Source organism: Melanotaenia boesemani, chromosome 14 (assembly GCF_017639745.1).
Source record: "Melanotaenia boesemani isolate fMelBoe1 chromosome 14, fMelBoe1.pri, whole genome shotgun sequence".
NCBI lineage: Eukaryota > Metazoa > Chordata > Actinopteri > Atheriniformes > Melanotaeniidae > Melanotaenia > Melanotaenia boesemani.
In genome coordinates, this window is record NC_055695.1 from 22152190 (window position 1) to 22211297 (window position 59108).

Genomic DNA, 59108 nt, shown 5'->3' on the forward strand with positions numbered 1-59108 from the left:
CTTCTATAAGAACAAACAAATCATTTTCTCTGTTTAACCAGGTTTCTGTTAAAAACAAGAAATTAAGTTTGTGCTTTGTAATAAAATTATTATTTTAAAATGTTTTTCTGACATTTAGTAAAGCTAGCTTCAGTGCACTAAAAACAGTATCTGTCCAGTTTTTGTTATGGGCAGGCTGAGGCTGATGAGGAATATAGAATGTATTGGGTGAATCTTGGTTCTCTAAACATTTATCAGTCTTTTCTGTTGCCTGTTAAAACAGGGATAAAAGAAACTACTTGAATTTTGGGATCCAACTTATCCTGGAGAGAGCCATGAGTACCCACATAGTTGCAGCCCGCACCCAGCACGTATCAATCGGATGCTATACTGTTATCAGGCTGTGGAGACAAATGAGGGGTTTGGCTCCATCATGGAGGGAGGGGAGGTGGGCACTGGGGCTGGGATGACTATGTCAGAGGGGTGGGAAGGTGACCTGGATGGAGTATGATGAGATGAAGGGGGTGGATCCTCGCTGGAAGCTCTTTCTTATCATGTTGTTTTGGTCTCTCTTGTCTGTTGCCCTTGTCTGAGGGAACAGTGTCTGTTCAGAAAATAAAACAGGTTGGAGGCAAACAGCCTCACTCCTGACCTGTTCAGGCAGAATCCATCTGTCTTTAAAAAGTGCCTGCAGTCCCAGAAGAAGGTGAAATTGTTTATGAAATGAACTGGATGTGTGCTACATGCAGCCGACAGCCATTCAGATTAAACAGCCTGCTGAATCTCTCCACTCCTCTGATCGGAGGGAGAGGGCCACTGGCACCCAGACAGGTGATTGTATCCAGCAGTTCAGTAAAGTCCCATTTCAGGACCTCAGATTGTTGTTTCACAACAATGTTCGACCCCACATGCAGTCTGATGTTTTCCACAGTTGGGTGTGAAGCCACAATTTGTGTAATTTTGTCTCTCATATCTGATACCATATCCTTGAGAAAGCACAGTACTTTTGTATGTTTTCCACACACATTTCTCAGGTCTTTCACACCAAAGTCACGAAAAATCAAAGTCTGAGGCCCAGCCATTTGCTTTTCTTGTTGCCTTTTACTTTCTGAGTCTTTGGTCTTACCACATGGTGTAAGGAGATTTCATCCTGACCATCAGATGTAGATCCAAAATCCTACAGCAGTGGAGCAAACCTGTTCTGTAGTTGCATGTCTGGTTGTTGTGAAGATTTGTTAGTTTTCCTTTTGACAACTGGCCACGACTGTGCCTATAGGGAGAGGGGTTGAGGATGTACTTGGTATGGGTGGCAGAGCAGGCCAGCCGGTCATGTTGCTAATCTAAGCAAACTGGGCTCTGTTTACTCATCCTCCCATTTCCCTGTGAGATGATTTACTCTTCGGCTTTGCACCAAGAGCATTCCAGGGAGGACTACCAGTGAAATAGTTATTACCTTGAACACTGTCCTGTTTCTTTCCAGCCATGTTTGTGCTCATGAGCTGTTGGTTAGCAAGATCTTGTCTGCTGTTTCATCAGTCAGCACAGCAAGTGAAAAAGGAAGGACAGGCTTCACGTTTCTTTGGAGATGTTAAAAAACGCTTTGATTGAATATCAGGCTGCTGTAAAAAAAATGCCAAGACCCAGTTTATCTCTAACTTGGTGTCTGAAAATTTTAGCAAGCCTTAAATTCTTTTTTAATTCTTTGAACTCTTTTTGAATCCTTATGATTAATCTCTTCTGACTCCTTCCATTTTACTGTGTGAAAGTTTTTTTTTTATTTTATTTTATTGTGAAAACAGAACATTTTGAACCTGTGACTATCTCTCAGATTTCTGAAATAGTTTAACATCTGAGGGGTTTATACTGTCCAGGTGGCACTATGCCTGCCAGACTCTTAAAGGATATATTTTGTGCTGTAGGTCCCTAGGTAGTCAGTTTTGTTAATGCTTCTCTCCTCCTGTGTTGTGTTCCAGCTGCTTTTATACATGGTGTTGTGCAACTTCTTCTTAAAAGCACTAACTTGGATCCTAACATTCTCTCAAACTTTAGGCCAACCTCTAAGCTGCCTTTTCTTTCTAAGATTTTAGAGACGGTGTTTATCTTCAGTTACAAGATCATCTAGAATTACATGACCTCTATGAGAAGTTTCATTCAGGTTTTAAATCATGCCACAGCACTGACACGACCCTTCTCAGGGTTTGCAATGATTTGCTTTTGGAGCCTCTGCTGTTTTAATTCTTCTTAATCTCACTGCTGCTTTCGATACAGTGGATCATGATGTTTTTATTATTGTGTTTGCAACAGTCTGTTGGTGTGAATGGTACAGTACTCAATTGATTTGAGTCCTATTTAAGAAATAGGAGTTTTTCTTTACATCTTGGGAGGTTGTCTTTCTCAGAGACCTAACTTAAAAATGGGGTACATCAAGGCTCCATCTTATACCCTGTTTTATTTTTGCTTTTTTACTTTCACTGGGCTCCATTTTTAAAAAAAATGTATAATGTGTCATTTCTTTGTTATGCAGTCAAAATCTAGTTGTTTTTTTTTTTTTGTTTGTTTTTTTGCCTTTAAAATTTGCTGTAGATCAATGTATAGGGGACCTACAGAAATGCTTGCAGGATGATAAAACATGGATGGAGATCAATTTCCTTTGTATAAATGAAAATAAAACAGAGGTCATTACTGTTGCAAACACTGACCTGCAGCAGTGCTGTTGGCTCTCTGAACTCATTTACCTGCCCTTTTATTAAAAATCTTGGGGTTGTGTTTGAGTTTAACCTCTAATTTGACAGGCAGGTCAGTGCAGTAATCCAGTTTAGTTTTTATCATCTAAGGCTTATTAGTAAAGTCAAGCCTTATCTTTCTCATGATGCCCTAGAAAGGTTCAGTCATGCTTTTATCTTTTCTAGACTAGATTATTGCAACTCCCTTTATTCTGAGATTGACCAGTCTCTCCTCTGCCATCTACAGCTGATCCAAAACTCAGCTAACCACCTATTAACGGGGACAAGACGGTGGGAACACATTATTCCAGTACCGTGCTCCCTTCACGGGCTGCCTGTCTCTTTTAGAATTTCTTTTAAAGTTTTACTTTTGATTTTTAAATATTTAAATAGTTTGACACCTCCCTATCTTTCTGAGCTTCTGCACAATCACAGTCCTTGTAGAGCTCTGAGATCTGAAGAACAAAGGCGGTTAGAAGTCCCCAAGACTTAACTCATGACTCGGGGAGACAGAGCTGTTTCCTCAGCAGCCCCTAAACTTTGGAATGGTCTCTCTCTTTCTGTGAGGTCTGCCAGAATCCTGAATGAATTTAAATCTCTTTTAAAAACTCATCTTTTTACATTGGCTTTTAACTCTTTTAAATATTTTTTCTTTTGTCTTTTATTGCTTATTCAGTTGTTGTTTGATGTGTTATTTTGTATTGTTATTTTACCTGTGCAGCACTTTGGGTACCTCTTGGTATGTGAAAGCGCTATATAAATAAAGACTGATTTGATTTTATTTGATTTGATATCAGTCATTAAATTACATGTGCAATTTTTATATTCAGTCTATAATTAGAAAAGGGATCATATTTGTCATTGTTATTGTTCAGTTAACATAAGGGTTGAAACCTTTTAGGTGCAGGTGTCATAGGTATAATGATTGTGATGCATGAGAATTGCACGAAGAAAATCCAATTTATTACACGTGATCTGTAGTCTTTGTTTTAAAGCCCTGCTCATTTTCAATGAAGAAGATTCACAGTCAGTGTATATGCCATCCATCCATCTTTTATACCCACTTAATCAGCTCTTTGTGGACCCTGCTAAAGTGATAAGTTGGTGTCTGCTCCAAGCATGCCTCATTTGGCTGATGGGGATGGCTGAGCCATAGAGCAACAGCATGTGACCAAACTGGTGACCAGGATGGAAGGATGTGCCAGGCCGTTGTGGCTAGGTATCATTCTTCCACCTGCTATAGGTCACTTTTTGTCAAATGAACAAAAAAGCAGGACATTTCTAAAATGTCCTGCTTCTTCAGAATTTACACATCCATTAAAGTAGGTTTCTAACTGCAGCCATTGTGGTTGGAAACATTTTCACCTCATATCTTGTCATATTTTGTTTAGTTTGGAATTCTCTAACTCTAAACCTTTATTCCATTTCAAGATAAAATACTCCCTCATACTCATTAATCAGCATTTTTTTTCTGTGTCTGCAAAATCTATACACATTATGACATGCGATTCTATTTACATCATGAAAGATGTAATTATAAGAGCCATAGTCACCAGGACAAAATCATGCCAGCAAAAAAATTGCTTGTGTTTATTTAATAAGCTTCCTTTTTTCCCCTCCCATCATCCTCCGATAATTCTTGCATCATAGCTACATTAACTTCAAAAGCATTAAAAGCAAGAAAAAGAATAAACATTTCTGTCAGTGCAAAACACTAACATGTGACAAAGTGTTTTTCCCACATACCTGTTTTTGAACTTAAGCCACACATTTGACTTCGAGTGCCAGACGGCTCATGTAAGAGGAGGTGACTCAATATAGAAGAAAGACTCATCACTAGGCAGCATATAAAGGGATAAAAGATCTTTTCATAGATATATATATTATATATTTGAGAGGGAGGCAAAGACAAAGAGACAAAGAGAGATCTGCAATATAACAGCAATCCAGCTGAGGTCAGTGTTTCTCCACATGACTCCTCAGTTTGGACAGAGTTGCCAGTGCCTTAAAATTAAGCTAATATGTTGGCAACATTATGGAGCACAAAATGAGCAAGTTGGGAAACGCAACTCTTTTTACAAACAGATACTATGAAACTCTTCTATTCTCCTCTGTCAGTGGTTTCATCAAGCTCTCGTAGACACCAGGACGTGTGTTAGTGCTTTAAATCTCATTCTGACAAAAGAATCGGGACATTCAGCGGCAGAAAAAAGCGGCCCCTTTAAGAACAGTTTTGGAATAATTAATGACGTCGCGCTGTAAACACGACTGACGCTCAGCTGCGTGGCTGAAGCATCTTCAGACCAAGAGCCCAAGACCTCTCCAGGTTGCTGTGTTTATTTCACGACGGGACTGCTGCGAGGCGTTAAAACAATAGAGGTTTACCTCGACTCTCATATGCGGTCTCCAAAACCAAGACAGCGGTGGTGCATTTGTTCTACTAAGTGCCATGGCTAGAATATCGGACATCCCCACATCTTACTATGGTGAGTCGGTTCGTCTTTGTTGTAAACGCAGAATATTGTGTACTGTGTAACACTGACAGCAGGATATAAAGGAATATTCATTAATCCGAATGATGTTTGTATCTTTGCTGTTGCTTGTATAACTAGCACTGTTAAGTGCTAACTGTTTGTGGGCTATTTAACGGTTGACGTCAAATAACGGCAGCGTAACGGTATAAACGTTTAAAACCTATAGGCTAGTTTCTTTTGAACAAAAGACGTGTTTTTCTTGAGTTTCTTTAAAAAAGCATAGACAATTACCTTTATTTTGTTGGCAGTTTCAGTTATATAACATTTAGTCTATTGTTATGATGTAAAGTAACAGTGTGCTGGTTACTGTCATTTCGTCTTTGTACACGCAGTTGAGCGATGCAGTTGATTGAGATCATAAGCCATAGGTAGATTGGTCGATTGATACATTTTTAGCTTACACAAGACAGAAAATAAATAAAGATTAGGCTACTGTTTTTCTAATATTGTACATAGTTCTATCACACTGCTTTGTTTTGTTCAACCGCCAAATAAGGGTGAAATATTAAGTTTGTTGTAATAAAAAGAAGAGCTAATTATAAATTTAACCTAAAATATTTGCAAATATTTGGAATATTTGACCTTTTTAATCTTGAAATCAAATTCTGTATTTATTAAGGTACAAGCTAAACAATAATTGTTGGACAATCCACTAATTGGTTAATCAATTAGACTAATTAGTTATTTATTTGTTAAACCTAAATGCTGTTCTATAAAGTAAATTACACTTCACAGCCTGTTTATCCTTTTAGTTTATATATTAAATTTAATTGAAATGTAATCTCTCTGTAACAGTTGTGATTATTGTTGTATATTTTTCTTTAAAGCTGTAAGTAGCTCAAGTTATCTTTCTGAGTATTTTCAATTTTTCCATACTGAAACTCATCATAAATTAATCAAATCTCTTAAATCATGGCCTTTTTTTGGCTTTGTTTCTGCACCTAGTGTACTTATGCATTATAGGATAACACTGAACATCTCCCAAAACTGAATAGTGAATGAAAAAAGTGTTCATGGACAATTCTCTGTGTGCTGAAAATTTTATTGCCTCAAAAATGACCATGCTGAACATAATTTTTATTTATTCCAAGATTGATTTCATGTTATTTTCCTTTTAAAGACAAATCCATAAAGGTGTATCATCATCATCAATTTATTTATAAAGCTTTTTAACACCAGCCACAGCTCAACAAAGTGCTGTCCATCTAAGAAAATAAAATAAAAGCATAAAAAACGTAAAAATAATGATATCAAACAATTAAAATTAATAAAACATAATAAAAGGAGTCAAATAGAAAAAAAAATCTAATCCAGACCATTAAAACTAGAATAAATAAATTAAATGCAAAATATGATCAGGTCTCATGTTGGGTTTAAGGCCAATGAGTGAAAGTGAGTTTTAAGGTGGATGAGGGAGCCTGGCGAATGGGCAAAGGTAGGTCATTCCATGATTTAGGTGCACTGATAGAGAATGCCCCGTCCCATCTGAGTTTCCGTTTAGAACTGAGGACGACCAGGAGCAGCTGATCAGCTAACATGAGGGACCAGAAAGTATAGCGGTGGGAAAGCTCAGATAAGGTGGAGCATGACCAGTTTAAACTTTAAAAGCAAACATAAGGATTTTAAAATAGACTCTAAATTGCACGGGCAGCCAGTATTGTGAAGCCAGAACAGGGGTTATGTGCTCTCTTTTTTGGGTTCCTGGTAAAAGTTGTGCAGCAGCGTTCTGAACTAGCTGCATCCTGAAAATCTGAATTTAACTGTGGAGTTAATTTGATTTTCCAGTTTAAAATCACTGTCCATCTTAAAACCAAGATTTACAGCTGTGGGTTTGACATACATGGCTCCCCCTCCAGCTCAGCAGGAGGGATCTGACACGATCCACTGTGTCCACACACCATTACCTCTGTCTTCTTTCCATTAAACCTAAAAAAAGTTTAAGGCTATCTATGCTTTAATATCCTCAGGGTAAGCTATAAGAGGTTTAACTGACCAGATTTATCTTTAAAATTTCAAGAAAAGCTATTGTACAGGATTTGAACAATAGAGAATCAGATTACAAACCATCAACTGCAGTTGTAAAACATAGTCCTGAACACTCAGTAAATGAACTTCAAAATTTCACATGGATAAGAAGTATTCCTAAACATAAACTATCCTGAAGAAAAAAAAAATAAGGAAAAATAATAACAACAATAAATCAACCTATCCATACTTATGTAGTGATTACACCAGAAACAATGACTGTAATAAGTGTCAGCACCATTTTTCATGTTAATTGTCATTCATGGTATTAGAGTTTGAAATGACGGTTAAAAGCAGCTTCCTCTGTTAAACGGATTTAAACACAAAGGATTTATTGTCTCCAAGTGGCAGTTTTTGCTGAATCAGGCATATAATGGATATATTTAGACTAAGTGGAGATTTTCTGTCCATTAGCCATGTTGTTTATCAAAGCAGTATAATCCATTATCAACACCAGATGCCACACAGACAGCAGTAGCTTTGTTCTAAAACAAAGCCTGACTTATATTGGTGCGTCTACCAGACTGGTGGTTTTATTAAATAGTATTTACATTTTTCATGCTATAATCTTCTGTTTAGTTGTAGAAATTATTACATTTAGGGCTTAATTTTATTTTATAGTTTTTCTTTATACCATGGATGTCCAAACTCGGTCCTCGAGGGCTGCTGTCCTGCAGGTATTCATTGTCTCCATGCTCAAACGCACTTGACTCATATTAAATGGCCTATGAAGCCTATGAAGTTTGGCACAAGGACTCATTAATTTGAGTCAAGTGTGTTGGAGCAGGGAAACATTGAAAACCTGCAGGATTGTGGCCCTTGAGGACCTGAGCTGGAGACCCCTCGTATATACTATTAAGAAAATCTCTAGTCCTATAGTATTAACTGTACATTGATGTCAGATCTGATTAGGTACCCCAAGAATATATACCAAATCATTAGTCCAAACCTAGCAATAATGCAGTGCATTTTAACTTGGTTATAATTAAAACCTCTTTCATGTCATGCTTATAATTGATAACCTCTAGAGTAATCCTTATCACAGTCTTCCACATCATAATTAGTTTAAATGAATGTAATATATCTCTGTTCAAAATGTATGTAGTAATAACATTTACAGTGGCTGTAATGAAGCCTTGAACCTCAGATACTGTAAAAGCTCTATTTTCTCACATCAACTTCAAACAATAAGTTACCCTTACTGGACAGGATGGGATGCAAAAAGTATGCTGTGGAAATTGAAGGGTCATGTTAAAGAATTGTAATAGTGATGGTTTTGTTTTGATATCAACATGATATGTATTTGAGAAATTCACATTATTGATACGAGTGGAAACCACTGTGCTGGCAGGAAAAAAAAAAAATTAGCAAAGCTGCAAGGGTCACCAGATGGCACTCTTAAATCCTGTATTCCTTACCTACTCCATGCACATATAGGCTCCATCGGACATTACCCGCACTTTGTAATGGAGGATCTTGAAGGGTATAGCCCGCACATTGTCTGACCTGACTGATACAGAAAATTGCTTCCTTACACTGAGCTTCTAAGTATATGGTCTTACGAAGTTCAGTGCCTCAATACAAAAACAGCTAATGTAACAGAAGCATTGTCAGGTCTGCTCCTGACAGCTCCTGATGTGTAAAACTACAGTGTCTTCCTGATTTCCCCACATCCTGACACAATTTGTCCTCAGACCTCATGACTCCAGCAATCTGCCAGTCAAGACTGCAACTTGTCAGCTGTAGCTGATCTTCTGTGCTCTCTGCAGACATGCAGCTCACCACAGGGAATGTCAAACTCTATCTCTCCCTGTTCACAAATTCAGGCGGGTACTTTTCATTCTGCCATAGACTTGACAGGAGAGATTGTGTAAAGTGTTTGAAGTAAAAAGCTCACTAACTTTTAAATTATATGCATTATTTAGTTACAGTATACATCAGATACAATATTTCAATTGTCCTCTGGAGCATTAGCTGAAGTGCTACTCTGTGGAAATTTTGAGAGAATTTACTAAGACAGTTTAATTAAGAAAAATAAATTTGCCCCAACAGCATGTAACAGCCAAACTAGTGGAGCATGGCATGGAATTATGGTGCTCCTCAGTGTTTACATCATCTGCTTTATTTTAACTCTCCATTTTTTTTTTTTTGCTCCATCAGCTAGCCTGTCAGTTTTGAGAGTTTTTGTTTGTTTCTCACTTGAAAAAAAACTAAACACTTTATAATGTTGTAATACTGGTTCCACTGATGTTAAAACATTGCTTTGATCATTTTTGTAAGAGGCAAAAATGTGAAAAACATCAGAAAAATGTGTTTGTAAAGTGGTCTTAAAAAAATGGCAGTCCTCCAAGCATCCTCCACTCAACATCCAGATTTTTATACTTATAAAGATCATGAAAATTCCAGTCAGAAAGTAGAAATGTAGCTCATAATCATGCAGTGAGAGGTTTATAAGTAACAATGTAGATATGAGTTCCATTCACTACAAAAGTGTAGTTGGGCACACTGCAAATTAACAAATTTCCTGCATGGGCACCTTCCCTAAACGCTGCATTTTTACACTGAGTCAGTGCAGAATCTTGACAGAAAGCTGAAAGCAAGGGTTTTGAATCAAAACACTGACAGCCTCTTGCTGTGAATTTCAGCTGGAGAAGGTTGTAGCTAAATGGATCTTTTGCAGCCAGGACTAAGTGCTATTATGGACTTTCTAAGTGTCACTGTCCTCTGCAAATACCTGTGTCAAATAAAGGCTGTTACTCACTCTGGAGAGCACTTAAACATTTATTCTCTTTTATGGCCTTTCTGCTCATTATTGTAGAAGATCGCATTCTGTACAAATAAATGTATATATTTTTCCCATCATGTCATTAACATTTAATGATGTGGGTGGGTTGGTAAATCATTTCAGTCTCACAGGACATGAATATTGTTAAGATTTGTGAAAATTTGCTGTCAAGCTGGAGAAAGCTTTATCAGTGCCAAGAAGATTTCAAAATTACAATTGGTAGTGTTAAAATAATCAGCAATTGCTCATGACTATGAAGTAAAGTGGCATTGACAGTGATTCACCATAGACAGCCTGAAGAGACTCTGGAAGGTAAGGAAAAGAAAAGGCAGCTGCATTTATGCCAGGCACGTACAATTTGATTCTCTCTGGTGCACAGTGAAACTTGACGTGACTTTTGATAAGTCTTACTCTATGTCCAAGCAATGTGGCTAACATTGTTCAAACAGATATGTCAGTATCCCAGAAACAAAACTAGAATGGTGTTTTGTTGTCAAGAAGGTCTTCAGCCTTGTTTAGATATATATCTTTTTTATGGTTTTAGTGGCTTTGTTACTGATCCCCATGTGCAGACTGCTGACAGGCAGATGTTAAGAGTCCTCCCTGCGGATGAAGACATGTTACATTAATGTTGATCAAATCAAGACATTGACCCTCCATTAGAGTGTAGAAACAAAACAAACAAATAATACTCTTATCTGTAAATTGTCTCTTTAAATAATTAGATTTTCTTAATTTGAAACACATTGTTAAATATGTCTTTTAGGGCAGGGTTAAAAATCAGTTAATCGATTTTAATCTATTCAAATTAAATTAATCCAATATTGATTTATTAAATTTGGAGACTGATTTTTTTAAATGTCCTTATTTCCAGTAACATGACCCTACTCTCGCGTGACTTACTGAGGCTCAGCAAGATCTTAACATATATATATATATATATATATATTTATATATATATATATATATATATATATATATATATATATATATAGTCTTACATTAGCAAATAACACTAAGACCGCGACACTCATATTAGCAGCTAATGCTAACAGGTACCATCACGTTCAACAGCAGGAAGTAATGACCCCACGCACGTAGCTTAAAATAAATCCGATATGGTCATGTAAAGTCAAATTTTCTCTAGAACAGGTTACACTTTGTTCTTTTATCAAAGAGCAAATAGTCTGATGCTATTTATCATATTTACATGACGGCATGTCATAGCTGCGCCTGCTTTCTGTATCCACAGCAGTGAGTACACACACAAGTTTCCGTTAGCTGAAAATCAGACAAAAATATGAGTTTTTTGTAAATTCTCTTAGCAGCTGAAGATGGAAGCGTATTGCTCGAGTAAGGAGCAGATGGAGTATTTCTCCTGCTCTGGTGTTATGCTGATAGCGTCATGGTTATCACAGCAGCGAGCACAGCTGAACAAGGTCAATCTACCTTCATTGAATGAATTTCTGAGTTGTATTACAGCTTTAAATGGATCCAGTGTTTGTATAGGTTTTATTAACATTAGCATGTTATCTGAAATCTGAACTTTAAGAATAAGAATGAAATGGTTTCATCAGAACATTTAAAAAGTTTAACTATTTTCTGTTCTGTGGGTTTTATTTATTTAGTTATGTCCATCACAGCATTTCTGCCTCAGAATCTGGGGAAACATTTTATTGTTATGGTACTTCAGAAATTAATGTGTCAGATCAGATTATTACAGTAATCTGATTACTCCCAGATAGCTGATTTTGATTGTCATGTAAATGCACTTAGTGTTTTATAAAAAAATAAATAAATAAAAGAAAAGAGTTATCCGAGAACGTCTTTAATATGAAAAAAATGGTGGTGTTACAAAAATATCTGTAAATGAAAAGATATCAAATCGAATTGGATTTAATAGAAATCAAATCAAAAAAGGCTGTTGTAAATTGAATCGAACAGATTCAGGAATTTAGTGACTATACCAGCCCTAATGTTTTTTATTCACATTTCCCCTTTTCCACTTTCTACTCAGCTGGGCATGTTAATGTTGCATGGAAGTAGTCAGTAGAGTTGTAATTAACAGCTGAGTTACTTTAAATATTACCTTACAAATTATTGTTTTGACTGAGGATTTGAGGATTAAAGAGTTGTAAAAGATACCCGTTAAAACTTCCTGCAGTATAAGGTGGCCAGTCAGTTTTTTTGATCATCAGTCTAAAACTTTATTAAACAAACAATCATATGATAAAAAAAATGTTTGAATCTTACATTTTCGGAACTAAGGACACCAGATGTTTTCCATTTTCCTTTAACCTACCAAGTTATGAATTAATTTTCCTTTTATTGACTAATTTTACAATCGACCATCCAATGCAAAGTGGTATCGCTAGTAAATTACTTAACTGATTTTAATAATATTTCTAGATTTTTCCCTTCATCTTGACTTTTATTTGTGTAAGTCTTTGGCAGATCAGAGTATAGTGCAGTTAAAAATATGCAGTAGACTTAAAAAAAGTGTTATAAAAAACACATGTTCATAGATAAAGTCTTTTGTCCTAATGTTATGTTCATCCTGCTGTGCTTTTATGAATCTGGGTCTCACATAAAAATAGTTGAAATTCAGTGTGTAAAGTGGGATTACGATTTGTGTGTGAATACTCAACCACTGACATAACTGAAAGCTTCCACTGAAGTAAGGCAAGTTTATTTGTATATCAAAATTCAACGACAGGGTAATTCAAAGTGCTTTACAGAAAATAAGAAGCATAATTTAACGTTAAAAACAAAAGAGAACGGAAAAAGTAAGAATACTGGAGAAAAAAGTATTAAAACATGATCAAGTTAAAAAAATTCAAGCTTAAAAGACACAGATGCAAAAGTAACCAAGGTCACCAAGTCCCAGCAACACTCTTCTACTTCTCTGCTTGACGCAGCAGGCCTTGCTGTCAGCATCTGACACACTGCAGCTGATTCCCCTCCAAGGGGCTGAATCCCAACCCCAATCTCACTTTCCTTGTTTTTTGAGGGAATGTCAGTCATCTTCCCAGTTTTTTGTCAGTTTGCTTCTCTCAGTAAATATCCCACTATAAATGCTGTTCATGCAGAAATGGGGGTTAACCCAGTGGGCTAATAAGTCAGATGCATGGTCATCCACCATCTGCTGATAGTTGAGACATTTCCAAAGGACTCTACTCAGTAAAGCTAAACCAGAGATCAAGATGTTATTGTCTTGTCTCAGTAAGGAGACAAGCACTTTAAAGGTTGTACTGTTCTCCGGAGAGGGAGAATACACGCAAGGCAAGAAAGATGCTTCTGTATAATAGAAGAAAGGCAGAGAAAACATGGTCATGATGCCGTATGGAGAGCATTTGTGTGTATTTTATCTCCCTTTTAATATTATGAACCTAGTAAGCCATCCAGAAGGTTGTTGCTGTGATGTCTTTCACAGATGGACGATTTGTGTAAGAATTTTATGACATACATGGATGGATGGATGGACGGACAGATGGATGGATCGATGAATGGATGGATGGATCGATCTAAAAGTCTTGCCAGAAAATATCTGTCCCCTATACAGCAGAAAAAACCTAAAAACTTATACTTTATCTGTATAGATTAAAGGAAAACACAAAGGCCCATAGCCATATTACTGATGTAACTTTCCTCTATGGATTGGCAGAAGCCAGTGCTTTAATCAAATATAAATGACTATACTGTACCCAGTATCCAGACTTACGAACTATGCCTACCCTGCTGACTGGTATCATTATTCTGATGTATTTTTAAGTTTCTTTTTTTCTCTTTAAACTAACACCTTTTTAAGCATAACTTTGTTAAGATTATTCCGACCCTTTCAGATTTTGCTACATAGAAAAAAAATCTGAAATAAGAAGTGTTTTATTGCCTTTCTTATGAGATGTTTAAGCTCTAGTTTACCTATTTTGGTGCTTCTTTAAAAAAAAGTGTGTGCTTTGCCTCACTAGAAATCTGTATGATAGTTGAATAAGAGACAAGGGAAGATAAAAAGGATAAGGACCATGGACACTCAATGTCATACATTTCTGATCAACTATCAATGCTTTGCAACAGAACAAAACTGATGCATGTAGACCTGAGTCAGCAACTCAAATGATGCATTTCGATGTTAGAGTACTAGACCATGACACACCTCCAGAGGTCTTGTGTGCACATCTTAAGTGCCCAATGTTGAGGCGACATGATAGATGGATGGGTAATATCACGCAGCTGGTTTTAATGTTGTTGTTTGCACACTGAAAGACCTCACAGTCAGTTGTGTGAGAGTGTATTATTTGACAAATGGAACAGAAACATAAGTCATGGAAAAACACAACATGTTTTTTTTTCTCATCATCTGTTTTTAAATGAATAACTGTTACACTTGGAATATGGATAAGTTTATCTATGTTTACTCACCATTAATCCATCACAAATTCTGTTAAGTATCCTGAGCAACCAATCATTTCTTCAATGTGTTCGCTGTCATGTTTGTTTTGTGTTTATTTTCCTTCACTGAATTTTTCCCCTGTTGGGTTACCTGACCCTGTCTTTGGCACTCTAATGTGCTCTTCACCGATGGCTCACATGTAACTTCTTCCTTCCGATTCATTGAAAATATCAAATATGAAGTCACAGACTGGGACATGTCTGCAAGCTTCTTAAATCACATCTTTGTAGCGTTCACGTATAACGGTTCGTAAACACCAATCAAACTATAACACTATAACTCAGTTTAGGGACATTATACCTCCAACTGTTATACCTATGTCGTTTTACCTTGAAACTGTTTAATTAACTTTCAACTATGTAACAGCCTTTTTTTGCTGACCGATGAGACAACCTTGCCGAAGCGCAACCATCACTAACTTTAACATTCTACTTTAATAAAAAAGTGGCCACACAGAAGCCAGTCCTCACGTAAAGTCATATTGAACAAACCTCTGGAAGTGTGCCAAATAACACAGAGTTAATAACTTTACTGTTGCAAAACCCAATTTTATGCTGGGATGTTTTCCTTTAATAGAATGAGAAGACAAGTCAAGATTAAAGAAAGATGGATGTGTAAAAACTTTATGAATCTAGTTTTGACAGAAGAGCAGTTTCACTGTATGTTGCTTTGCCCAGATCTCAGAAATACATATAAATGGAGTTAAAACAACAAAATAGTCCTTTCCAAATGGCCCCATTGACCCAGCCCATGTAGAGCACCTGCAGTGTTCTAGCTGTTTGCCTGACCACAGTATGAAAGAGGCCATTTGTTGGACAGTGGAGCCAGGGGACACTGGAGCCTGTGTTTGCCGGTGTTGTTGTGAATATGTACTGGATGTGTGTGTATGGAAAAGAGCTAAGAAACTCTGGAAAGAAAGTGAAGAATTTGAGATGTGGGGGGCATGATTTACTATCATCTTGTCTGTTAGAAATGTGGATTGTAAATCATTTCTGTCAATATGACTCTAAGTCTTGATGATAAGATTTTTAAATGGAAGTTTTTTTTTATTAATGTTTATGCATGTTACAGGTCTTTATGATGTTGTACCTTTATCTCAACAGATTTATCCATAGATTATGTTCCTTTCAAAGACTACATAGAAATGCAAATCAGGATGGGGTTGAAAATTCCTACCAAACAATTTGTCCAATCCTAATGAGCAAATTTTCCCCATCAAGCCTTATTACATTATCCCATTTCAGTACCACCATGCATTTTGTGTTATGCATAAATCTGTCAGTGCAGGTCACTGTGCCATAATCCAACACTATGTCAATAAAGGGGATTGGTAGTTAGTGGAGCTAAAAGTGACCCTTGCTGTCCCAGTGCTACATGCCTGCCAGGCTTTTTCCGAATGCCTTTGACTACAGACCCTCATTCAGCATGTCTACAGCCAGCAGCACACATCCAGTCCACCAGCCTCATCTCCTGCATGGGCAGACTGCAGTGCAGTGTAAACAGCCGTCATCTAATGCAGTGTGTGCTGGTGGCCCAGCATCACTGATGTTTTTATCGCTCTCTCTTCTCCCAACACTGAAATGTGTTTTGTGTTTGTGGGTCAGAGGAAGGTACAACAGCTTGGTACAAATATTTAGGCTCATGTAATGAACAAGAACAGCAGCTAAAGCTAAATTTAGCTTTCAGGTGAATAAGCACATGCTGTGTCACCTGGTTGTTACTGCATTAGAACAAGGAGGCATGAAGTCCCCAGAATACCTTTCAGCTTATTGTGGATTCAATGTTAAAACTTTCTATTGAAGAGTCTGCTTGCACAAACTCATATTGAGATTTGAGTTTATAATATCACATTAACAGTCCAGTTCATGACTGCCCTTTTTAGGGAGCCGACTGTCGTATCAGTTCTCCTAGTGGACCTTAAGTGTTGGCAGACTATACAACACAAAACAGTTGGGGAATCAAGACACCACTGACATGAACGTATCTCCTGACATTTACTGCATCACAATCTGTCCTCTAACCGCAGCCTCCCTTTGATCTCACTGTGATTCAGCTTCCACACACCATATGGACAACGTTTTTTTTTTTTTTTTTTTTACCGTAATAATTCCCATGCTGTGGAGATCGACATGGATAGTCACACAGCTGAGAAAGATCAATGAAGAAAATATTTAAAATATGTGTATCTTCAGCTTGCATCTTTGGTCTAGTCTAGTAGCTAACTACATATCCTGCTCACCCCACCAGTTATATTTCTAATTAGCTCTGTTAATGTGATACAGCCTGCTGGCCATGAAGCTGTAGCAACAACCACTGGGAAACAAGAGTTATTACACACGATAAGAGGCACAACATAGAGCATTCAGTACATCATGAACAGGTGCTGAATTTACAAGCCAGATCACAATTTGAATGGTAGAGTGAAATCTTTAGTTCTTATCTTAAAACAAAAATTATGTTTACCCTTTGTTCTCTGTGCTCTTTTTTCTTTCTTTTTTTTTTTTTTTTTGCTGTCAGCGGTATTGCTTCTTATTTCTGATATAGTTTTTTAGTTTTTTGAAGATAGTTGTATTATACCAAGTTCAATGTCATTGCTGTGTAAAAACTGCAGTGAGCACCTGGTCTTGTGACAAGTGTCCTTGAAGGAGAAATTCATGCTTTTAACTTAACCCAGAGTATTTCAAAGTTTTAGCACTAAAACATGGCTGAATTTTTCAGGATTTTCACTGAGAGCTAGATGGATGGCTGTGTGCTAAGAGTACTAACTGCAAGGACAAGTCAAACAGCTTATAAAGCTTTGGTCATGCTAAAGTATTAAGGATTATTATATCACCTACTCTGCCTCAAAGGAAACTTTCACAGTCCCACAATCATGAGACCAGCTTTGGATTTAAAGCTGACCCTTCACTTTTTGACTTTCTTCCTGGCTTTTATTTTAAGACTCTTTTTTGTCTCTATGTGACTACTTTTACTTTTTAAAGAAAAAATTTTTTAATGACCAATAATTAATTTGTTTAAATTAACTTTTATTGATAAAACACACATACACAGACATATATATATAGTTCATTGTGAAACTTATAGAATCTAATTCGACTCCCAACCTGTGATTCCACAATATTAAATCAGATGAGTAATTTTACTGCCATCACAGACTGGTTCATATTCAACATTTTTCAATGTTTTTTTTTTTTTTTTTAACTTTTTAAACTCGGGCACCGAAAGGGTTAATAGTTCTACTTTTGCAACCTTTGTTTCCTGTCCAGATGCTTCTTATGTTGTATTCTTTCAATACAACCTCACTGTCTCCACACAGACACACAGCTTTGTCCTCCACATCTGCAAACATATTCCCTGTTTTAAAAGCCCACTTTCCCTTTAGCCATTTTTGGGGGAGAGGGGTCATTGACAAATGTGAGCAGCTCAGTCAGGCTGCTAGAGAACAAGAGCTTGGGGGTGAGTGATTGATGTGCCAGTGTACTGGCAGTGCATTGTGGGACTTGTAGTATTATGGTGGCTTGTGCACTCTATCAGCGTGCCAGCTCTAATAGTGATTAGATAAGATCATGCGGGCCAAAGATAATTAATTCCCGGGCCAGATGTGGCCTCCGGGCCTTGAGTTTGACACATGTGATTTAGACAATCAATTTTTGACATTTGTTCTTTGATTCAGAATGCTAGATTTAATTTATTTCCCCACTCCTAATATTTGCATATGCATATTGCAGTGTAATTATTTCTCAGACATTTTGAATTCTTTCAACAGGATTGGTTTGGTAACTGGACAGATGGGACAGACCCACTCATGCTGCCCCTAAGACTGCCTCAGCTGCTCGGAAAAATTATGCTCCATGTGTGATGATTAATTGGTCCTTAGCAACATGTTATATTTACTTTCATCTGGGGTAGAGACCATTTGGGGACCAAAGAAGCCGGCTGGTAAAAATTCAAGTGCATTCGCCCTGTTATGTCTAAAAGTGAACACAGTCAAGAATTAGCCCTTTGGGAGACCAGTGGTGCTTGCAGACGTTCAGTATTTATTACTCTGCTGGATCAAATAGGGGAATCCTCTCCATGAACCAGATAAGCTATTATATTTTTAGGTATGTGACATTTTTCGAGCTTTTTGTCGCTTTGCTTTAGCATGGTCCTCATTTAGATTTGCAAGGAAAACAAAAGTACAGTATACGATGACCCAGTTAGTATGTGTTTGACTGAACAGCATCCTAAATTGATACTGTGTGTTGTAGTTATATAATAAACTATTTGGATGTTTTATTCAGTTTTTATATAAATTTCATTTTGTTTTAAATTATACCAAAGTTAGCCATCTTGTAAATGTCTCTAGGCAGTTCTTTTGGTTTAAAATGATCATGTCTAGAAAATCTGTGAAGGAAGAATTCTAACTTCAATTTTCAAGATTACTTGGCTTTTCTTCCTGAATTGTTATACTTTTAGTGCATTAAAGTTTTGTCAAAAACACATTATTTGAGATTCTATTCAGAAAGCTATATTGTGGCCAAAGTGAACATAAGCTGGTCATTACTAAATTCTCATGCTAGTCTAACTGTAAGTTTGCATAAATGCAACAAGATTGGTTTTTATATGTTTGTCACTTTGACAGACGATTGGCTTCTTGCAGAGGGCACATGAAGCATTATGTAATTCCTTCCTAAATTTTTTCATTCAAAATTCTTTAGTGACTTATTTTTTCCTCTTATTGACTTTATATTCTCCAAGACAATAGACTTACAAAACAGCCTTAAATTCTGTTAATTATAAGTTTCCACATGCAGTATGTCTATATTCTAGGTATGCACTTGTCGATGTATTTTGTAATTTCTTTAGAACTATGTCATGATTTTGTCAACTAATCTATCCAAACTGTGCTCATCTTACAGGTGAGCCACGCAGGTTTGACCCAAACTTCAGAGGGCCCGTTCAGAACAGGTACTCATCATCACTATCTTTGCATGTAAATTACATGCGATATGCCTTTTTTTATCACTCACTGAAGACCTCTTATCTGTATGACAAAAAACTGAAATCTAATTAACTTGCATGGTATTACAATCTAAGCAGAGATAACACAAGATTTTTTTAAGGAAATACTTTTTTGTCATTTGAACTATGTCAGTGTCAGCTTTATCTATATAGCACTTTTAAAAGCCCATTGCCAACCAAAGTGCTTTACAGTTATCAACAATAAGAAACAATTATAGCAAAACAGTAAAAAAAATAAAAGAAAAAAGAAGCAGTGAAATAAAAACAGATAAAAATCCAGAAGGGGTGACTCTGCTCAGCCAAAGGCCATGGTAAATAAGTGGGTCTTATAACGCGTTTTAAAAATGAAGAGGCCATTCGCAAACCACACAGGGAGGGGCAATGCGTTCCACAGTGTGGGAGCCACAATTACAAAGGCTCGATCTCCTCTGGTTTTCATGAGGAATCGAGGGACGTCCAGGCCCATCTGGTCAGCTGACCTAAGGGCTCTGGAGGGTTGATGCACCCTAACAAGGTCAGATAAATGTTCTGGGGCCAGTCGATTCAAAGACTTAAAAACAAATAAAAGAATCTTAAAATCAATCCTGTACCTAACTGGATGCCAGTGAATTGAAAGCACCGGCATTATGTGCTTGCTTTTCTTTGTCCCGGTTAGTAGACGAGCTGCTGCAGTCTGGACAAGCTGCAGACGGTTGAAATCTGAATGGCCAATGCCGACGTACAGGGAGTTACAGTAGTCCAAGCATGATGAAAAGAAAGCATGGATAAATTTTTCTAGATCAGCCCTTCTTAGATAGGAACAAACTGACCCTCCAATATTTGACCCTTACGTGTTTATTGATTTTGTCCATTGTGTAATCATTTTGGCACATACCCCTATCTGAGTGCAGAGAGATTGATTAATTGTCACGCTACGTTAATAAAGATTGAAGCTTGGGTGCTGGCAGCTCTCTCTACTTCACCACACAGATCAATGGTAATAAGTCGAGCTGGTGGCTGGAGTTAACCCAATGACACAAATTAGTAGGCAGTCAGATTTCCACAAAACAGATGTAGTTTATGCTAGGGATGTCATGAGAACTAATACCTCTGTACCAAGTTGGTGCCATAATTCTGATGAAATAATGATACTAATTTTCCTTTTTTATGGTATCAAAGCAGATGCTGCTGTTAGTTATATTTATAACATATAATCAAAGCATTCATATGATGAAGTGTTGCAGCAGTTGGCGCAACACTCCACACAACATACTCACTACTTAGAATTACCTTGTTCATGTTAACATTGGATTATATTCTTGAGCTTGGCTCCAGTTATCATTTTTGTCAACCATCGAAGTTTCTCAAATGAAGAAATCTATTTCTGTTGGCAATGGATACCAGATTTTGTACTACTTTGATACTACTGTGCACACTTCACTGGGCCTTCTGCAAGCAGATTGTGAAATGTGTTGTGTTTTTGGACAAGCTGCAAGCTGGCATCTCTCCCAATGAGCTGCTTTCTGCCTAATAAGGTGTATAATTTTGTACGTCAGAGCCTATGACTAAATCTTTTTTATATTTGACCTATGAAGTTAAAGCGCCTTTTCTTAGTTGTAGCTTAGCTAGTACATGAAAGTGGTTTAAATAAATAAACCATAGGAAAAGCAGATGTAGATCATACAGTGAAGAATGTAGAATTATAAACTTAGAAGGGCTTGCCTAAAATTAGTGGCATTAATTTAAATTTTTAACTTTGGCATTCATTTAAAATTAATTTTATATTTTAATATTGTATTTTCTTACGCACAAGAAATTAAGCAATAAAGAACTTTGTCAATAAACTACAAGGATAACCTAATAGGCTTTTCTTGATGTTTTACTCACTGTCTGAGGTTGTGTATGCTCTTATCTCTTTTATGTTCAATGCCAGTTTTGCAGGCTGCTGTGAATGCATGTTACAATCCTCTTGTGTCTGTATCCCACCTTCTTCCATCTGATTGGATAGAGCTGGATGAAGGCATTGAGAATACTTTGATGTTTCTTTGGCCCAGGGGCTTTTCTTAATGAGAACTGGGAGAGGACCAACTCTGTGGTTAACTTTTTTTCCATCCAAACTTCAGTGCTAAATGAAGTAACTTTATCTAGTTACTGAGTAGTCTTCTACAGGCCAGTTAGCTGTGAACATGTTGTTGTACCTGCCTGGCTGTGGTTGTAAATTGATGTATATCCAATCATTATAAATATAAACAACTTAATGACAGTAATGGTACGTAATCATTCCATTTTTAATATTCCATCAAAGTACTAAATGAGCACTTTAACTATGAATCCACTTCTGTTTCCGATCTCATTATCTGACAGTTTTGTCAGTGCCACTGCTCAGTTAAACATTTCTCCCTTGTGACTTTTGTGAGCATGGGATATATCCCTTTTTTGAGAAAATCTGGACATTTTTTTCTGCACGTGTTTATTACAAAGCTTGGACAGTTTGACAGATTCACACCACAATTGCACTCACACTATTCTGTAGCACTTCTGCCATCTTTGTCACCTTGGCCCCCACAGAATATCAGCCCCACAAATATAATACTGTTGCAAATGTCTCCCATTGCACTGACAAAGCTTCCAGTGCTGATTTTCCCTCTACTTTCAAAGTAGTATGCCTGCCAACTCAGTTACACAAGCAGGACACTCCATTTGTCCTCGTCTACGTATGTACAAGTGACATTTAAGGATATATGAAGTTTCAGGTCAGGTTGGAGTATAAAAAGATTTTAACTGTTTTCCTGAGATAAGAGAGTGAAGCCAAATTGTTTTAGCTTCCTTACTTTGTCAGCATCTCTGCAACACTAACCTTTGTTTGCTTCAAAGGTGACTTTGTTTTCACACTCTGGTGCTGTGCTTGCACTTTGTCTTAAAAAATGCAGCAGTTTCTGAATAAGGAGATGGAAAGCACAAGAGATCTACAGTAACACTCATATTAAAGTGCAGGAGAGGCAATTTCAGCTTGAGATGCCCAGCCCTCATATCTTTGCTTGTAATCACCTAAGATGTGTCTGAGTGATAGCTAACTTATTTACCAAATGAAGGATGGTGAGGGATTTAAAGGCGAGGAAAGCTATAATAACCATAGCAACCAGAATGCCTTTTTTGAATAAAATTAAATGATACTCCCTTGTCTGCCTTTGTTAATAATATCCACAATCTCCGCTATTGCTGAGATTATATTATTGCAGCAACAGTTTTGCTGGTAGTGTAGCAATTTGTCTTATGAACTGCCAGTTGCTGTCTTCACTAGGAAGAGTTGTGCATCTTTTATATATATATATATATATATATATATATATATATATAAAACTGTACTTCCAAAAAAGTGGCATTCACCTTTAAAAGTGTCACAATTCACTAAACCGTTCATAGATGTCTACATGCTCATCTTTTAGTAAGGGATAAAACTAAATGTTATTCAAACTATCAAGCTATCTTTAGATTGATGTCTATGTTTGGTGTAGAAAATACCAGCAACTTATTAATAATATATCCATTTAAATAAAAAAAGGTTTAAAAGTGATTGGTTTAATTTTACCAACACTCCAGTATTTGAGAGTATGTGCAAGAAAGTCACCAACTCTTTACAGTGAGAAGCAGAAACCTGCATAACTCTTCTAACCTTTTTTTTCTGTTGTATTATTAATTCAATCATTAGCTGATTATATATATTAGCTAATATCTATCTATCTGAATGAATGAATGAATGAATGAATGAATGAGTGAATGAATGAATGAATGAATTTATTGTCATTGCACAACAATTACATCAGCAATCATTGGCAGTGAAATTCTTAGATCCCAGGCTCTCCTAACAATGCTGAAAAGAATATAAACCACAAAAAGCAAGAATACTACAAATAAGTTATACAGTAAAATATATAATAAGCAATAAGAAGATGCTATTATTTAAAGGTGGCGTTTCTGCTGACAGCATTTAGAAGTCCTATGGCCTGCGGTATGAAGCTGTCCTGAGCCTGGTGGTACGGGCTTGAATGCTGCAACACGATTGTATGGACCACTGTTGAGTGGTCCATGTCACTGGTCCGTGACACTTCAATTTCTGTCTATAGGAAAGCAGCAGCAGAACTGAGGCGTGATCAGATTTCCCAAAAGGAGATCGAGGGAGGGCCTTATACATATTTGCGTAAGGGGTGTAAACATGATCGAGCGTGTTCTTGCCACGGGTAGAACAGCTGATGTGTTGGTGGTATCTCGGCAGGACTTTCCTCAGGTTGGTGCTGTTAAAATGCCCGGCTACAACAGACGCAGCCTTCGGCCATGAAGTCTCTGCCCTGTCAATAACTTCAAACAGTTCTTCCGTGGCCTTGTGGCTCCTATCTATCTATCTATCTGTCTATCTATCTGTCTGTCTGTCTGTCTGTCTGTCTGTCTGTCTCTCTCTCTCTCTCTCTCTCTCTCTCTGTATATATATGTATGTATATATACATATACATATACATATAAATGTGCTGCCCAGGCTGTGAGAATCAGTTAGCATGTGTCTGCTGTCTTAGCCTAAGTTAGATAATAGAAATGATAAGGAAGTCATTTTATCCTGAATGAAAACTGGAGAAAATTTGCACTCTACCAGGGACAAAATAATATTAGCAATCCTGAATATTTACAAGTTCAGTTGACCAATCTATCACAGGACCTTGCTAATATACTGTAAACTGCAATTTACACAAATGACCCTTAATACAGTGGACTAAACTATGTATAATATTGAAATAGCCTTTGTTTTAATATAAAGTGCATTTAATTAACTTGTTTTATTTTTACTATTACTGCCTTTGTGTCTGTTTTAGCTACCATTTATCTTTGTATGGGCTCCTCCACTGATGATTATTTGTGTACATCACCACTCTAATCTCAACTATCTGCTAGTTAATTTTGAATTGGTATTTAGAGAATGAAGAGCAGCAGTGTCTGTGTACAACCATGTAGCCATGCTGCATACCAAACAAGGACAATTCTTTGTTCAAAGAAGTACACAGAGGAAAGACTGTCACATCTCTAAGCTTGGGCCTCCCATTGACCTTGGCTTTGAATGCTGGGGAAGATTCTCAAGTCAATTTCACAAGCGTATGGCACCAGGGGAAGGCTGCACATTGTGTGTGTCCCCTGTATATTACAACTGGGCTCAGTGGGCTGAACTTGTCTTCATTTGTGGATGGGTGTAGTACTTCAAGTCTGAATGGTTTTGAAAAAGCACTTGACGGACAGCTTCTCTCAGGGCGGAAAGGAGGGCAAGACAGCTTGTTATGCAGGAGACATTGAAACAGTGCATAAAGACTCTGAGAGACTGACTCAGAGATGCTGTTTTAAATGAACAGACTAACATGGAGAGAGAGAATCTTCAAATAGCTGTCTCTTTGCCTGTGGGACTGTTAACCCTTGAGAAGCGGTTCAGGGTCTCATCAGGAAGTTGAAGCTCCACTGCAGTTTTTCTGAAAATACAGCAAGCAGATTACACTTTGTCATGCTTACAGGGAAGTGCAGTATCTAGGTACCGAGCTGTAACTTAGTTGCCATCCAGCAACTGTATCATAATTACCAGTTTTATCATGAAGTGATTAACAACCTACTCATATATTTCTCTTTTTTTTTCTTGCTTGATGTGAAGCAATTTCACAATTTCCCCTTTGGGATTTGGAAATTATCTTCTTATCTTGGACCTCCATGTCACTCATTCTTATGTATGTTTGTTTAAATATACAGGAGCTGCACTGATGTGGTTTGTTGTGTTATCTTCGTCATTGTCATCCTTGGCTACATCGTCCTGGGTACTGTGGGTAAGTTTGCATAATTGCTGGTGATTACATCACACAAAGTTTCATAATGACAAGGCTTACATACCTCACATAAAGCAGCATGCTCCTCTCACAGCATAAGCTGGCACTTAAAGAAAAAACAAGCTGTTCTTTGGTTCATATTTTTGTAGTTGGTTATTTAACTGAATGTCTGATTTTTTAAAGTGTGGGGGAGTTGAGAAACGCTCCCCTAAAGAATGGGTAATTATATATATATATATATATATATATATATATATACACTACCGTTCAAAAGTTTGGGGTCACTTCCCTATAGAATCCCATTACAAAGTGACCCCAAACTTTTGAACTGTAGTGTGTATATTGCTTCAACATTTAGTTTATAGGTTATTCATTCATTAATTTGTTCGTTTATTAGTTAGTTCATTTGTTTGTTCGTTCCTTCATTCTTTCTTTCTTTCTTTGGACCACAAGTGATATAGTTTGACTCTTATTTCAGTTAAATTTTGATGTTGCCACTCAGTTCATGCAACTGTGACAGAATACACTTGTCTGCAACTGTAGGCATACAGTGAATCTCCCCACCAGCTCTTCTTTTCCTTCCCTTTTTATTTTTCCTCTTTTTTGCCTCATCTCTATTTTCTTAATTTTCTTATCTTATTTCCTCCAACCTTTCATTACCCTTTCTTATACAGGCACATCTAATGGTACATTGCATTTCTCCTGTTTCACTCACTCACTCACAACACAGTACTGTATAGTAATGTAGGGGCCAATAAAATTTTTGGCATTGATATTTATTATAAGGACTGTCTCTTGCCAGCTTGTTAGTAGAGTCATATTTCAATCTGGTCATTGAAAGGACAGTTTTACATTTAGAAAAAAATGTAGAGGCCAGGATAATGGACATGCCTTCTGCAATCATCTAAAGGACGTTATGGTCATGCCTTATAATCTTTGTCTATCATCCTTTCTGGTTGTAGCTCGTGTATTGTATGTACTGTTGTGTGTCTTGTTTAAGATGGTCTATCGTTGTGTGGAAATGTGAAAGGCTAAATCAGTGCTTAGAGCTACTGCTATTCCTATCAAGAGAAACCGAGCAGTACAAATGAAACTGGATTGTTTTTTGTTTTGTTTTTTTCTTTCTTCTTTTTTTGTGTCATTGTCATTGTTTCTGCTCAATTAATATGCATTCATGCAAGTCCCCAAATAAATTTGCTTTGCTGTTTTGTTCTGCTCATTTGTTACTCTTATTTAACACATGGAGACATGGCTTTATGCCTTTAGAAAATCTAAGAATCCTGTTTGTGTGTGCAGGACATGTTACCTGCCAATCATAGTCTAATTATATTTAATGTGATGTGTGTCTGTACTTTGCAGATAATGCAAGTATGTTGCATTTTATTACAAATAAAGTAGTTGTCTTATCTGCATCCTCTATTTTACTAAGGCTAACATAAAGCCTGACAGCATGGGGCATCGAAGACTATTCAGACTCTTAAGTGTCTATTGAGACATAACCAAACATGAAAATGCAAAATCTTTGAATTTGAAAATTCATGCAATTAAAATGGAAAGTTGTGTGTTTTCAGCCTGGATCCACGGTGACCCCAGGAAGATTGTCTATCCCACTGACAGCCAGGGACAGTTCTGTGGCCAGCAGAACACCTCCAATGCGTGAGTAAAAGAGGGTCTGTCTCTTAAATCACTGTACAGTGGGTGGAGAAAATTATGTAGTCCAAATAGTTTGTCAGCTTTCTATTGTTATCTTTACTCTGGCAATAGGCTTTGACTTCATCACAGCACACAGATAAGATTTGTGATTAATCCTGGCAAGGTTTACTACACAGTATACACACTGTAGAAACACTGATGAAGTCTCAGGCTACTGTGCGCATGTGCATGTGTGTGTGTGTGCGTGTGTGTGTGTGTGTGTGTGTCTGTTTTTGTGTGTGCGTGCATGCATGTGCATATCCAGAGAATTGCTGATTAAACATTGTGCAGTAATGGACTTTTAGATCTGGCTAATCCGAATCCTTTCCTTGTCTTCATGTTTTTCATCTCCTTAGAAACAAAGCCATATTATTCTACTTCAACATGCTGAAATGTGCCAATCCTGCAGTTCTAATTAACCTCCAGTGCCCTACAACCCAGGTGAGAGAGTGAAAGAAACCTTTTCTAACAAGCAATGTACAGGGCTCCTTGTTCCTCTTCAATTTTTCCTCCATGCTTGATTATGCAAGATTGATAGCCATTCTCATTAAGAGGATGTTTTGCCTTTTCCAGCTCTGTGTCTCCAAGTGCCCTGACAGATTTGCCACTTTCCTGGATGCAAGGAATACCCAAAACTGGAAATATTACAAGCAATTCTGCAAGCCGGGCTTTGAGATTGGCAGTAAGGTGAGAGAAAGGGCATGATACTCACTTTTGTCTTTTAGCTAGCATGATGAAAGTTAGGATTTCTAAGTTGCTGATGCTTAAGACATGATCAGGTATTTTGCACCTGTATTTCACATTATCCTCCTTCTGTCACAGGGTTTTTGATCAGATATAGAGTCAAAAGAAAATTAATTCATCAGTCATACTTCTGCAGTTTATATAGCTTTAATTGCATCAAGGTTTAATTATTGTAACTGCACTTTGGTATAAGTCAGTCTATAATTTATCCCATCAACTGGTTCAGAACTCAGAAGCCAGACAGATCCTTTATTCTGCTTAACTTCTAAATGTATTTAACACTTTTAGTATTTTAGTATTTTTCATTTAACCTATTTTAGTAGGTATTACATGATGGGGTTTTCTTAATTTTACTACTCTACTGCTGTTAATCTGTCTTTTTCTTTTTTTCTTTGTGTTTGTGTGGTATGTTGTACACAGCACTTTGGTAAACTACGGTTGTTTTAAATGTGGTTCATGAATAGAATTTAACTTGATTTGATTTGAGAATAAAGAACACACTTGAGTTCACTTTAAGATACAGGCGGAAGTGAGCACATTCATGCACATTCCATCCCTGTTCTATGAACTGGCAGCACTTTGGTTCCAATGACGTTAGCATGATGCTGTCTAAGATTTAAAGTGAGGTGCTGTGTGGGAGCATCTTCCAGCTCAGTGATACTGTTTGAACTGAATCATACGTGTCACTTCCCACATCATCTCAAGGATGACAGTGTTGCATGAAATAGATTCAGCCACACTATTTAATCAGACTTTTTTTTTTGGACTTGGTTAGGATTATATTTATCAAGACAAAAAAATATGATTTTAATTTTTAACAGATCTCTAAGTTGGAGAGTGTTATTGGGGTAAATAACACGTTTTTACAAATTTACAAAGGTAGCTTCCTGTTAAATGTACTTTAACTTTATACATGACATTGAAAGCAGTTATGATCATTCATGAACCTTCTTCTTCTGTTTCTCTTTCAGTCAGTTGCAGAGGTCATACGAGATGAGGACTGTCCATCAATGATTGTGCCAAGCAGACCTTGTAAGTGAGATTCTGTACACAAAGTAGCACACGATAAACTGTTTACCAAACCTCTAAATATAAGCAAAAATGTCAACAACTGTGTTTCAGTTCTTCAGCGGTGCTTCCCTGATTTCATTAGAAGAGATGGAATTTTAACTGTAGCCAATCAGACCATTTTCAAAGATGGTGACAATAACAAAAGAAGTGTCAACGATCTCAGAGATGCTGCCAAGTAAGTTGTACATCCCAGCAAACTGAATCTTTACCGTAGTTGTTCAACAAGCTCAGTGACATCTATTTAAAAAAAGTCACAGACATCAGATTGAGAATTGGCATGAATCTGTGCACATTTAATAATCTCCATCTAAAGAAAAGTGATCTAAAACTTTCATGTTGTCGATAGGGAGGCCAACTCTGAATCCACAGAGTTCTGGAAAGATATTACAGGGTAGGACAAGTGGGCATGTCACTGATGTTGCCAGTGCCCAAGAATGTGTTCACTCACATTCAAAGTCATTTGCATGTTTATTGCATGAATATGCTGCTAACTAGTTCATGAGGACAACTTCAGGAGCTTATGAAAGCTGCTTTGCATATCTACACTTCTTTGAGCGTGTGAAAAGGCAAATCTCAGATAAGCAAGAAACCATGTATTCAAACCAGTAAGCTGACATTATAATTATACATGATTCTGTTTTTGCTGCAATTGAATTTTCTTTACAACAAGCTGCCTGGAAATATAACAGGATTTATTATTTTTCTTTCTGTAGTCTGGTAACAATAAGGTGAGAGGTCGAAAAATGATTTTTTTCAGCTCTTTAACATTTTCTCTCCTAAATCAAGTAACCCTATGTGGGCTAACCCAACCTGTACTGTTTTTCAAGAAGAATGCATAACTTTGTTCAGTTACCTGTTTAGGTGGCTAGGAACTAGGAAAGAAAATCCACATATTTTTTATTTTTATTTATTCATTTAAAAAGGGACACATTGTACATGAATGAACATGAGTTTAAAAAAACGAGTAAATGCAGCATTAGCACAACTACTAATTTACATCTGCTGCTCCTTTGGCAGGTAACAGACAAACTTTAATAATGCATATATAATAAGGTACAGACAATAAAAAGTCAAGTGCAAACCAGTTGTAAATATTTTATAAGATGCATGATTTAAAGTGTAAGAGTTATGTATGCGGTACATTCTCTTACCCCAGGTGGTATGGGATTACATATGTTACGACCCCTCACTTAGTGACTTAGTTAAGTCAAATAAACCACAAATTAGTCATCTAGTTCATTGTCACAAAGAGAAATATAGAGCAAAGTAGCGCCCCCTGGTGGTAATTAGGTTTGCTACCTTGATCAGTAAATGCTGGATAAAACCTATTTTTGTAAGTGGTTAATCATCTTTTAGGAAGCTTATTTAAAACTCATGAGGCTGCTCTCAGATCTGTTTGTATTACAATGTTTAATATCTCCTCAGTCAGGGATTTAGAAATTCATCAGTCATGTTGCAATGTTTTGAAGTCAGTTTAAAAATACTTAAATTCTTACTTTGTCTGTCTTGGTTAATAAATCAGTTACTTTATTATGAAGGCGAGTGAAGCTTTTTACTGAAATTATAAGTAAAATCATCTATGTTATAAAACTGAACATCACCATTCAGTTTACCAGCCGCAAGCTTGCAGTCTCTGATTGTCGCTGTAATTAGTAGTCTCTGACTATCACAAAAAGAAAGATGTGTACTTGATGTGTTTCATTCATAACAATCTGCTATACCACATCTCCTCTTGTTGTCACACTCAGTAACAAACTGCTTCACCTTTAAAGCCCAACTGTAGGAGCTATTGCTAAAAAAGTGCTTCAGTAACATTATTTTGTGGCTTGTTTCCCAGATGCTGAAGAAATGCGCTTTGAGCTGAGACTGTCTAAAGCATTTTGAAATTGTCTTTATCTTTGTTTCAAAATAAGAATATCTAAGATAAATCAGATGTCAAAATGTTTTTGACAAATCCTAGTAAACCATAAGACAGTAATACAAACCTGCCAAAGTAATTTTTTGTGTTATAAATCTCTGTTTTTCCACCTCTTCTTCCTCCCACTTTACCTGTCTCACCTTGTTACTCTATCACAGAAGTATTGCCAGTCTGCTGAATGCCAAAGAAGTTGGTATGAAGATCTTTGAGGATTATGCAAATTCATGGATATGGATCCTCATGTAAGCATTTCTTTTGCTTTCAGGAATGTCCACAATTTGATTCTTATCATGACTTAGCATTTCTCTGTGGTTAGAATAAATTCTTTTATCCACCAATGAGTCAACAATAAGAACAAAAATAATATACTCTTTTATTTGTCATACACTGTTTAGTTTATTGTATGCACATTAAAAATAAGTAAGTCTATCTTTCATTGACATGCTTTGTAAAATGTAATTAACACAATAAAATGACATAAATAATTCCAGTCCCATGTTTACTGAGAGTAATACCCTATCAAATGTTGTTATTGAGAAATCAAATTTCCCAATTCTAAAACTCTGCACTTTCTTAGTGTTACTAATGTATTTGTTAGTCTGCTGAGGGTCATTATCCTGTTGAAAAGCTTAACCCTCATCATTTTCTGTACCACTTAGTCCATTAGGGGTCGCGGGTAAGCTGGAGCCTATCCCAGCATTTTTAACAGTTGAAAAGCTGGGTACACCCTGGACAGGTCACCAGTCCATCGTGGGGCCAACACAGATGGGGACAAACAACCGTTCACACACTCTCTCCTAGGGAGAATTTAGAGTGACCAGTTAACCTAACATGCATGTCTTTGGACGGTGGGAGGAAGCCAGAGAACCCGGAGAGAATCCACGCAAACATGCAAACTCCACACAGAAAAGCCACTGCCCCCAGGTTCAAACCCGTCCCCCCAGCCGAGGCCGGCACCAGCCACCTTCTTGCTGTGAGGTTGCGGTGCTAACCACCACACCACCGTGCAGTTTAACCCTGTAAGAACCAAAGTCGCAAAATTGCAACAAGCACCGAGATACATGTCCAGAGAGCTTAAATCTGTTACCACCTTCCATCACTAGATGGCAGACATGTAAATCTTCAGTGTAACAAGCTGCCCAGAGGCAGCAAAAAACCCTAATAAAATTTTCATCATCACATTTCACAATTATTGTTCAGCATCAAATCATTAAATGTTTTTGCTCTTTCAGGGGACAAAGTTTATCTGTCTAAAACATATTTCTTCAAAAGGTCTAGTCTCTGGCCTGGTCTTTATTGGTAAGCTGTAGTTTCTCAGCTCTAATGTTGTTTTTGAACGACATTTCTCCTTCTGGCAGTTTAAACACGTTCAATTTCTTGTAACTACAACGTTGACACAAATAGCTACAAGAATAACCTGCAGATCCTGTAATAGAAATTGAGGTTGATGAAGACCTCTGACTCTCTACGCTTGAGATTAGTTTTCTTGGATTGACAGTTTTGTTAAACTGGCAGTCATATAAATCATATAAAATCCGTTTTGCTTAGGGTTTTTGTTTTGATGTGGTTAGTTTGTTTGTTTTTCCCACAATGAATTGTGGGGAAAAATGATTGGTTCATTTCTGATTTTTTGTGGGTCTTTTCAAATCTCTTGCCAGACTCAGCCGTATCTATGGGTCTTTTTTTTTAAATAAATAATGTCACACTAAAGCAAAGAGGGCATTATCCATGGTGTCAGATGTTTAAACAGAAGAGGGGTTTTCTTGTCTTTTCTTTTGTTATTTTATAACCTGGAACTGCTAATTTCATGGACTGGAAACTGTAATAAATGTGGGGATGTGCTTATTTTTTCAGTGTGACTTATTTGTTGTTTCATTTATTTGAAGAATGCAGACAACTTTTTTCAGTCTAAGAGTCAAGTGTTTACTGTCCAATACTGTGCGCCAAAAAAGTCAGTTTCCATGCTGCTATATATGTGCTTACTTTTACATAAACATACTTTTACATATATCAGTATGTGTGTCATTGTAGAGGCCTGGTAATATCCATGGTGGTCAGTCTGCTCTTCATTCTTCTTCTGCGCTACACTGCTGGTATGATTGTGTGGCTCATCATTTGTGGCGTCATCGCTGCAGTCAGCTACGGTGAGTGTGCATACATGCCAGTGCGCATTTTGGAGATGTTGCTCTTTTTTGTGATGCAACTTTTTCAACACTTTTGCGATGAATAATTTTACTGTTAAATGTAGCCGATTTTAGTTTTGTCCTGATTCTTTCCTTCCTTCTTTTTTCAGGTATCTGGTACTGCTACGGGGAGTACAATATCCTGAGCAAGAAGACAGATGCTAATGTCACCATTTCTGAAATTGGCTTCCACACAGATTTCAGTATTTACCTTCAGCACAGCCAGATGTGGCTCATCTTCAGTATGTTGTCATCCATCAACAGAACTTTATGTCAACGTTTTTTTCTACAAGTTTTGTAACATGTCTTTGGGTCATTTCTAGTCCGTGTAATTGGTTGCGTAGTACCCTGGGTGCTCATATAATTTTTAGTGTTTCTTCTATCATGGTCATATTACACCAGAAGTGACTTGTTTAAAACATTTTTAAAAGTGTGTCAATCTCATAAACAAGCCAAATAAATAGATTATGTGAAAATGTCAGCTGCTTCCACTCTTTTGGCTCTTACTGCAGCATCCTCAGGAAACGTTAGTGTTGCGTTTCCATCAATGCTGTGCTAACCCAGAGCAGATGAAGAACTACAACTACTGCAGAGTCATTTGATGCAAGACTGAATGCAGAACATTTTCCCAATGCAGAAAACAATCCCTTTATTCTTAAGAAAAATAAGAACTATTATGATATTGCCAATAGCATGTTATTTTAGGTTACTTAAAACTTTTCTGTATTTGACATTTACTTTGTAGTGATCTCGCTTTGTGTGATTGATGCCCTCGTCTTGATCATATTGATATTTCTGAGGTCCAGGCTGAAAATCGCAATTGCACTACTAAAGGAGGGAAGCAGGTGAGTCTGGATAAAAGCTTTGTTTATTAGACTGTGTATTTGTCCAATTTCTAATACAAACAAATTTTTAATCTTGTCTCCAGGGCCATCAGCTACATCATGTCCACTCTCTTCTACCCTCTCGTCACCTTTTTTCTCCTGGCCATCTGCATAGCTTATTCCACTGTCACAGCAGTGTATCCTTTTCCTGCTCTTACACAGAAATAGAATCTGTGGTTGTTTAGTTACAAAACCCTGATATCAGCTTCATTAGGGCATTAATGTAATTTTAAATATTATGTGTTACATGAGACTGAGTTCCATTTCCCCTTTGCCGGCTTTAACTACTTCACACTCAGCTTCTTGGCATCTTCAGGTAATGCAGTCTACAAGGTTGCACCTACTGATGATCAGTGCATGTATGCAAACCTCACATGCAATCCAAAGGTTAGCCCCACTCTTTATTACAGGATAATATACATCAGAGTTTTTACAAGGTATTGTCTCACACAAGTTATGCTAATCTCTTAGGTTGATTAATATGGCAGATATGTTAAATCTGATGTTCAGTAATCATGTCATTGCCTTCCAACTTCACATCAAAGTGAAATCTGTTGCTTCTTTCAGACTTTCAGTCAGACCAATGTTACCAAAGCTTGCCCTGGGTCACAATGCATGTTTGCCTTCTATGGTGGGGAGAGTGTGTACCACCACTACATCTTAGTCCTCCATTTGTGTAACCTGTTCGTGTTCCTCTGGCTGGTCAACTTCATCCTCGCTCTGGGCCAGTGTACCCTGGCTGGGGCCTTCGCCTCTTACTACTGGGCCCTGAAGAAACCGAAAGACATCCCAGACTGTCCTCTGTACTCCTCGTTCAGCAGGGCCATACGGTGGGTTTCGGAGATGCTGGATTTATGTTTTTGAAACTGAGAAGCAGAGTTTCTGGGTAAAAGGCCATTGATGTTTGAAGTATAAAAAGTCACATTTTTCACCTTTACTGCCTGGATGGTCTTTCTTGTCTTTGGCTCGTTGAACCAATCATTTCTGCTCGATCATCAGTTTTATCCCAAAAGCAGCTGAAACATGGACTCATCAGACCACATAACATGTGTCCACTGTCTTCTGTCCATCTGAGATGTGCTCATTTTCAGAGAACTAGACTGTAATTCTGCACAGAGTTGATGTTTAGCCTAATCCCTTGGTTATTTGGTTTCATTTTATATTTCTAGATTAAGTGGTGTGTTGTGGATTCCAAGGTATTCCTGAGGCTTTGTGATAATCTGATTTAGGTTGCATTGCAGTTTTTAATGCAGTGGCACCTGAGGGCTCAAAGTTTATCAACACCATTTTTCCCTCATTGGTTTTTATGTGCTAAGATATCTCAAGACTCACTGAAATGTTTCACAATATTATTTAAAGACCTAAGTTTGTTGCAACCTTGATTCACTATTAAAAGATTTTCTGACTTAGTTTGGCAGTAAATGTTGAGCCATTTTGTCTTTTCTTTCTTTTTTTCATTTTAGAAAGTGTAATTTTTTTGAAGAATGTTTGTTTTATTATTTTGTTTATTCTTTTATTCTCATTTGGATTATATTTTATATAATCCAAACATTTTCATTTGTCACCAATTTATCTGATGATTGTAAAATCTTATAAATTGGTGTTGCTTGTATATTGTTTAAACCGGGGCTATTCAATTCGGTCCTACGAGGGCCGCAATCCAGCAGGTTTTCCGTATATCCCTGTTTCAACACACCTGACTCAAATTAATTAGTCATTGTGCAGAACTTGATTGGCTGTTAGATCTATTAATTTGATGCAGGTGTGTTGAAATAGGGATATATGGAAAACCTGCTGGATTGCGGCCCTCGTAGGACCGAACTGAATAGCACTGGTTTGCCATCAAATTATAAATCTATAGGGTATTGGACAGCTTACCTAGTTGTGTAGGCACTCCATGTGCAGATGCTGGAAGCAGTGAACCTGTGTTCATGTCCCAGCTTGTGGCCCTGATTCATGTTATTCCTTCTCTCTCTGCCTCTGCATACTTTCCTGGCCTTAAAAATGTTTACATATCCTTACAAACATAATTATATTTGTTTATATTTTCCCCAAATTATTAAGTTGGTCAGGGAGTACACTGTAGATCATTTCTTTGGACATGTGTCAGTTTTATTAAATTTTCAAGGCAGTTAACAAAGTACAGATTTAAGTTTTCATTGCGTTTTAGAAAATTCCCCAACTTTTCTAGGAATGAGGTTTCAAAGTAACACAAAGTACAACTAAAACAGTAGCATATAAATTGAGTTGCAGAGATAAGTCCTCACATGTAACGTTTTGTTTTCATCCATCAGTTACCACACAGGTTCTCTGGCCTTTGGCTCTCTAATCCTTGCTTTGGCGCAGATGGTCAGAATTGTTCTTGAGTACCTGGATCACAAACTAAAAGGCAAGTTGTGACTTTTCAAATATCTGATAATCTTACTCTCTTCAAATATGATAATTATTTGAAATTAAATATTGATGTTTCTTGTCATCTCTTAGGATCTCAGAATGCATGTGCACGATTTTTGATTTGTTGCCTCAAATGCTGTTTCTGGTGCCTGGAACATGTCATCAAGTTCATAAACAGGAATGCATACATTATGGTGAGTTATTTCCAGTAACACTGTTGACTACATTATTGTATATATCTGTAAGATTTAGCTTTTAATTGTCCTAATTTGCTCTTTAGTGTTTAACTACTGAGTGTTGTCTGATCTGCTCTCACCTACAGATAGCAATATATGGAAGGAACTTCTGCACATCTTCCAAGGATGCATTCTTCCTCTTGATGAGAAATGTTGTTCGGTAAGCACTTTTCAGTCATTAAGCGACATTATGCTCTAAATTGTGTTTCTGAGTCTGTGTCACAGTGTAACAGTCTCTTCTCTTGTGTTTTTTCCTCTGAAGGGTGGCTGTCCTCGACAAAGTCACAGACTTTCTGCTGTTCCTGGGAAAACTGCTGGTTTCCGGAGGTGTTGGTGAGTTCAAATTATTCTAAATGGTGACATGTCATAATCAGCTCCACATTCTTGTTGTCTTTATGACATTATTAGATTAATTTTCCTGCTCAGTAGTTGTTATGATCTTAGGGTTAAACAGGGCTTAGGGCTTGATTTAAACATCAATCCCATTTAATCGTAGTAGTTACCACTTTTACACACCTCTATAAGATAGTGTCAAAATGTTATTCATTAACAACTTGCAGTACTTTGCTATTTTCCTTAAATTGCACGTGTATTGATCCAAATGTTTCAAATAAAGTTTGTATTGCTGTATTCATTTTAATAAATTATCTTGAGTTCCAGTTTTTAAAAGGCAGAACCACACAGTACTTTTTAAACCTTTTAATAAACTGACATCGATGTGTACATATCTCAGCTCATTTTCTGGTTTCTTTACAGGTGCCCTTGCATTTTTCTTCTTCTCACAAAAAATACCAGGTTTTAAAGAGGAGGTGCCATCATTAAATTACAGTTGGGTCCCCCTTGTGGTAAGGAGTTAAAATATGAGCTGTTATAGCCATTATAATGAAAAAAATAGTGAATCCCATTTCACCCCTTGGCCCTACCTTAGCCCTTCCCCTTCGTTTTGCGCGTTCACGTGAAGGGGTAGGGGTGTCCCAATTCCTTTTAGGACCGAGGGGTAGGGGTAAGGGGTAGGGCTATATACCCCTTCAAACGAAGATTTTTCAGAGGCACACTTGAAACGGAGGGGTATGAAAAATTTCCTGTTCTATATGAGAAAGCAAGTGTTTCTACGCACATCACGCTTTCTTGAGGTGCAGGACAACACACACTCGCAATAAAAAAAAAAAAAAAAAAAAAAGCCACAGAGAAAAGAGCGTATACCAGCACACACAATTAATTTTAATGGCATGCAAAATTCGTACATTACGTCCCACATATGCCTGTCGATAAGCAATAAGTCAATTAATTGCACGGTAACGAAAAAATGAGCGCAACAAGTTTGCCGCCGCGATAGTTTTCATTAGCCCCCCCCCATCTTACTTCACCATAGACTGTGTATGACAACAGGTTTCACTATGCAGTATCTCGACTGAACGCTCTTGTGGAGTGATCTCTCTCATGTCATGTTTGACAGCAGCATGTAGCAGCACAAGACCGTGGTGAACCACTGTGCGAGCTGGTACGCTGCATTTGTTTACAGGGCTACTCTCACGCATCGGCCGTTAGACTCGTGCATTTGAATGGCTTCTTACGCTCTCACGCTAAACCTCTGATTTCTCACGCTGGAATACACTTTAAGAGCAATGCCGGCTAATGGAGAGGTTCTAGAGGATTCCCAGTGGGCCGCATTACTTGTGCCGGTGTCCCGGCGTATATGTCAAAAAAAAAACGCAGCGTCGCGTTGCAGCAGCGGTTCGCTCACTTTCAGCTTCACAAAGAGCAACGATGCACAATATAGTTTTTCCTAGTTTTTTTTAAATACAGCCAGCAGTTTTGCTGGTTTTTCCTGTTTGAGCCCCATGTTTAATATTTTTTAATATATTTACTGTTTTTTTTTATTTAGTTTCTTCCAGTTCCTGTGTAAAATGTTCTTTAGTGACTACTGATGACGTATGTGACTGTTGAAGGGGTGTCCCAATTCGTAGGGGTGGACTTTTCAGCCCTACCCCTTCTAGCTCCGTTTTAAGGGGTAAGGGGTAAGGGGCAAGGGGTAGGGGTAAGGGGTAGGGCCAAGGGGTGAAATGGGATTGGGCCTTAAAGTAGTCCTGATGGTCACTGGGTCATACAAAAGATTTCATTATGACCCATTGCTTATTAGTTTTATTTAGAATATTACTGAAACATTGATTAAGCAGAAATTAATCCATGATGGATCTGGCTCAGCCTGCACCTGCAAGTTCTCCTCTATTTATATTTTATATTTTCTTAAAAACAATGGCAGAAAAAAAGATCAAGATGCTGTTGGAATATTGAGATAAACTTGGCTGCTTTTATCTTTTAATGTAACTCAAAAATATTCTATACCTTGAATTATTTTTCCAGGAATTTCTTTTTCTTTTAAGTTTAACATTTATGCTCATATTTCTTTAAGTAGTAAAAATACACATAGATGTTTTTCAGTGTTGATCAAGCTAATTTATTTTGTTGTAGAATTTCTGGCTGTATGGTTTATAGTTACGATGATCAGTGTTTTTGGTGTTTGTAGGAATACTGCTTTTGTTGCACAACAAACAGAAATACATGAGAAGCTGATGATATAAAACATGCTGAGTGAAACCTTCTGGTTCTTTCAGACTGTGTCGTTTGGAGCCTATATGATTGCCAATGGCTTTTTTAACATCTATGCCATGTGTGTCGACACACTGTTCCTGTGCTTTTGTGAGTATGCAGTTTTTTTCAGTACTTTAAACACACAGTCAAAAAATAGCTACTGGTACCAAGAACTGTTCTAATTACAGAGAATCTAACATCAAGCAGCATGTCAACATTTGAATTTATCTTCTCACATTAAGTCTGGATCAAAATTTTAATAAGTAATTCCTATTCATTCCCGTTCCTTGTTCGGCTATCTTTTCCTGCATGTCATTGTTGACTTATCTCCACTAAGCCGTTGCTTTTCTTTCTCCTTCTGGCTGTCACTTGTGCACTGTCTGCTATCCCTGCTTGCCTTCTCCTGTGCTGGGACCGGGTTTCAGGTGAAGACCTGGAGAGGAATGATGGTTCTTCCTCCAGGCCCTACTACATGTCTCCAGGCCTGCACAAGATCCTGCGCAAAGGAGAAGAGCGTGCCAAATCCTGTGCTTCCTCCTGAGCGATGTGCAGCTATTTTCCTGAACTTACGATTCTCTGACTCACCTCTCCATATCTGCTCTATGTGTAGGGTGGGTCTGGATGTTTGAGAAGCAAGTATTCTAGGGCTAAACATCGTAACTGGATGCATCCCAGCCTGGTTAGGAATGACTTGGACATGAAAAGACATGCTGTTAACTTCAGGTCCTCATAGAAAAGGCATGGGGACTAGAAAAAGACTTGCATTCACTTCCTCTTTTGAGACAATTCAGATACTTGCCTTTCTGTCAGCTGTGCTATGTTCATGTTTCTTTTTTTCTCTGTATTCTCTGCTGACCTCTGCCTTACTGAGAGGGTACACACAAATACGCAAGATGGATGCACAAGCTGAGATGAAAATGATACTTTTTTTTTAGCCATGCATGAGGACCTTAAAATGTACAGATGGCATAAGACTATGGCAGAAGGCATCACCTAAAAAAGTGGTGGACTTATGGGGCACTCTTGTTGCACTTTGGTCTTCTAGTGTGAAATCAAATTCTGTATGCACTTTCACATACAGGAGAAGAACCATGTAATTTATTTCTTCTGTGTAGCATGATTATTTTGCTGGTTATTGATGTTCATCATTGTTTTTATAAGTTGCTTAAATCCACCAGATTTATATTAATATAACACACAGATCCAAAAACTGTGTGGATTCTGTGTTTACTTATTTTTCATCAGCTACAGTATATGGTCATTCAGAGTTTTCATTATGCCCATAGATGTACTGTAAACCAGACTGAGACATTGTGGGAGGTCAAGACTTCAAGATATTTCACGGTTATCGCTTAAAATCTGAACAGAACCTGAGTGTTTTCAAGAAAAAGTTTTGATGCAGCCACTAGTTTATGTGCCTAGCTGTGAAAAAAAAAGTAAAAATTAAATGTTCCTTCTTCTTTGCGATTTCAGACCTAACAACAGGAACCTTTGCGATACAGTTTATAAAAGGATGTCAAAGCCATTTTTGGTAAAAAAAAAAAAAAAAAAAAAAATTTATTAGATGGTTCAGATGTCGTGCTGTTTTAATACTAAGTATAATACACACGTCGGTCTGGAGGTTATTCGGTGTTGTTTTTGTACAGGGTAATTTTTTTTTTTTATCAATGAATCAAATGAAAATGTGAATATTTGTTTATGAATAAACAAATAGTTGAAGTATTGTTCTGTCCATTTCAGAGGATTTCTTTTTAACATCATAAGATCAGCAGAAATGTCTTCATGTGTAACTTTGATTTATTTAATGATTCTTTTAATAGTGTGGGATCTGGAGGTGAATGATGGCTCTCTAATCCGACCCTTCTACATGACCAATACCTTGAGGAGGATCCTACGGAAGAAAACACCAGATGAGAAGGGAAGAGGCAGAAGAAAGCAGACTGATACAGCGTAACTTCCAAAGCATGCTACAAGGCCTAGTTGCTATAAACAATTTGCCAAATGTAATTTAAGTGTATGTGTGCTGCAGCTACAAACTGTAATAGACATATTTAAGAGAAGTGACTATAATAATTTGATTCATCTGCACTTAAATTAATGGACTTGATTGTTCTTTTGTATTGATAGATGGCTCCACATATAAGTTTAAAACATCTTTGGGCCTGATGGTAGAACAGTAGATATTTTATGAGGAACTGAATTGTAAATATTTTACAGCCACAGTCATTTTACACAGGAAGTTCCTTTTGGAAGAGCAGAATATTTTTTTCTTTCTTGGGACTGTGGTTGTTGTTTCTTAAACTCTTGTATTTGCCAGTATTTATCACAAGGTGGTGCCATTTATCAGTTGTCATGTGTGCGGTTGTTGAGGTGTGTATGTGCTGCTGAGTTTGACTATGAAACAATCAAATGTAAGCTTAACTGTGTCATTTTTTTCTTTAGCCTCAAATGTGTCTCACAACAACAGTGTGTAATTTTTTTTCACCCATAAGTGCCTTTTTTAAAGCATATCCACATGATCTTTTTATTGAATGTTCAACATATGTAGTTCATATTGTAAGATGCTCAATTGCATCATTTTTTAAACCGGTCTATAGGAGATATTTAGCAGCTAGATATGTAATTCCCCGTCTTTTTTTTTAAATATTGCATTTTATGTTTGTTTAAAAGTGACAGAAGGGATTTTTTGTGTTTTGAAAGTAACAGGTTTTGCTTTTGATAATTTAAGTTTTGCAGCACATAAAAAGATACTCTGATAGTGTATCTCAAGTTTTGGAAGAGTCAACATGTATCATTTAATGTTTCTTCAGAGAACAATACTTGTAATAAACTTGAACTGATACAACTAATAACCTCAGGTGCCTGTTTCCAACATGATAAGAATTTATATATAATCCACTTTTTCTCAAATTATTCTTATGTTCTGTATTTTACAAACTCATCAAATCATTTTTACATGTGTGAAATGCTGAAACTCACTGTCTTTAAAGTTTTTCAGGCTCAGCCAAATCTGACACAGAGAAGATTCAGTTTCTCTCAGCTACATCCTACACCAAACTGCTCCTGTAGAAGTTTTAAACAAGTCATCAAAGGTCCTGGTTGATCTGAAGTTGTGCCAGGTTGTATTCCCAGTGAGTCGTACGGTGAAAGATGGAAGTTGTTTAGGCTCATCTCTTCAGTGGAGTACGAGTTTTCTCTCTTTTTTTGTTAAGGTTGTTTTTTTTTATCACAGAGTCATGCAGTTTGATGTCAGTGGATTTTTTGATTGGATTGGTGAAATAAACGAGGGCCTTAACTGTTGACAGATTCACACTTTCATTGTATTCTGCTCTACGTAAAACTTTTTTTTCTGAAAGATGATTCATGCCTCAATAGACTGATGCTCACCTTGAGATCTTTAAGATGTGACTCATGTTTGTGAGCCTTTTTACTGTGTTTGTCGAACCTGAGAGCCTGCCCTCATGGTACCTCAGAGTGACAGCGCTGCCAGACAAGCACACCCTCGGCACCCATTTGAAGCTGAACACGCTAGGACACGCAACCATCCGATAAAAGCAAAACAACTCTGCTTGTGTATGTGAAAGAGGCCAAACGATGCATGTTAGTGTTCAGCGGTGTCCGTTACACATGTGGCATGTTGTCATTTCTTTGTTATTCCAAATAAATGCTACACTGCCTGTTGAATTTTGTATGTTTTTGTGCTTGTTGCTCAGGTTTAGTTTCACTCCCACCAGCGGTGAATGCCTCAGATCTGATAAGTGTAGTAAAACTGTGTTTTTATATGCCTTCCCCTCCCTGCAATGTCTGGATATAAGATTCTTTTGGTCAACCACAGTCAACAAGTAGACACAAGTTAAAAGTCTGTCTTTGTAAAATATGAGTGCATACAGCAAACTAAAAAAACAGGACTCTTACCAAAACTGCATTTAATTGAAGGGAGTCACATTCCCCTGGATGCATGTTCACCATCAGATCAGATAATAATGCTTCCTTACATCTGCTGTAGTTAAAAAATTGAAAGCACATTTCATAGATGTGTATAGGTTTTGTGTTTTCATCCATTAATTCATCTCCCTGGTTTGTGAAATTAAACATTTATTCTTGAAACAGACTTCACATACAATAAATTAAACTGCAACACTATTATACAAACAAGTTCAAGTTCACCTTCATATGGAGTTATGGGTCTGGTGACTTTCACGTAGAGTTGCACAGTAAAACTGTCACCAATTACACAAACAAATACAAAGTCACGCGTTACAATGCTGTGAGGTACACTGAAACCTTTGCATTTCCACTTCATACAGTGTGTAAAACTGTAAGTTTTGGTCCTCCATAATGTGAGTAACAAATATATAAAAATGAAAAGATTATTTAACTGGTAAAGAAAGGAAAGTGTGTTGTGGTTCTCTTAAAATGAAATTATATTTACCATGACAATCAGAATACTGCAGCTGCTAATGACATGAAAATGCTGGTGGACTCTGAGGTTGCTGTGTGTGTGCGTGTGTGTGTGTGTGTGTGTGTGTTGAGGGAGCCACTCAGGCATGAGACACAGGCAAGGAGGTCATGGCGTGGGCTGGCAGCAGCGGCTGAAACATGGGAGGAGGAGAGTGTACTGCGGGCACAAAGAGAGCAAACACATATTACACCTGTTCACATGCTAACTTAATGTTTACATTTTAATTAACCAAAAGAATTTCTTTTTTTAAAACAGCTCAATTAAAGCAAGAAATTACCACCCAATTTATGAAGATTTTTGTCAGAACATTTCTATGAGGATACCATGTCAAACATTTCATTGCCGTCGAGCAAAAACCTCCTTTGTCCAAAATTCATGATTTTTGTTTTCCGTCATAAATCCAGACTATTGGTCATCTTTTATGTCTGTCTATTGTTTTACAAATATTTAACCAAAGATATATGATGTAAAACACAATACCAAGTTTGATGACATTATGTCCAGTTATTACAAAACCATAAAGTTTATTTCATTTTTTGAAAAATTACAGTTTTGGATGTTTGCGCCCGACAGCAGCAATTTGTATCTTGTAAGATGCCAATGACATTTGACAGTCAACACTTTTTTCTTTACAAATTCTTCTTCAATTTATAGAAAAGATATTAGTGATCAGTGATATTTGCCTCTCAGCTAAATTTCCACAAAAAACTAGAAGGACGAGCTTATTGGAGATGTGCAATATGCCCAAAGCAAGAATGCATTAAATTTTTATGCAGATCCAGATTTTTATATTTTTCCCCACATGAAGAATTGAGGTTAAGCAAGAATATTTTTCCTTAGTGACTTTCTAGTTTTGAAATGTAATAATTACAGGAGACAATTTGCCTTTGCATGATTTACTTTACTTTACTTTTTTAGCCCAAATGTGCTAAGCTTGTATTTTTATTTTTCCACTTTTAAAGCTCTCTAGTCTCCTGGCTGTACCATTTAGAACCAAAAGTTGAGCTGCTGCAAATAAGTAGGAAAATTACTCCAAAACTTTCTTAGAAAATTGCCCTTAAATAAACCATCAGTGGCTCACAAATCATCTTTAACCGTGCAGGTATTTATTTACTAAATTCAAATAATTATCAATTTTAAAAAAAGACCCATTCTTTGTCATTGAATTCTCTTAGTGTGAAGTCAGTGTTTATAATTCAAAATCTCTGGATAAACATTTCTTCTGTAACTATCAAAAATAAAAATAAAAAATACAGGACAAATATACACAATGATTCCTCATAATTCATAAAAAGCCTCATGCTCACTGTCTATAAAGGAGTGTAGTGCAGAAAGCATTGAGCCCTCTGGGCCTCCGTAGGCTGTGTATTGCAGCTCCTCGGGGGTCGGGGTGGGCAAGGGCAGGCGACTGGGCTGCAGGGAGGTCATGGGGCTGCTGGAGGTGTGGTTGGGGCTCACATGCTTTTTGTGGCGTGCTCGACAGTTCTGGAACCAAACCTGTGTTATTGTCAGGACAAAACACGTTTTTACAAAACTGCTGCATCCTAAACAACACATCACAATGGAGGCGTCTATTTTTTATTTTTTCTATATGTCTTTTTTCCATAAGTAAAATTACAATTGAGGTGAGTAAAACAACAGGCCTGATGTTATTTTGTTTTGTTTTTTTGGTTGTCTGTTTGTTTTTGTTTTGTTTTTTTTTTTTTGTTTTTTTGGGGGGGGGGGCTGGGGCTGTATTTCTCTCCCTAATACCGTTTCCTGAGGCAGCCTTTACTCAGTGAGGTCTTTGATAGAAACAGCAGTAAGTCTGTGCAGGAAGAATCTGACTGAGATATCTTCTCTCAAAAGAGGTTACACTCTGATAAGGTATTTGAAGTCTCATATTCATAAATATTTGGGTATCAGAGCTTCAAAAAATTAACTTGACCAGCACTTTTTAAAAAGACAAATCTTTAATTGCAAAAACTAATACTGTCTTAGCTACAGAGCATGTGTAAATCATAGAGGCTAAATGTAGTTATGCAAAGCTCTGTCAATAGAACTGTATTTTTGCCCAACCAAATCATCTCAAACATTAAAGGCACCTAACTCATAGGACCAAAAGTTTCAACCACTACATGTCTTTAAGTCAAAGGATCACTCTGCATATTCATCTGTTTTGTCTTTGTGCCCCAAACGCTCACTGACCTGTATGACTCTTCGACTGAGGCCCGTCTGTTCCGCCAATTTCTGCAGCGTTTGAGCATCAGGGTTGTTGTCCTGAGCAAACTGAGCCTGCATCACCTGCATGTAAACACAGAGAGAGAAATCAGTTAAACAGCAGACAGATTTCATGTGTGGTCCTACAATCTTTCACTGTCACATCACTCCTTCTAAATAATTAAGTCTGGCAGAGAGAGAGTTTATAAGGAATAAATTTATATAAATTTAAATATATTGAGTTTTGGACAATGCTTTACATTAAGTTAATGTTTTTTTAACTTTAGCTAAATAATAAATAAATGTTCTCTACAGAGAATAGAGCACTAAAATATCTATCAATAAGCATTTATTTTTGTTTTGTGTTACTCCTGCACAGTAGGGTTATTAATGTCAAATAATATCACAGGAAGAGTTACAACACTCTGAAATTGTTCTTGCATTCATCAAAGATTTTGCACTTTTATTTATTTATTTTTTACCATTATTAACTGATTGTGTACTGTCAATGTTTATTAGGTAGAGATGAACCCATTTGACCGAAGTTTTAATGTTACTTGTTAAATAATTTTTGAGGTGATGGCTCAGTAAATTCAACATTTTCAACAGCTGTCAGCCATAAATAGGCTACAAAAATATATAAATAAATAAAACATAAAAAAAATCACAATACTGAAATGGTTATTTCTGAGTAACATATGATGATGCATGGAGTAATATTGCTCTACAAGCCTGAAGCTGGTCGGCAGTGAAGCTGGTCCGAGCTCTCTTGGACGGTTTAGGCTGGTTAATCTCCTGTTCAGTGGGTACAGCCCCCTCCATGCTGACACTGCTTCCTGCAGAGAAAACTCTAATTAAAGCACATTACAAGAATTACAGGAGGTCTATGATTGACATTAACCAGTATTTTAAAAATATATATTTATGTTGTACAAAATGTGAAAATATATAATGCATCATATTAAAACAGATTAATATGAGGGGGAAGAACAGAGCCGCTCAGTGGACGCCCGACCGGGGCCGCTCACCTTTCTCAACGGCCCGCTTTAGGTTGTCCAGCATGCAGTCGTAGTGGACCCTGCAGAGCACCTTCCCCTCCACCAGCGCGAACTCTTCCCCAGTGGACAGCTGCCTCTTACAGGAGAAGCAGGCGAAGCAGGCCAGGTGATAGACGTTGCCCTTCGCCCGACGGACCCAGTCTGTGGAGTGGATGTTCCGGCCGCAACACGCGCACCAGGTGCCGTATCTTCTGCACGGAAATGTTATGGGCAGCAAATTAGATGCACGAACCTTTTTTTTTTTTTTTTTTTTTTTAACTTTAATTACATTAATTACTTTAATTAATCGCTTTAACGCCCAGTTTTTCGTGTTGCTTATTTTTTTCACCAGAATTACAGTCAAATGTCAATAACAGCGGAAAAAACTGTCGCACATATAACTGTTTTTATCTTTGTTAGGATCAACTATAGACTGTTATGAGTTTTAATTAAAGCTTTTGTCAAGTCTCACTCTCATGATGGAAGGCGGACAATATTTCCCCTGGTGATCCAACAAATATTCTAATCTAATTTAGATTCACTATTTAAAATCTAGCGAATAGAAGTTGAAAATCCTGCAACTATAGCTTAGATATTTTTTAATCCTGTAGTGAATTAGTAATAGCTATAACTCATTCAAAATTTGCCTGAGCGGATCAGACATTTCTGTTAATTTTTCACACAAATTTCGTTAAAGTAACTTCAATTTTCGTTTGATCAGAAATAATAATAAATGGATGCACGTACCGAAAGTAATCCAGTTTACAGAAAACTTCTTTTTCTTTGATGTAACAGCTCGCATGGCTGCCAAGTGAAGTCTGGCACACGCTGCAGGAGAGACAGCGCACATGCCAGCACATGTCGTTAACCTAAAGCAAAATATATGATAAATTAGCCAAAGACAAGCAATCTGAAAGTATAAGGGCCGTTGAAGATCTACACCAAACAAGCCACAGTAATCCAACCACACACACCTGGGAAATTAATACGTAAAACTGAGCCTAAAAAAGGCATTTCCCCCTCAAAAACAAAACAAACAAATGAGTGTATTTTTTACCTTTAATAAATATTTGTCAATTATTTCCTCGTTGCAGCTTGCGCATACAGTTCTGCCCAGCAGAGGCGCAGACGCCATCGTCTGCGGGGACGAAGTGTCTTCGTCCAAAACTTCCACCGGGGCGCCCTGGGGAGGTCAATATGTCAAAACTTGGAGCTTAACCTGGGCTGTACGATCTTAAATAAAATATTCTATATTTTTTCTTTTAAACATGTCCTATAATTCGTTAAAGCAACATTTAATCCTCGTAGAACAGTTATGAGATTGGATTTATATGAATTCCATAATTTAAGAAACCAAGGGGAAAGTTTAGTTTTCATGTTGGAAGGTCTTTTAAATTTAAATTTGTTGCATTCAGTAGAAACATTCAAAAAGTCTCCCACAGTTTTCCCACAGTCTCAACTTTTCAAAACTTCTCATGTCCAAAAAAGATCACTGTTTTCATGCTAAAACCAAGTTTACAGGAATAAATCAGTGGTGTATCAGCCTACCATTATGTCTCTCCTGTCCTCAGTGCATTTGCCTAGCAGCTCTTCGTCTCCTTTGCAGTCCTCACACATGACGAGAAGCTACGGCGGGAAGAGGATGTCAGTTTGTCAGACTGTCGCAGCTGCCTTAAACGCCCCGCGCTCCTTCCAATAAATATCATGCCATTCAATTTTCACCATGACAACGCCGGCGATTACCACAATGACATTTAAAATAGAGGGATAGTCCTTACTTACAAAAACAGACAACACTCGAACTAATACTTATCGCATGTGCATTATGCTCTTGAGCTCTGAATTTGTCACTGCTCGCTCTTCGTGCGCGTGCTGCGGTTAAATCCTGACCTACACGCCAATTTCACGTGTCAATCACAAACCAGCGCGAGGTCTTGAGGAAAAGGGGGATTGATTTATTTAATAACAGCAATTAAAAAGACTAAGTTCGCCACAAACGTCTACCCGGGGCAACCAAAAGGTGAAGAGGTCTCATTAACTACTTGAGTTTTAATTGCAGAATTCAGGGAGGGGTAATTTTCTTTGGCATTTCTTCAAATTGTGAAAATACTGAGCTGTCAGCGTGTGGAAGGCCGGCTTTAATGATACACTGAAGCCCACTCTAATGTAGGCTAATTGGCAAAGCAATTTAGGCTAATATTTATTCTGCAGCACCGACCCTGACCGGTCTTTGACTCACCTTCTCGTTGGACAACAGAGATCCGCTTTCACTGTCGTTGACAATGCAACACTCTACTTTCACTTCACTTTTCCAGCGCATGTCTGCGTCCCAGACGGAAAAGACTCCCAGTTTCCAAAGTTATTATTTCTTTCTCCTGCAGAACTCCCGTGTGTTTCAGTCAGTCAACTCCGAGCTGTTTAGAGGGCGGATCATAATTCATATTTTCTCTTGGCCGCACCTCCCTTTGGAAATTTGTGTGGTTTGGAGGCTTCAGGAAAAGGGCGGGGGGTATAAATTTGCTCAAATTTCAGTGAGCTCACGTGTTACAATTTAATAAGAATATTAAGCAAAAGTAAGCACGGATTTTTAATTGTGTAGGTCCATAATTTTGAGGTAATTGAAGTTTTCATAAGGAGTTTAACTATTAATTTGTTCTGCAGGCAGTATTGTACATACAGTAAATCCAGCCTCAATCAGAAATCAGTTATCATAGAATACTTGTCACAGTGAGCCAATACACATCAGTTATTATCTGTTTAAATGTGAGGCACCTTTGGAGACTGGACTGAGTGAATTATCTAAAATCGTCACTTCGGTTACAATATGCTCCGAAAAGGTCATTCTTTCATGACTCTGTAGTTGAAGAAAAGACAGGAGGCTGAATTGGAGTTAGCAGAGACTAAACTCCCGAGGTTGTCTTTGGGAGTGACAAATAAATAGGATCAGGAATGAATATATATCAGAGGTAAGGTAAGAAAGCTCTCAAGCTACTATTTCCATTATTATTATAATATATATTATATATTATTATTCCAATTAAACTGTTTCAACTGCACAACCCATGATAGTTTATTTTTATTATGGAGCAAATTTTCAAGCAATTTTATGGTCAGTCAAAACACTAAAAACACTGATTGTGCAGATATTAGACCCAGGGTTTAATGGCACACATCCAACATTGCTATTTGGCTATTTTATAGGCTCAGCTACTATTGCTGGTCTACTGTGACTAAACAGTATATTTTCAGAAGTTTTTGGAAGTTATTTAAACTACGGCTAAATAAATAAATAAAACTGTAACTCTTTGTTTGGTTAACTTGTTTTGGACCCTAACAAAAATGCAAAAGAAAGATTTTAAATGTGTTCACTGACCAACTTAATTCTGTTTTAAACCATTTTAACATTTGATGCCAACAACACACTCAAGAAAGTGTGAGAGAGGCAAAGAAAGGTAGGGAAGTTTATACAAATAGATACAGAAGCATTGTTCTAGATCATTCTGACTTATTTGTGAAAGGTAAGGGTGTCAGAATTAGATATAAAAGGAGTGCTGAGCAAAACCCTTGTTTTTTCAAGATAAGATGGGTCGTAGGGTCACCATTTTGTAACAAACTCTTTAAGAGTATTATTAATAGGTTTAAAATATTATTTCTCGACAACAATTTTAGTCTGTCAATATCCACAGTTTGCAATATTGTGGAAAAAATGGACTCTAGGGCCCATACTGTTGTTTGAATGTTAGTAACCTTTGAGCCCTCAGGTGGCTCTGAATGAGAACCTGTCACTATACAATCCCCTATTACATCCAGAAATATTGAATGTTACACTCCAGAAATGGTATTACACACAGAGGCAATGATGCAAACACTAAATTTTCCTATATTGGACAAAATTATACTTTGACTTACATGAAAGTTCCTCAAATCACCCATTTTTAGATGTACCAAGATCCTGACTGAAGACAAAAGGTGACAGAACCTTTTCTATGGCCAAGGTTTTGATATAATCTGCCCCATCATATCGTATGTACCCAGTCGACTGAGCACTTCTGGTTGTGTTTTTAGGTGCTATTCATCTTATTACTGTGTGTTTGTTATCTGTTTTTAGTATATCTTGTATTTATTTTTATTTTATTAGTTTCTAAAATATATTTAGCATTTCATCTGAAGGGATAAAAAAAAAAATCATCCAGAATTGGGAATCCCATTTTTCTCTATGGAGGATCACGTAATCCTTTTTACTTTTATGCTGGCTGTTCAAAACAACATTGGAATGGATCACTCAGATCCAGATACAGACATTCCAAGATAAAGTCTTATCTGGATTATGTGTTGTAAATGGGACTACATATTACAATAAAAGACATATGAATAATAACAGGTAGACTAATATGGGGTCACTATAAAGTTTTATTTGAAACAAAAAGACAACTCAAACACCTAAAAAATATAGATTTCGTTTTCTTTTAAACAGTCATCCCACCCATTAAACATTAAGCATTTTTTTAACAAATATATTTATAATTTGTATATCTTGTAAATACAACAAATGATAAATTTCCAATAGATTTAAAACTTTTCATTCCTGATGATACCAACATTGTGAAGCTATGCTTTCAGAAGATGGATCTCAAGTCTGGCTTGCACTTCTGCTTGTTCAGTTTCCAGGGTAGGAAGCAACTTGTAGGCATCATCATCATCATCATGTTTGGTTGGTAAATAACTCTTTGAGCCTCTTTTCTGAGGTCCTGTGGCTGTGACAACAGGCTGTCCCAGTGAGGATCCGCCTTCTTTCTCTATCTAATTTGTCTTTGTAATGGCAGAACAAACCAATTTCAAATTAAAACTGAATGTGTATATAAACATTACACAGTACAGTGTATTATTTAAACAGTTTTATTACATTCTGCTTGTGGAATCCACACTGCCTCCATCCTTCTCCTGGCATCAGAATAATCCAGCATTTTCGGATGAAATGTATCCCAATCCTACGTAAAAGTTTTGAATAACACAAACTGATGGTTTGTTCTATGAAATCCATGACTGGATAACGTGATGTAATCAGATTACAAAATCCTCTTTTCTTTTGAACAACCCATTTTCAAGACTTGGTCCTTTATTCAAGACTTTTATCCAAGACTTGATCCAACCTGGATAACCTTTATCTAGCTTAAATATTTTGTTAAATTTATTGAACAGTAAATAAATATTTTACCTTCTTTATTTTTGTCTTCAAATAAGTTTGCTTTAGAAGGTCACAGCCAAAACATTAACATGTACAGTAGAGCTTTTACTAACCTAACACATATGATCATCTCACCTAGCCATCAGTTGTTAAAGCAAAGCTCAACTAGCAAAGATCAACTAACCTAACCTGATCATTTAGCAGCTTGATTGCTTGTTAGACAGAAGAACTTAATCAACATCACAACAATACTTGGTGCTACTGTCTTGCATCGTGCTGCTTTAGATCTGTATGCAAATCATGTGAATGTTCAGTCTGCACCCATGCAGTGACAGAGGGCACTGTAGGTAATGAAGGTACACAGGGATCAGAAGGGCAGCGCTCTCATCAACAAAGTGCTTATGCTACTTGACTTGAAACAGTAGGTTTAAGTTGTTTTTTTATTTTTTCTTGTCTTTTTTCACTCACTCATTCACCCACTCAAGACTTTAAAAACCATAGTCCCACCCCTCTCTCTGCCTTCCAATCCAACTACCACTCCACACACACACACACACAAGCACACACAGATACAGAGCAAAAGGCTGTTTTCTGTCCACAGCTGTTGTGGCGAGTGAACAGCCCAACTTGCAGCAGCATGAGCTTGCAACCGTATCACACCATCACAGAGGGAGAAAGGATAAAGGAGTTAGCGTGCCTCCATCGAGATGTGTCCTGTTCCACCTGGTGGAGATGAATACATTTCATCAGATAACACAGCTCAAGCATTGCATACAACAGAGAAGACTTTTCACCATGAAAAAGTCTCACACTGGATGAGGCTTTGAACACAGTAGGAAACATTCTGAGTTCAGATAGGAAGCTCAAGGGTGGACAGAGAGAAACTATGTCAAAATGATGTATGAAAAAACAAATAATCTTTAAAACGCGTTGTCTACTGAAGAGCTGATATGAGTGCAGATGTTGGTAAAGATGTATATCTGAGTTGGGTGTTTTCATTTTAGAGTTGCACGGCTGACTTCTTAAAGATTTAGTTTCATGTAGAGCAGACAAATACAATGTCTTACCTGTCAACAGACTGACAAACTTGTTTTACTGTTTTATTGATTGGTGTCTACTGTACCAGTTTGCTGCAGTTTGTACAGTATCATCTATAAATACTCCAGCATCATGTCTCAGAGGTACAAAGTAGGTTTTAAATCAATGTGTAACCAAGAGCTAGAACTGACCACAGATATCAATCTGTCTGTAAAATGGCTATAACTTAAATGTTAGTGTTATATTATAATGAGCTGGTGGGCTGGAAAGGCAGGATACACCGTGGGCAGGTTACCGGTTGATCAGAGCCTGCTGGAAGATTGAGGATGAGGGAAGCTGACAACAGTTCTGCAACATGACTTAAAAGAACAAAATAAATAAATAAATAAACAAACCAGTAGTCTTTCTTCCCATAAAGATGGGAGGCATTCACCATTCTGCATGGGATAAAAGTAGATTTTAAGGACAAAATTGTTTATGATTCATAAAATCAGTTAAATAATTGCAAGAAAACTTGGGCAAAAACACATTTACATTAAAAAAAAAACCACATGAACAAATTTGAAAACAAAATTACATTTTAGGAAACAAATAAAAAAAAATGAAACTCTTGTACAGGTGCCGAGACAAATCTGCAAGAGGCTAAACACAAATACAAATCTCAAAACAAATTGACAAAAGGGAACTCTTTGGGAAAAGGGAATGTCCTAAATACTGGAAGTGAGCAGCGATGACCTCATCTTGTAGCAGAAACAAATGAATTGTAGTTCAGCAACATGTGGGAGGTGAGTTTCATAATATTTTTGTGTTTTGGATAACTGAACAATGTTTTGCCCTTTTTGCAGAGTCGACTTCAACCAGTTTACACATTTCTGTTCTTTGTGTGGAACTTTTTCATGAAACAATGTTCAGCGCAGTTCTTGTCCTCAAAGAACCACACTGATTCCCTGCTGTCTTTTGTTAAAGTGTAACTACACCCTCTACTTTTTGTGTGACTCCACCCATTGCCAAATTTTGAAAAATGCCTGAAACTGCAAGGGTTGGGGTGGGAGGTGTGGGAGGGCAGGGATTGGAGAGTGGGCGGTTGGGATACACAGGGATTGACAGACAGCAGCTCAGCTCACTGGCAAGATGCAAAGTGATATTTACAAAGTACCTAGAGCGGTCTTTGAGGCGGACATTTTTTTTCCTTCAGAATCCCCTCTGCTACACAAGAACAAGGTGATCCTGAACTGTATCAGTCTGAGTCGTTAATGCCTGTTCATATGCGTTGGTGGGTTTTCTATGCCTGCAAGGCCAGGACCCGCCTATTTACATCTGGAGGGAGGAGGCTGTGAGGTTTTTAAAATTTCCTCGTGATGTAGAGGAGCACCAAGTACGGCTCTACATCACGAAAAACTATCCTGGTTTTACCCTGTGGGGGCGTTATGAGCAATTTTTTTAACTGATGAAATCCAGTTTTTTTAAAGAAATGAAAAAAATGACGAATTCTTCAACAGTATAAGTGTTTTTCATCACAATTAAGTAAGACTTTGTTGTTTACATCTCAAAAACACATTTTAGGGTGCACTACCCCTTTAATTTGTTTCAGGATTTGTATTTGTGTTTTGCCACTTGTAGATTTGTCTTGCACATGTTTAATATAATGTGAATTTGTTTCCTAAAATATTAATTTGTTTTCAAATTTGCAAATGTGTTTTGTGGACTATACACTACAGCTCAAACTTTTGGAACCACTTTCCCATTAAATTCAATGAGAAAAAGATTCCCAGACTTTTGAGCGATAGTGTAAATTAAAATGTAATTTCTTTTTCAAATTTGTTAATGACTCTTTTTAATTTTTTTTTTTATTGTTTTTTTATTTTATGTAAATGTGTTTTGCACTTCTCAACCACCATAGAAAACCAATGCTGAATGACCATTGGATTGTCTGACTTTAAAAACAACAGATCCTGTGTGGAAGTCACTGCACATGCTCAGAAACACTTCTGAAATCCATTGTTAGTGAATACAGTTCTTCAGAGCAACCACAAATAAAAGAAAAAAAAATCTTTCATGCAAAGAAAGAAATAAAAAAGCAATATATTTTCTGGGCCTGGCCTCACTTAAGGACTGAGGTAAAGGGGGAAAAAAATTTCCTGTATACTGACAAACATGACTTTTATTATCTCCACCATGGTGGAGTTCATTTATTTGGCGTTGTTTATCTGTTAGCAATATAACTTAAAGTTATGGATAGATTTTGATTACATTTTTTAGGACATCTCAGAAATGGAATAAGGAACAAGTGATTAGATTTTAAGGGTGATCCAGATCAATGTTTAGTCCAGGAATTTTGTAAAGGATTCGGAGATAGGGATAATTTTTCCTTTAGAGCTTCTAACCCAAAAATAATGCCCACAAAAAAATAAAAATAAAATAAAAAAAATACAATAGCTTGGCAGAGGTCTGCACTCTGAGTGCTTCTAGTTTTTAATGAAATCATGAATGCTGCATCTTCCATGCAAGAGAAGGCTTGTTATCATCCCTCATAGTGTAGCGTGGTGCACCTGCATGGGATGAGTAACCTGTACATCTGTGAAGGTACCATTAGATTTCAATGATGTCTGCAAGTTTTGGAGTAGCCTATGCTGCCATGTATGCAATTCAGGGAAGACCTTGCTTATTTCAGCAAGGCAACAGTACATGTGTTACACCGGTGTGTATCTGTTGAATAAGAATCTTAATACTGAAGTGATGTGTCAGCAGTCCCTGAAATGTTGAGTGGTAAACAAGCTATCTTTGTTGTCTTCATTTTAATATAAAGTGTTAATGAATTACATGCCTTTGCATTCTTCCTTTAATTTCATTTTACACAGCATATCATTGTTTTTCACAACATGGTTGCAAATTTTTACATGAGGAACGTTATAGACAGATTTCTCCCTTACCTACAGAGCAGTTCAAATTATCCTGTTCCAGGAGCTGTCCCAAGACAAGAATGAAAGCACAGAATGTCAAAACCAAGCAATGATTCTCACTCATCTTCAAATAATGTAGAAGTGGCATCTGTTGCCACAAAGCACAGATTTTACATCATGTTAGGATAACTTCTAAACATAATTATTTATTTATTTATTTGTATTTTTATTGTCTCTTGAAAGTGTAAGTGAGGACGATACAGAGCATTCAGGAAGAGTGAGGAATGTGGGAGACCAAAGAAGTGATGAGCGTTTGGCCCTAAGTCTCTAAGAAAATCCTGTAATCTGCTACTTCCACACAGACCTTTGCTTTCTTCGGGGTTGCGAGTACTCATTTCTTTCATTGAAATCAGTCAGATTTAAGGTGGTTTACAATTGACACAACGAGTTTAGCATGACCTTTTCTCCTTGCTGTAAATGGGTACTCATTGAATCTAAGGGGGAGAAGTGGGGAGCTGGAGGAGGGCATGGTGGGGTTGGGGTTGGGAGGGGGCAAAGGAGGATTGGGTGGAAATCACAGCAGTGAAAATGGCAGAGAAGTGAAAGAGGGGCCTGATTGCATTGGGACAGCATGCGAGAGGGAGCAGCATGCTCAGCCCAATCAGAGCGACATAAGGAAAAAGTGCTCTTATCAACGGGTAATGGCCCACTTGACAATCACACAGGCACAAAACTGCTCTATTTAACGCTGATTGCAAAAACTGCCGCCCCCCCATCTGAGAACTACATGACTCCCCCGAGATCTCCCTGCCACCTCCCAGCTTACAGCCAAGACTCGTTTCTGAATGGAATTTATAATCACCCCTCCTTCATTTCCACGCTAATTATTATTTTAAGACTGGCGTTGTGCATTTGTTATTTAGTGCTGGTGAATTGTCTGCCTTGATTACTGCGTTTATTGTCTGTAATGAAGGCACACGTATCTCTGCTCAACAGGAATCTGTGTGTCTCACCTACCTGGTTGTCACCTTAGTTCATGCTCATTGCTTGGTGTGAGAGCTCTGCAGCAGTGCACATCTGGACATGGGAAGGTTACTGATGAAGTTCTCTGACACTCAACATGGAAACTCTTTAAGGTTCAGTCTTTTAAAATGTCCAAAAACATGATCTTTCAAGAATGTAACACAAGATTTTTAACAGTAACACTTTACCGTGAAGAATACCCCTAAAGCTGTTTATATAATATTAATCCAATAAGTTCTGATCATTCCTAGTATAAGAAAACAGGAATACCTTTTAAACTCTTTTTTCCTTCAGCTTAAATTTTTTAAGAATGTTAACAATGGCTCCTGTTCAAATGTTGCTTACTTTATGTGAATATGAACAGTATTTATCATCATAACTACCATTAAAGGGCTTATTATAAGTTAAATCTTTAAGGCTCTGTCTTCTCCACACCCTTTCCCGTTTTTATTTCTTCATGCCGCTTGGTAGCCTCCAACATCAACACAACTACTGTCTTGGTGGGAAGGAATAGACAGCTTTAACTGGGGGCTGATCATATTGGGTCCACCTTATAAAGCTGATTATGATTTTTTTTATTTTTAATATTATTTTTAATCTAATTACAACATAATGAGTAGTTCACACAGAGAAAAAACAGCTAAATAAAAAGGTTTCTTAGCATTTTTTTCCTAATTGTAATGCTAAGAATAAATAGAGAGTTAATATTATAATAAAAATAGCTAAATGGTCAAAACTAATGGGATAACAAACACTTAGTTTTGGTATTATAGACCCAAACCAAGTAGTAGTGCATGCTCAGGCTGGTTTATTTCCACAATTTTTGCATCATGTGCCTTGATAGTCACTGACAAATTTTCTCTACCAAACTGCAGGAATGCAATTAAATAAGTTTTTTTCCTTTTGTTCTTAAAACTGATTGTATTTTTATAAATATCAGTACTTTCCAGGCATTCACACTTTTACAACAGCATTATCAAATTAGCTTCTTTATAGTTCATAATATTGTTATTCGTAATTATGTAACTTATGCCCTAAAAATTACAGTCACATTAATTGTCAATTGTGAAGTTTAAAATCAAATTAAATGGTAAATGAAGTAGTAATCACATTCAGAAATACCTTGTTAATCCCAGATGGAAACCGATGCATTACAGTGCTCCTTAAAACAATGACATACAGTGAGAGAAAAGGATATGGACGATAGAAAAATAAAACATTACAAGGTGCTGAAATTAAGTAAAAATAAATTAATTAAATCAAATATAGTAAAATAAGAAAAATAAAATGTAATGTAAATAATACAACAAAGACATTAACAAATAGATAAATATTTACAGTAAGTGGTTATGGCTTATATTTCTGGTTCAGTGCAAAGTTGAGGAGTTTGATGGCCACAGGCAGGAAGGATTTCTTTTGGCGCTCCGTATTGAAGGGAGGTGGAATGAGTCTGCTGCTGAACGTGCTCTTGAGGTTGTCCAGCATGTTGTGGAGTGGGTGAGAAAGGGCTGTCCAGTATAGTTCTTAGCTTGGACAGCATTCTCCTCTCTGACACCACCTTCAGAGAGTCCACCTCCACTCCAACAACATAACCGGCTTTGCGGATTATTTTACTGAGCCTGTTGGTGTCCGCCACCTTCAGTCTGCTGCCCAGCACACAACAGTATAAAGAATGGCTCTGCCCACCATAGACTCATAAATTATCCTGAGCATTGTCTGACAGATGTTGAAGGACCTCAGCCGCCTCAGAAAATAGAGACGGCTCTAGCCCTTCCTGTAGATGGCATCAGTGTATTTAGTGAAGTCCAGTTTATTGTCAGTGACCATCCACCAAGGACTGTCCCCTATGGAGCTCCGGTGCTGCTGACCACTCTGTCTGACACGCGGTGCTGCAGGTGCACATACAGTGGTCTGCCAGTCAGGTAGTCAATTATCCAGGACACAGTTGGGGGGTCCACGGGCATCACTGTCATTTTCTCACTCAGTGGAGCCGGCTTGGTGGTCTATGAAGACAAGTCTTGCATAGTTACTGAGGGTGTTCTGGGTGGCTCAGCATGGTGTGAAGAGTGATGGCAATAGAATCCTCGGTGGAGCGGTTGCCCCTGTAGGGGAATTGGTGGGGGTCAAGTAATACAGCTTGGAGGCAGGTCCAGATGTGCTGCTAGACCAGCCTCATGAAGCATTTCATCATCACTGATGTGAGGCCAATAGACCTGTAGTTA

The 59108-nt window shown here is 37.3% G+C and overlaps 2 protein-coding genes across 7 annotated transcripts; one reads left to right on the plus strand and one right to left on the minus strand.

Moving 5' to 3' along the window:
• Positions 1-4954: 4954 nt before the first annotated feature.
• slc44a5b (solute carrier family 44 member 5b) lies at positions 4955-41411 on the plus strand. 3 transcript variants are annotated; one of them, XM_042005558.1, is made up of 22 exons: positions 4955-5188; positions 19398-19446; positions 25255-25328; positions 26900-26984; positions 27377-27461; positions 27594-27707; positions 28736-28796; positions 28887-29010; positions 30912-30995; positions 32785-32897; positions 33047-33178; positions 33682-33781; positions 33865-33957; positions 34120-34207; positions 34388-34650; positions 36115-36209; positions 36305-36408; positions 36537-36610; positions 36713-36783; positions 37207-37295; positions 39066-39150; positions 40863-41411. In XM_042005558.1, the coding sequence occupies exons 1-22, from the start codon at positions 5152-5154 to the stop codon at positions 40994-40996; spliced, it is 2154 nt and encodes a 717-aa protein (XP_041861492.1). In that variant the 5' UTR covers positions 4955-5151; the 3' UTR covers positions 40997-41411. The 3 variants fall into 3 exon arrangements, with proteins under 3 accessions (XP_041861492.1, XP_041861493.1, XP_041861494.1); XM_042005559.1 differs by lacking the exon at positions 40863-41411 and adding an exon at positions 39468-40632; XM_042005560.1 differs by lacking the exons at positions 39066-39150; positions 40863-41411 and adding an exon at positions 38529-39059 and having other exon boundaries at positions 37207-37330.
• A 1557-nt stretch (positions 41412-42968) lies between these two features.
• LOC121652672 (LIM/homeobox protein Lhx8) lies at positions 42969-49156 on the minus strand. Of its 4 annotated transcripts, none has more exons than XM_042005564.1 (9): positions 48980-49156; positions 48289-48366; positions 47798-47923; positions 47488-47609; positions 46732-46949; positions 46436-46539; positions 45692-45787; positions 44812-45001; positions 42969-43660 (listed from the first exon to the last, which is right to left on the minus strand). In XM_042005564.1, the coding sequence occupies exons 1-9, from the start codon at positions 49058-49060 to the stop codon at positions 43584-43586; spliced, it is 1092 nt and encodes a 363-aa protein (XP_041861498.1). In that variant the 5' UTR covers positions 49061-49156; the 3' UTR covers positions 42969-43583. The 4 variants fall into 4 exon arrangements, with proteins under 4 accessions (XP_041861498.1, XP_041861499.1, XP_041861497.1 ...); XM_042005565.1 differs by having other exon boundaries at positions 44812-44989; positions 46732-46952; XM_042005563.1 differs by having other exon boundaries at positions 46732-46952.
• Between the last annotated feature and the right edge of the window lie 9952 nt (positions 49157-59108).

What these genes read in the sequence shown, in the direction of transcription:
- slc44a5b (XM_042005558.1), top strand. Translation starts at nt 5,152, where the DNA reads ATGGCTAGAATATCGGACATCCCCACATCTTACTATG. An exon ending in CATCGCTGCAGTCAGCTACG is followed by an intron (nt 32,898 to 33,046) that starts GTGAGTGTGCAT and finishes TTCTTTTTTCAG; the next exon opens with GTATCTGGTACTGCTACGGG. An exon ending in ACCTCACATGCAATCCAAAG is followed by an intron (nt 34,208 to 34,387) that starts GTTAGCCCCACT and finishes TGCTTCTTTCAG; the next exon opens with ACTTTCAGTCAGACCAATGT.
- LOC121652672 (XM_042005563.1), bottom strand. Translation starts at nt 49,060, where the DNA reads ATGCGCTGGAAAAGTGAAGTGAAAGTAGAGTGTTGCATTGTCAACGAC. An exon ending in TGTAAACTGGATTACTTTCG is followed by an intron (nt 46,953 to 47,487) that starts GTACGTGCATCC and finishes ATTTCCGTGCAG; the next exon opens with AAGATACGGCACCTGGTGCG. An exon ending in TCAGTCGAAGAGTCATACAG is followed by an intron (nt 45,002 to 45,691) that starts GTCAGTGAGCGT and finishes ACAATAACACAG; the next exon opens with GTTTGGTTCCAGAACTGTCG.